This window comes from Apaloderma vittatum, unplaced genomic scaffold (genome assembly GCF_000703405.1).
Source record: "Apaloderma vittatum isolate BGI_N311 unplaced genomic scaffold, ASM70340v1 scaffold17375, whole genome shotgun sequence".
In the NCBI taxonomy this organism is placed as follows: Eukaryota; Metazoa; Chordata; class Aves; order Trogoniformes; family Trogonidae; genus Apaloderma; species Apaloderma vittatum.
Window position 1 is genome coordinate 1 of NW_009717821.1, and position 52,991 is coordinate 52,991.

At 40.7% G+C, this 52,991-nt stretch overlaps 1 protein-coding gene across 2 annotated transcripts; it reads left to right on the forward strand.

Moving 5' to 3' along the window:
* The first annotated feature begins 8,954 nt into the window (after nt 1-8,954).
* PDE8A (phosphodiesterase 8A) lies at nt 8,955-44,642 on the forward strand. Of its 2 annotated transcripts, XM_009870051.1 has the most exons (22): nt 8,955-8,996; nt 11,655-11,845; nt 13,000-13,056; nt 15,367-15,424; nt 16,886-16,974; nt 17,208-17,286; nt 18,873-19,010; nt 24,273-24,361; nt 25,666-25,717; nt 25,819-25,861; nt 26,774-26,851; nt 27,780-27,850; nt 28,495-28,659; nt 31,328-31,376; nt 31,615-31,750; nt 34,275-34,473; nt 36,919-37,136; nt 37,977-38,109; nt 42,284-42,295; nt 42,568-42,732; nt 43,642-43,771; nt 44,536-44,642. In XM_009870051.1, the coding sequence occupies exons 1-22, from the start codon at nt 8,970-8,972 to the stop codon at nt 44,640-44,642; spliced, it is 2,286 nt and encodes a 761-aa protein (XP_009868353.1). In that variant the 5' UTR covers nt 8,955-8,969. The 2 variants fall into 2 exon arrangements, with proteins under 2 accessions (XP_009868353.1, XP_009868354.1); XM_009870052.1 differs by lacking the exon at nt 18,873-19,010 and having other exon boundaries at nt 8,958-8,996.
* Nucleotides 44,643-52,991: the final 8,349 nt, after the last annotated feature.

A 52,991-nucleotide genomic window follows, 5' to 3' on the forward strand; every position in this document is an offset into this window, starting at 1 on the left:
TGTAGTTCCCCGGATCCTCTTTCCTGCCCTTATAAGGGCAGGAAACCCTTATTTGCAGGTAACCCCAGAATACCAAGGATGCCTGACTTTGGAGGACGTTTGAAGTACAAGGTATTCTAGCTGATCCTTGAATTTTGTCAAAAACAAATAAAACATGGAATTAGATGCTACTGCCTTAAAGATGATCTCTTTTTTCATCTGAAGCAATTCAGTTTCTGCGTGTTGCCCATTCTGTTCCTGTTACACTTAAGCTGGACTGTCTAAAAAGATAAATGCTTAAAAACATTTGACTTTGAACAGCTGAAAATGTTCATACTACTTTTTTTTTTTGCATTGATAAAGGCATCCATTTCTGTAATCTATGTATAGAAAACCATTATTATAGGGTTTAAAAAATTCTTCTAAAGTACAAGCCAGATCATTTAGGCTGCTGTTTTTGTCTTAGTGCAGGATATAACTACAAATGCTCTACAGTATGCCCTTACCACACAGAAATATTTGGCTATAGTTTAGTAAGCAGCTCAGGGTTCCAGTGTGGGGAGAGCCTCTAGACAAAGGTCAGTGCATATGTGGCCTGAATGGAGAAGTTCTTGAAAAACTTTCAGTTAGAAAGTGGGGACCTTAATGAAGACCCCAGTGAGTCACCTCAAATCTTAAGATGATGAAGGCCTAGAGCATTTTAAATTCAGTGCTGGTTGGTCATAGAAGCATTTGTCAAAATGATGACCATGGCACACTGACCAGTGTTAAGGATATTCACATCTCCAGGGTTGTGAATAGATGTGAAAAGCAGTGTTAAGTGTCTAGCAGAAAGTTATGGAACATATGATTCACATTTTTTTCTCTTCTATGCAGACAAATAGATGAAATTTCAAGCCCTGTGTGCTTATGCATAGCATACAGGTCTACAGGGGATCCCTGAAGCAGGTAGATGCTGCGGCAAATATGGCTTGCTAGATTTGAATAGCTTTTGATGTGAGTAGTGGTTTCTATTCAGCTTTGTGCTCTTTGGACAGAAAAAGCCAGTGTGGATTAATGAGTAGGTGGCTTTCTTTTTCTGACTTTGTGATGTATTCTATCCCTTGCTGGTGTGCAGTAGTCACTTTGATGGAGTTGTGTCTGCTTACCTTTGAAACCTACAGTAACACTGCTGTTACAGAGTTGTAATGTAAATTGTGTTTGAGTTATCAGAAACTATTGTTTTGAACTTCAGAAATTAGTGGGTGTTTTTCAGACACCAGCTATAGTCCCAATACTACCCGTGCCTGCTGCTGTCGGCCGGCCAGGAAGCAGGGGGACCTGAGACCGTGCCAAGGGATTCTGGGGCTTGGCACGAGGAGTGCTAAGACCGGCTCTCCTTCTTGGTGCCTTGGTTCCTCTGGTTGTAAAACATGGAGACAGCAACCATTTCCTCCCTCTGCTGCAAGAGATCTGTGTAATAGTGCTGTAGGCATGCTAAGTGATACTGTCATTGATTTTATCATTTAAATACCCTATCAAGAGATAACAAATTCCCCATGTTGTTAGCATGTTCTGTGTAAAATTTCTGACCTTTGACAGTGGCAGGGACTGCTGACCGCCTTTTCGTCCTGCACCACATTACCACAGCAGGCCGCCTCTCTGGGCCAGAGGCCACCCAGGCCTTACTTCACTGCAAATAGTAATAAAAGTCATTTTGTGACAGCATCGTTAATTATTGCCAACAAAACAGAATGATTCACTTTTGCTAGTGCCGGGCTTGCAGCTTGATAACCAAAGTTTCCTATAAGGAATAAAGGGAGAATTTATAAGCTGTGCAGAATAGGAACTCTCAGTTGTCTGAAGTGTGCTAGAAGGCAGTGAGCCCGATTTCACAACAGTATTACTCCAGTTGTGTTCTGATTTAGCTTTACTTATTGCAGTGGAGTAACCCTGAAGAAGTGCAGTGGGGAATTAGGCCAAGAATACAAACAAGCCAACATATATAATGATGGTTGGAACGTGTGGCAATCTCAACATGTAGCCAAAAATCAGCGGGGTCCTCCTCAGGCCCAGGAGAGGCCTGGTGAGGCCGGGAGAGCGACGGTGCTGTGTCCCGGCACAGCCCTGAGGCACCCCTGTCCCAGCAGGGTGTCCATATCTTTGGGTGGCTTCTTTAGGACCTGTGTCAGCCTGAAACTTGCCTCCAGGCTGAGCAGTGGAAGAGAGGCTGGTTTTTAGGAGAGGTGAAGGTGTTGTCCGGAACTTGGGAATAAGAGAGTGGGTCTTGTGACTGGCAGGGCTTGCAGCCTCACTCAAGAGCTCTGGCAACTCATTAGGCTCAATAAAGCTTTTCCTCTCAGAAAAACTGCAAGCTGTCCAAATTCTGTGTTGCTAATGGTGTGAATCAGAGGCCAGAGTTTGGCTCTCAAAGCTCATTTATGTAAAACTGGTTCACAACTGGTACTAAAACTTAAGAAATGGGCTAAGAAAACAAAGGGTATCTTACCCATGGCTTACGTTATTGTATCATTACATGGCAGCATTGCAGATAATTCTTCTAGGAATCAGTTTAAAACAGAATGTAGATAAAAGGAAGAAGGCATTAGAACAGAACCTCAGATGATCTTCAGACCTTGTGATACAGATCTAAATATGCATTGCTTTGTTGACAGAGATGCATCAGTGGGAACCTGACTTAGATTAATGTAAACACTAGATTTTATCGAAGAAAATTGCCCTGAGTCAGAATGTTACATTATGTAAATTACTGAGTCTGTGATATTTGTCTGCATGTTTTATGAAACGGAAATAGGAAAAAAATATCAAGGACTAGAATTAACAAGTTTTGTCTAGTTGAAAAGCAGTTTTGGTAATTTTTAATTGCCTTTCAGTACTCTTGTCTTTGTATTTCAGCGAAAAATAAACTGTCTACATATAGCTTAGAGTCTTTGAGAGCTGGCCTTACCTTTGTCCTTGAATCTGTTGAGCAAAGGCAGAAACCTTGGACATTTTGTTCCCTCTTATTAGTTATTCGAACTGTTGTAGCCTCCAAACAACAAAAGAAGTAGCTGTTTGGGGTCAGACTCCCACTTCATTTACATTGAAGTAAATCCAGCCTAGTCTCTTTGTAATTTGGTGTAATTACTCTGAATTTTTACTGTTGCTAACAAAGTCAGAATTCAGCCTGTGGACTGTAAAATTAATTTTATGTTCTGAACAGTTGTGTGTGTTAGGAAGATCTGTTCAGCCAGCATTTTATGTAACTTGTACCAGCCTTAAGTCTGTAAAAAAACTGTTGTCAAGGTCTGCAAGGAAGATGTGAACAGCAATGTTGAGTGTCTAGCAGAAAGTGCATAGAAAATGGGAAGCTAAGTCTTAAATTCTCTGCTTAGGTAGATTACCACTGAGAAGGAAATAGGCAAATGACCGTGGATTGGATTAGTGTCCATATATTTCAGAAAGTGATAAAGATTGTTATATATATATATATATAAAGGTGAGTAGTGAAAACCTATAGCTGATCCTGAACATGGAGACTTTCTTGCTCAGAAATGTTAGCCACACCAAGTCACAAAGCCTCTCACTGTTCAGATAGAGGCACCACGCTGGTACAACCTGGGTGCACTAGATACTGTACCTTGTCATGCCAGTTTATTCTCAGTGGGTTATTTCCTGGCTTTCAGCATCCAAGAGGATTTTAAAGTTTCTGAGAAAGGGTCTGATCATGTGCAGTTCTAATTTCTGCCATTAACAAATTGTGAATCAGCTGAAGTTTGAGGTGTTAAATGCATGAGTTCATTTGAGCTTTCGTTTTCTGGGGTGATAAATCTATGCTTAAGACAGCAGGTTAAGAAAAAGAATATTTTTTCCTTTGTAGAGTTCACCCCTTCATTTTCCTTAGAATTATCAAAATTCAGTTTATATTAAGAGTCCTGTAGTTCCTAATATATCTCGATGATCAAGACTGTCAAATCTTGTTGTGATGAGTCAACTCGTGCTGATTTATATCATGTACCTAGTATACGTAGAAAACATGTATTTTAAAATTAGATAAAGCACTTTTTTTTTATGATGTCTTAAAATATTGATCTGATTAAAATGAATTTTACTGGCTGTAGTCCATTAGGACCAGCGATAAAGTCTTATGTCTAATCATTGTAGTTATCTGTGTCATATATTATAATGAGTCAGAGCCTTGAGGTTGAAATCTGTATTTGAAGAGACAGTTATTTAGTCTTGCAGAAATTCTCATTCTCTGCTTTCTAAATGCCAACGTTAGCTCTACAGCAGCAGTTTCCATTTGCGATCCACTCAGCAAAAGTTTATGTCACTTCTTTGTTGAAGTCAGTTGCAGGAAAAATAAGCTGTCACGTCTCCAGCAAACACTAACGTGGAGAAGGCAGAAATGCTGCAAGCTACCCTTCAGGGAGCTTTAGCAGGAGGCCAGAACTGTGCATGGTGATTACATGCCCAGCCAGAGAGTCATTCCTGTCATCCACAAAGCCTCATCTGTGGCAGAAAAGAAGTGATGGAGCAGTTGTGAATTGTGGAGGAGGATTTCAGGGGCACTCCTGCTCCCCAGGACGCCAGCAGCGCCTCGACCAGCCCTTCTTGTGAGTGGGTAGTGCTGCAGCAGCCCGTGGTCCTGGGTCTGGCGAGGGTTACCTTGGGCTATGCAGGGCTCTGCTTTAAAAGATCCCACAAAAGCTTCATAAAAGAAGGGACTTAAGAAAAGTAACCTCCAGAAGGAGTGTGTTTGCCCCTCCATAGCAGGAGTATTGCGTGGAAGTTAATAGCCAAAGGATTTTTTTAGGGCTGAGTCTGCCCTTTTAGGAGTTTTGCTCTCCTCTCTAATTGGCAATGGTAAGAGTGGCATTTTGGAGAAAACCAAGATATGAGACCTCTAGCAAATAGGAGACCTGTGGGCTGCTTTGATGTGTCCCACATGTCAACCAAGTGGTTTATCGTCATAGGGAGCGTGTAGATCAAGCTGGCTTTATTTCCAGCCTTTATTTGTTTCTACATTTATTCATTGAGCAAGTTCACTTAAAGTTTTTCTAGCTATAGGACAAAAAAGAAAACGACCACCAAGCAACCATGAAGAGACCATTCTGCAGATTCTGTTCTGGTGAAATGTGAAGAATGACTCATAGGGAGAAGTACTTTACCAAGTTATGTCAGGTCAACGTTGAGTTTGTTGTACTTTAACCAGATCAGTCGCAGTTGTTTGAGTCCGTCTTTTAAAGCTTATTTAATTTGTTTTTATTTACCAAACATTCACTTTTCTCTGGACATTAGAAACATGAAGTGTTTCTACAAGCAACTTTCATGCTTGCAATTTAGCTGCTACAACACGCAGATTGTAGGGAGCGTTCAGCTGCACACAGCAGGCAGCAGCAGACCTCACGATTGACAGCTATCCTGTGTGGCTGGTGCCACTGCCTTGGGACACAGCTCGCTTTGTGCCAGGGCCAGGCCTAGTTCAGCAGAACAGGAAATATGATGTTCAAAGAAGAAAGGCAGATTTTGGGGAAACTAAGTGCTACCAACAGTAGCTCAGTGGGTTGGAGAATGTAAAATGGCTGCAATTGCCATGTGTAAGCATTAAAAGTAGGCTGGAGTTGATTATCTGCTGTGTCTCCAAGCAGAGGGTGTAAACACTGGCTGCTGCAGTAACTGAGCTGCTGTCTGCAATTAAAGCTAACTAGTAGTTGCTGACCCACAGCCTCCTGTTACAGGCATCTCTCCCTCCCTGGACCTAGAGGAACTGAGCTGCAGCTATTGTGGAAGTTTCACCAGCACACGTGAGCCAAAAAAGTTTGCATTTTCAAAAGCCTGAGAATTCGTTACTGTTGTAAACTATTCTAGAATTCAGATGTCTTTGAAACCACAAGCCCTGGTGCCAGGCTGCACTCTTGGGCTGGTCTAAGTAGGGGGCTGCAATGAGAGCAGGCTGTGCTGTCTGAAATCTGCTGCGGGACCCCTTCCAACTGTCTGTTTGGTTTGGTCCCTGGCTCCAAGTTACAGGCTGGCCTCTGAGGTTGTTTGGCCGAGGAAGGATTTTCGAAAGAATTACATTCATAGTCAGGGTGCTCAAAGTGTCCTGAACTCAGGTCTTGCCACAGTCACATATGCTGTACTTAGGAAGTTTACATCAGCGGCTTTTTGTCAAGGGATTTCTCATGATCGGTTCCAGAAAACCTACAACTAGTTCTACCTCTGTGTGCTCATACACTTTCTTACAGGTTTGTGCCTGCCTGGAGGGCTGTCAGATGTGTAAGTCATGTCTGTCAATCTGAAAATGTACTTGGGTTTTTGTTTTTCAAGTAGGAAAGAAACTTCAAGGAAGAAGTAGCAAAAGGTGTGAGTGAATAAAGATGTGTTTGTGCAGCTAGTATACATGTGAGCTTTGACTGCATTTGGTTTGTTATAAGCTTGCAGCTTTAGAGGTATTTTTAAAGCTCATTTACTTCACCGATAGTTGAGAGTTTCTGCTAATCCTTGCTGAAGCCTTGATTTTTGACACAGTACTTAATCAGCATGTTACTTCTCAGTGCTACCAGCAGCACACAAAAAGTTGAAATGATTAATCAAGTTATTTGAACAGATTTCAACAGGATTAAGAATTAACAGGAGTTCACCAAAATTTTCCAGCTGAGATGCCGACTAGGGTTTTAGTTCTACTCAGGTCAGGAAGTTAACGTGTAACAAGACAGTATCTCTTGTGAGCAGTGCTTGTAACTTAAACTTAAAAGGTGCATAGACAGATATTTTCAGTGTAGCAATGGCCACAGGTTTCTGGCAGAAAACTGTTTTTCAGGCTCAGTCCTTTAAATACTTTGATGGCTATTCATTCTTAACCGTTTCTCTTAGAGAAAGAAGCACCTGAAAAGCAGTAACTGGGTTATTTCATTCATTAAAATTCGCCTAGGACTGATAGTCCAAGGGTATATGCTGGCCTGATGTCATTGAAGTTCAGCTCTGGATCGGAACCTCACAGCTCAGGCCCATCTCGTGGTGAAACTGAAAACACTTGCAGCCTTATGCTGGCAGCTGGAGCATACAAAATAAACGTTTTAAAATTTAGTTTGAAGTGTGGTTATGGTCAGAGAAGTGACTGTTAAAAAGGCATCTCTTACTCAATAGACATGTTCCCTCTGTGTCCTTCTGCCGATCTCACCTAGGGCAAGTAGTTACTACAGTCAGTGCTGCAAAACCAGTAACACTGGTACAAAGAGCTAGATTCCCTCCTGCTATGTGCATTATTAGCAAAAGTATTTGCGATTTTCTAGTGCAGATTTTGAATAATTGGATGATGGGCCACAAGAGAGAATAAAGTAGCTTGATTTTTCCAACTGAAAAGAGATTTTTGGTCTCAAAACTAGAAAGAAATTACTGGAGAGTATTTAAACTAAGCTGATCTGACCAGAATGACTAAGAGTAAACCTGAAACCCCTTCATGTCGTTTTAACATCAGCTTTAGAGGCCCTCTTAAATAACACAGACGAACACTGCTTCCTGGCTTGTTTTTGCAGGCACTGTATTGCCATTTTTCCTTGACTTGGGTTTCTTGCTTGTTTAATGTTGCAGTGATGATTTTCAAGTTGATAAATAAATAAAATCACATATGAGAATCTCCAAGGGCTGAGCAATGGAGCAGTAAGGTCATAGAAAGAATGGAACGTGCAATTCTAAAAGATTTTTCTGTGGGATGTGCCAATGATTCTTCAAAATTACTTACTGGAAAAATGCTAGGCTGCAAAGCAATAAATCTGATCTTCAAGTGTGGTTTTGCTTTGAAAAACAACAATGTAAAATGCCACCTTTGTGCTCAACTGATTGTTGCTTTGTACATGTGAATCCAGATATGTCTTCCCTTTACTGCATTGCCAAAAATATTTTCTTCTGCTTTTTCACTCCAGTTACCTTTGAAGAGTCTGTGTAACTCCAAGGGCCATTGGTTTCTGTTTCCTGTTTTGAATAAGCAGCATTGTTATTACTGCTTTTTAATTTTCATTTCTGAGACAAGAGGTGAAAAATATTGTAAGCACGTGAAAGTGCAAGTACTTTCCTTGTGGGGATTCCCAAAGAACCTAACCTGTGTAATCCTGTTAGAGTCCCCCTCTGTATTTATATGTTTAACTACTTTAGAAAGTCTGTCCTATACCAATTGAAGAGTCATTCATGTTCAAGCTTGATTGATGTTTAATGATATCAAAGAGAAACAGTTCTGATAAACAACACTTCTGGCAATTGGCCTCCATTCCTTGAAGTGGCACGTGACAAGGAAGGATCCCAGCTCAGTTCATGCATCCTAAGCTAAACTTTTGGCCTGGGTCACTTGAACAGAATCTAACGTGGGAATCGGTGGCATACAGAAAGCAGGACACATGACAGTACTGTTGCAGGGAGTTTCAAAGCAAAGTTGCGTGCTGAATACACGCGTCGTCAAGTACGAGTATCTGAGTTCTGAAACCTTCCCTGGAGGGGCTGGGCAGGAAGGAGGGAATGCAGCAAAAAGCTCTCAGAGAAATGAAATTAGTGTGGTTTTGTACTACTCCTGGGCTTCTGTTACATGTGAAATTCTAAAAGCAGAGTTACATATTTTTGCCTTTCTCCTGGAGATTTAATGGTTTTTTTGACTTAAAAAAAGCAATTTTTAAACACTTCCATGTTTTGCAAAACAGCTGCAGTGATACAGAGGATACAGGAAAGTAACAGTCTGTCTACCAAAATTTCATGACTAATCTGTTACTTTGTGTTTAAAATAACAATAAAAAATGACTTGAAGAATAGCTTGTTGATTTCTAACTGTGTTAAAGCAGCTTATCATATAAATTTACAAAGAAGCAGCCTCATAATGATAGCAATATATCTGTGAGACAGTGTTAAATAAGAAATGTCTTCTCTAACAGAGCTATTTTTTCTTCTTCCCTAGGTGAATATGTATTAATAAGGTCCCTTCTTATTTCTTCTAGGCACCAGTAACAGATGTGCAGTTTGGCCCTATGAGACTTCATCAAAATCAACTTCAGGTAATACAACACTTCAAACTGAAATCTTAATTTCTAAAACTTCACAGATGTTAGCTTAAAAATTATGACTGTGTTTTTTGAGGTATAAAGGTCTTCTCAAAGCATTTTTGTCAGGTCAACAATGTGCATCTAACAGATTTTTATGACAACATTACATGATATCCTAAAAATCCCGCCTCATAAAAATAGAGCTATCTGCAGTTCTTTGTGCTGTCAGTTAGCTTGTAATCAGTTTAGTGTGTGCCTTGTTTTGTAGTTTGCTGGTAGTCAATTCTTAATCAAAATCTCATCAAAGTAATACTAAGCCAAATGTCCTGTCAAGGTCTATTGCACCAGCATTACTACTAACATCAACCAAACTTGCAATATCATCACAAAAGGTATGAAGTCAGCTTGGCACAGTATGTTTTTCTGTTATTCATTGTTGACTGGAATTAATTCCCACTCGGTCCCCATGTGTTGCCTGGTCTAGTCGAGAGGTGGCGTCCCTGCCCATGACAGGGAGGTTGGACTAGATGATCTCTAAGGTCCCTTCCAGCCTGGGCCATTCTATGATTCTATGATCCTCCTTTATTTCTTTATTAAGAAAGGTTGAATGTCAGCTGTGCCCTTCTTTTGTCTGGTATAGGTATAAAGTTTGCAGATACATGACTCCTTTGGACTGCTCTGAAAATTCTGTATCACAAGGCATATAGAACCATTAATAATTCAAAGTGTTCCTCAGGCAGTAATTAACAAAACTTCTGAGTGAGAGTAATCTGGACCTGATGATTTGAAAATGTCTCTCTTGAAGAACTCCAGTTCAACATCTTCCAGAGCTATCAGAACAGAGAATAATATCATTGAACATCAGATCTTAGGACAGATTCATACAGCTGTTAGCCAAGTATGAATTAGAAACGTTCCTTGAGTATTTCTGCCTCCTTTATTGTTATTAATCATTGTATCACTTTTGCCCATAGGCCACTCTAAAGTTCTACCAATTTATCCTGCTAATATAGCTGGCAGGCATGAGGGAAGGAGAAGTAGGACAACTTCACATTTGTGCCAGAGTCAATCACATAACTCAGGTCTGCTGACTTTCTGTGCTGTTGCTGAAAACCATTCTTCCACTGTTAAAGAGTGCTCTAAACTAACTTCACTAAATATAGCCCAAAGTATGACATGTTTTCGCAAACAGTTTTGCAGGTTGCTATAAAAGGAATCTGAACTGAACGAGTACAAAGTCCTTCATTCTTAGAGAAATATGCATTACATGGAAACATCAAGATTTACTGGTAGACATTCCATCACCCTTGTCCAAAGTGTAACCAGCACCGGAATCTCTAAAATCACCTAGAAGATAAATGGCAGTGGGATGTGGTGCTAGTTACACATGCTCCACATTATTGTCTGACCAAAGCATATATCTAAGTGCGGTTTGATTAAATTACTGAAGGATTGGTGTCTTGGGACAATAGATCAAATGCTGGTTTAGTTATCCACCTTTCCCAAAAGGCTTCATAAACTGAGTCATCCTCAAAATCAACACTAACATAGCTCTATAGTCTGCCATTCTGTGGATTCTTTCAGGCAGAAGAAGTTTTCTTCTGCAAAATATTGTCCTGATGCAAAGTACAATCACATCAGTGAGAGTCTTCTTTAGCAGACTTAATGTTTATATTCTGTACCTAGAATTTGAAATACATTTTAGAAGGAATTGAGCCTTATCATACTTGGAGTATGTAGATATTGTATTGATTTTAAAAAGGCTCAGAGAGATTAATGTTAGCTCAGTGGTTTGAGCACGGTGCTGGCAACAATGACCAACACCGAGGTCGCGGGTTCGATTCCCGCTCGGTCCCCATGTCTAGTCGAGAGGTGTCCCTGCCCATGACTGGGAGGTTGGACTAGATGATCTCTAAGGTCCCTTCCAGCCTCGGCCATTCTATGATTCTTTGATAATGTTACACGGCAAGTTAGAACAGAACAAATACTGGCTCGTGGGTCTGACTTCCAGTTCTAGATTTCAGCCACAGTAATCTCCTCCTGTGATATAAATCCCAGGCAAGCTTTGCAGACGAGGCACAGAAGTACAGCTTGTGACTTCAGTTTCGTGTGAGCTTATCTCGACCAGCTTGTCTGCAGTTTCCAGAAACCTCACAGAGTGGGCTGCACCCAGTACCCCAGAGAACTAGAATGAGATGGAGCATAAAGCACATTTTTTCACCATGCCATTGAAGCACTGCTAAATATTAATTCACATAAGGTGAACCACAGCATTATTTTTTCTAGAATATGATCCTAGCAAGAAAAATATAACCCAAGAAAATGGTTGTATGTGAGACAGTATCAGTGAAGAAAAGTAGCGTCACTGTTATTTCACGTAAACTGTCTGAAATGTAGGCATCTAGTCTCAACTGATTGCCGAAGCTAGCGTCCCAATTGTAGCTGGTGTCCCAAACTTATTCATCCCATGTGGATATAAATGGTTCTGGCAGACTGTTTTATCCTCTTGAAACACCACAACAGCAATATTCTGTAGAAAGCAATTCTGTTAAAAATAATGGATTAAGCTTTTAGAGTGGTTTTAAAAGACATTAAGAACAGGCAAAATCATGGAATCTACTGTATATGTAAGACTTGTTTGAAACGACTGACTGTCTGTCTTTAACCTAGGTACTTTTAGTGTTTGCCAAAGAAGATAACCAGAGTAACGGGTTCTGTTGGGCGTGTGAGAAAGCTGGATTTCGGTGTAATATTGCCAGGACACCCGAGTCTGCACTAGAATGTTTTCTTGATAAACACCATGACATTATCATCATTGATCATAGACATTCCAGATACTTTGATGCAGAAGCATTATGCAGGTAAGCACCATTTCAGTGTAATTAATGCTTAACTATACAGTTAGCACATCATCAAAAGTTTTTTTTCTTTTATATGACCCTTTTATAAAATCTGTTGAACAACAGTATTTTTTGGATAGATGTCCACTGATGACGTCAAATAATGATACCTCAGTGCTTTACATCTGATAGCTGCAGTGTTTCTGGTTGTGTGCTAGGATATCTGAAGCTCAATCTGGCTCGGAGCCATAGCATACAAATTTCTTGCCATGGTGAACTGTTGGTTTTTTTTCAAATACTGGTTCCTTGTTTGCACATTAAATTAACTGCAAAGATCGCATGTGCCACAGAGCAATTTAATGAATGCATTCACTTCCTTAGTGTTCCGAATTTTTTTAAATGTCACTTACTGTTGAGTAACTCCAGATGCAAACAGGCAGTGTTTTGTGTGCACGTTTCCATACCTACAACATTTGAAAATCTGTTATGAAGAGCAAAGTTGCAAACTGATTCCAAAAATACTTTCACACACTGCCGTAAAGTATGAAAAGGAATTGAAAGGATTTGCCTTTCTGAGACTCTCCACAGAGACCTGACAGGCAGAGGTGCCTTGCTTCAGTGACTTTCCAGTGAAATACCCCTTGGGAATGTGTCTAGACTAAACAGCCTGTGGGGTGGGGTTGGCAGGGTCGGATTATGTACCCCGGGGTGAGCATGGTGGGTTCAGGGCAGTGGGACAAAGGCTCTTCTTGCTAAACTAAAGGAGCTAGATAAGATCTTTCTCAGGCAAAGACTAGATATCAGCGCTGTTCCCCTTGTTACATTTTTACCAATCTGTCCTGGAATAAAGTATAATGCTCCTTAAAGGAGTGAGGCCAAGTCCTTCAAACAAGTCCATCACATGCCATTTCAGAGGGGAGGATTTTCACTATTCCCCCACTGAGAGTATCTGAGCTTTAGATTAATGTACATTGTCTCTGTCTTTTTTATGGAGCCTCAGACACTGCTAAATTTACTCTCCTTTCTTAGTGGTCCAGCAGGCTCAAGATTTGGGTTTCAGTTAGTTGTTAAACCGTTTCAAAGAGACATTTTAAGAAAAGTACTGAGTGAAGATTTTGTAGTGTCTTGTTTTCTGCAATATGAACTTGAAAAAATGATTTCCCTTTTATTTAAAGGTCTATCAGAACAACGAAACCCTCAGAAAATACAGTCATTATTGGTGTAGTACGAAGGTAAATACTCATATATTCACTTTCATGTGATCAACAAAATGTAAATCTTAGCATCAGAAAAGTAAATACTACATTAAAAAAACTTGAATTAGGACTTCTTACTGTGCTACTGATAACGTGTTATACCATATAGAGTTCTATACCATATAGACCGCATTATGGGGACAGGATTTTTGATTTGTAGTTATTACTAAAGAGGTGTCACTTCAGGGTTTTTTTGGTTTGTTTTGGTTTTTTCCCCTCTGTGGATCACTGGAGGCTTTAGGGGTATATTTCACATAACCTCTGCAACATCACATACAAAACTCATAGATCTGTATTTTGGTGTTAATAAAAATAACACTTTGAACATTTCCTGATCTGTCTTTCAGTCTGATTAATCTCAGTGCAAACAGATCTGTTGAGTTACAAAAAAAAGGTGTAGAACAATTTGATCAAAGTGGCATCTGACTGTAGAAGTTTTAAAAATAACATAAGCTATATTATGACATCTCAGTAATGCAGTGCATAAGCTTTTTTCCTTCCTTCTCCCTCTAAAAACATTACTTGTATGTCATAAAATCATATACAAGAAACAAGAATGCAATATATTTAATCTGAATGAAGTAAATAGAAAATAATTTCCTTGAAGTACAATTATGGGAATGTCCATTTCTCAGAAAATATTTATTCTGAAAACTAGTTCTAAGATGTTGAAATTTTCCATTGAAAATCCTGTTTTCCACCACTATCCCTAGTGAACAAAAGATCCTCATTAAACCTTTCAAGGGATTCTGTCATGGATATCTTCTTTAGTATTTTTATGCTGGGAAGTCTTCTGACTGGTAATCATTGCTTTTACAGTCAAAATTATCTCTCATCAAACTAATACAAAAGAAAAAAGAAAAAAAAGGAGTGAAAGAGCAAACTAATTCAAGAGCATCTTACGTACATCATAGAGAAAGGCACCTGTAGTTCAGTGAGCCAGCAGTTCCTCTCAAAAGTGAGGAGAGCTTAGAAGCTGGGCTTGCTGATTTCCATTTAGGAAGTTGCTCAAAAGGAGATTTTCCCTGCAATTTATTTTTGTCATTTCAAAATGTTCATCTTGTGTGTTGGGACAAGATAATAACCCTGTGCCGCCGCAATGTCTCAGAAGCTTGAGTTCTCAAACTTTTCAGATGTGTCTGGTAGCCCTGGCTGCTGGAAGCTTCAGAAGTGCCTTTGGCTGCCACTGGGACTGAGTTGACTGTGTCGAGTTCCCATGTGCTAAACACAAGCATTCTTGGGTTGCCATTTAGGATTTCACAGATAGAGAACTTCCACACGTTTCCTTTCTTGCTCTAAGAAGCATATTCGAGAAAAAGCCTGACATTTGCCCAATAGCATACGGAGGGTCTCTCCTTCATTTTCCTGCAGTTCACTGGTTTTTGTTGTGGTTTTTTTTTTCTTTTTTTCCCTGCAGAATGCCTGTCCTCTTATTTGTGCTTTTTGGAGGCAGCATTACCAGATAGCTGGCATGAGGAATGGGGAGATTTTTCTGACAGCTGCCCTTCTCTCTCTGCTTAATCTTGAGCAAAACTTGTGCTGTAGTAGGCATCATTCATACATAAGAAACAAGTGCATGGAAAACAAAAATAAGAGGTGCCATAAGATTCAAAACTTCACACATAAATTAAAGTTACTGCTAAACTTCACTGATTTCTATCTGCTCATTTACAGAAAGTTACCATCATGGCCTTTCTTCTGGATTCCAGCCATGCATTCACACATGTTAGAGTGTCCTCTAACACTTAGTATAGGCAAGTTTGTCAAAATTCAGAGATCTCCTTTTAGGAGTATGTCACCACCAAATGTCCTAGTAGAAGGCACTGGGTAGGCAACACTAAAATATCCGTCTTTATTCAGGCATCTTGACTTGCCCACCTAAGATTTGGTGTACTCAGATAGCAAGTAATTTCTTAAAACTTTGACCATGTAGAATTTCAAGTGCATCTTTGATTAGGGATGGCATAAGCAACGAAGAATCCAGCACTAAAAAAGAAGGAATAGTCCAACAGTCTCTGGTATTTAATTTCTTTTATTGAAGTTTTAGGGTTTTTGTGAGGTAAGCGACTCATTACATGCAGAAAGGAAAATAGTATTTTGGGTTATCCATGCCAAAGATGAAAGCTTATGAAACTCAAACCAGTACGTTTTATTCATAAATCCTATAAGGATCTAACCATATTAGCCTTTAGTGTGACGTCTAGGGTACAAGTATGTCAGTGACTTGTGAAATTTGGTCTCAGTTGTACGGAAATAACCTCTGACATTATCATCCTTCTGTAAAAGGCACGCTGATCGTGAAGAGTCATCAATATTGCCCCTGATCTCTGCTGGCTTCACAAGGGTATGTTTGTTTTATACTCTGCTGGGTAGCTCTGACATTGCGCATTTGTCATGCAAGAATCTACCTCGAAGTGTGGCTGTCAGTGACCTGTAAATCTCATTCATGCTGCTCCTTCTTATATATAGCTCATATATAGCTTATATATAGCTATATATAGCAGTTCTGAATTACCACACATAGGATAGAATTAGAAAAACGCTGGCTAAGTAGGTGGATATTCTCAGGAATACAAGAAGTGGTGCTGAGACTTTTCCACTTCATACATTTTTTTCAGAGCAAGTATATGATGCTCTGCTTGAAGGTTTGACAGTGACTATAGCAGAGCCAAAGTTGAGCTTGCAATGAGCAATGGAAAGTGCTGTGGGAAATCTCTTCTATCAAATGCCAATTCCCGTCTGTAAGCAGGCTTCAGGCACTGTCAAGTGCTGTTATCTATTGTTTGGAGGTACCTGAAAAGTTTTACATTGAATCTGTTCCTTGGCAACTATTCCAATTAAGCAGGAAAGGTGCTTATTAGTGCGTCAGTTAAGTGGATTCCTCATTGTGTGAATCTGACAATGGAACAAAAATGTGCACGATTTACAATGTGATTCAGAATATTTGGTTGTGTGCTCACCAGATTTTTTGCTATCCCATCACAATCAGTTTGCACCTATTCGCTTATTTGTATTAAGGTCCTAATACAGGCAATGCTAGCCTGAAAAGAACTGTGCTTATATGTGCAGAGTCATTCCAGTGGGCGTGTAAGTAATCCAAAACAGGTTCTGAATTATTTATGGATCAGAGCCTTGGAGATGAGACTAATGGCAAAGCAGAACATTTTCTTTAGCAGCCTTGATTTGGTGACTTATCTTTGATAATCAATCCTCCCTCCAAAACTATTGATGCCTGTGACAGTTTAGCTTGAACAAAGATTTACCATTCAGACTCATACCTGGTAAATATGAGATGTTTTTTAAAAACATCAAAGATACCTAGATCATTGCTATATCAGCCCCGAAGTGAATAGCTGTATTCAACAGCAGGTGTATTCATCAGGACATTTTGCTTTCTTCTGTGTATACAATTCGGGATACTATCAGTTGGAAACTCATAATAATCTCAAATTTTGATGACTGGAGACACAGAATAATTTTTTCACAGTTATATAACTAAGTAGCATGAAGGCATGTAACTTCTTGGAAAGTAGCTCATTTCATGTATTGATCATTTGGACAATTGCAGAGTATAAACAGATTGGTTGAACCTCATTGCTATGAGGATCCATCACCTTTTCAAAATGCAGTTGCGTGAAGAATTTTATTAGTCCCCAAAAACAATCTCATGTTGTTTGCATTACAACATGATAATTTTTGGCATATCTACTCCTTCTTAATTCTTTATCAAGCCAAAGAAGACAGCTTCATATCTTTGAGTATGGAATTATGTATTAATGAAATGTTTCTAACCTTTTATTTGCAGAGATACGTAGAAAATTCTAACATAATGGCCTGTTACAATGAGTTGATTCAGCTGGAATTTGGAGAGGTGCAGGCACAATTCAAACTAAGGTAATTTTACTGAAACCATTATCAACAAAAAATGCCAATTCAGCCACATCCTTAAAAGAGTATTTATTTTACTGTACAGTAGTTAATTGCAGAATGTCAGTTAGCTGAAGAAAATATTTTAATCATTTAAGTACAACTTTATTCAGTATGGAGTTGGAATACCTTATTGTCATATACAGTAAAAATTATGAGGATTAAATTTAACCAAGTGCCTTTTTTTTTTTGGTCTTCAGGGCATGTAATTCATTATTTACAGCATTAGAGAAAAGTCAAGAAGCCATTGAGATCACAAGTGAAGACCATGTAATACAGGTTTGTTCCAGTTATTTTTATAAGTACAGAAAATTGCTCTGTGGACTGACCGTATTTTATTTCATTCATGATTACTCTTACTCTTCCTTACTGTACAAGAATATAACCTACCTGAATGGTTCTAAAAACACTGAGGGGGTTTAGCTGTAGAGTAGAATTTTCTCCATTTAAAATATATTGCACAAATCAAGTAAATTTTAAGGGAGATTGTTTCTGAATTAATAAGTATTTATTCTCTTGGTTTTATTTTTTGTAATGATGCCTTTATAACATGAATGAATGCAACCACTGGCTTGTATACATTCTTTCCCAAAAATATTGTTAATATAACGTTCTTGAAAAGCAAATCCAATTATATTCTGTTTAAATAAAGGTAGTACACCTTTTTATTTTGCTTAAATCTGATACTGTTTGATGTATTGCAATTCTCGGGCCAACTGCTTTTGAATGTAATCCTCTCTTAAAAATTCCTTTAAAAAATGGAAAAGCAATTGTGCTTAGGTTTGCAGTCCTGAAAAGCTTTATCTTTATAAGGGAGTTAGTTCCATCCCCAGCTATGAAGTCTGCAAGGAGTGATTTCATTATCAGTAAAGAGTCTCAGTCGAAGCCTTTAGGAATTATAACATGCATATAAATTGTACTCTCTTGACCGTAATCTTGACAATGACAATTTCATTGAAGGACGTGCCTTCTTCATCCCTTTTGCAAAAATAACAGAACACATCCTGAAGTTGTTTGAAGTGTGTTTTTTCAGACCAAATTTTGTCCCTGTGCTGACAGCCCCAGAATATGAGAGAAATGACATGTGCAATAGTCCCAGAGCTCCAGGGGTCAGGGCTTTCTCACATAGCATGGAAAGCTTTTGTAAGGAACCTTTAGGGAGGAACTTTTAGGAGCAGAGGGCATCCAGTGGCACCCTTTTCATTTCTCTCACATCGAAACCTTGCAAGTTGTGAGCCATTCATGCTGTAACTCAGCTAGCGAGAGGGTCGTGAAGGTGTGGACTTTGGGTATCAGTCTTCAGTTTTGTTGGACAAGAGCCACATAATTGCATCAAAATGCATCAGTCAGTTCAGAGAGAAAGTTGCTTTATTAGATTCCACTTCTTCCAGTCTGCTTGGCTGGGCTTTGCATGGCTGTGGGAATAGTGATGGTTTGCTCTTACACATGATAAGATGGTGAATTTGTCAATAGAAGGTTAATATTCCTATGATATCTCACCATCTAATTTGTGATTTTTAGCAACGCTGAGGTAGGTTTAAGATTAATAGGTTTGAGAACTGGTAGAGCTCACTTTTCAGGAGCTCATGTTGTCTGTCTGAACCCTGTGGATACATAATACACAGCTGTTTCCATAGTTTTCCTCTCTTTGCTCGTATGCACACACTGTACAATTCCTCTAGCATGGACGTTCCTATTTTACTTCACGAAGTAAAATATGTAGGCATCTCTCTCAGGAGCATGGCATACAGAGATTTATTTTAGGCTGAGAAAACCTTTGCTTTGTTTAGCAAATAAAAAAAAAGGGATTCTGATGTGCTTTAAGTATTCTCTTGAATGTCTTTCTGTTTGTTTTTATTTCACAGTACGTCAATCCTGCTTTTGAAACAATGATGGGCTATCAAATAGGTGAACTAATAGGAAAAGAATTAACAGAAGTGCCTATAAGTGAAAAAAAAGCTGATTTCCTAGATACAATTAATTCCTGCATAAAGATAGGAAAGGTGAGTAATGGCATTGTATCATTTATCATTTACTATCTGTAAAATTTATTATTGCCCAGGAATGACACATGATGTAATTTGCAGCTTCACAGACAGTTATCATTTGCAGCTTTCGTACTCAAACAAGAAGAGAAAGTTAAAAATGCTATTTTTAAGGGCTTCTTTCTCTTTTCTTGCTTGCAAAAGGTACGTGTTTTATGGAAATAAGTGATTTATGTTTCTTTACAACATATGCTCTCTGTAGCAGAAAGTGCGGGAATAACAAAGAGAAACGGGATGGATGAACATCTTATCCACCATGAAGTAAATGAGAAAAGAACCATGCTGAAGTATTTCAGCATGAAATGTGGAAGCTGATTTAGAAGTCCAATATGTAAAAGTATCAGAAGAGACTGTTGTAATAGGCAGTGTCAGATGCCGGCTGCTGCTGTGTTTTATTCTCTAATGACAGGGGAGCTGTCTAATGGATTTCCATTAGAAATGTTTGTGTGTGAGGAAATGCAGCTGGCTTCAGGGGAGGTCAGCACAGAGAGATGTTGCTGTTTGCCCCGTAGCTCCATGATGTTCCTTTGGGACTATTGTGGCTGTAGTGTGAGGATCCATCTAGGAGCCTTTATTTCCATTTTGACAATGAAGTGTAAATGCTTCTGATGTCATTGAACATGTCATAGTGCCTTATAGGAAAAAGATTGTGGAGGTCACGCAAAGAGATTTGGGAATTGGTGTGTTTGTGGATGCGTCACGGCCCATGCTCAGACCTGAGTCAGGACAGGCAGTTGGGTCATACCGACGGTCTGCGGGAAAGCAGCGTGTTACTGACACAGAGCAGGGAGATGCTAAAATGAATCACGGCGCCCTGTGTATCTCGGCAGTGATGCAAAAGCACCGAGGCAGAGCTGTGGTGAGTCATACTCCGTAAACCAAGGTACTGACACCAGCACTGGGCAGCAAAAGCTGCACGCTGGCCGGGCGCAGACTGCAGGTACATTTCAACAAGGGTGTGTCGCTCACTTCTGCAGGTGTTGGCCTTTTGAAGACATCCCAGCAATAGACAACAGCCTGGGTTATGGTGCTTCACACCTCTTTGCCTCAGCAAAATTATTTCAGCAAATATGTGTAACACAAAACGAGTGTTAGGAGAGAGTATTTATTAAGTCATAATTCAAATACATTAGATGTGTCAGGCTTTAAATCCACAGCATCAATTCTCAAGACAGGGATTGATCAAATTTTTAATATTTCAGTGTCCTTTAATAACAGAAATGTATTTTTCTCTATGAATGATAGAAATCTAACTCTAATCTAGCTCTCTCCTTGTACTTATTTTACTCCTGGCTTTAGGACTTCCAGCTGTGAAGGCTAATGAAATAGTACTTATTTAAACCTGTCTGCCTGAAACAATTGAGGATGTTTTAGGTGGATATATTCTGCTTACATGATTTTTGTATTTCCCTTTGGAACATTTTATAGTATGCAATCTATGTAGCCTTACATTTACATATTAACAGAAAAACGAATTGCAAGTTAAATTTTTACAGGATGTATTTGTGAGTAGAGTTAGCTGCAGAGCAACCTTTGAAATATTGCAGCTTTTTGAAGATGCTTTACCTTAACATAGTTTGTGTTGAGATGTTATAGCATTTTCAGAGGTGCTTAACTTGTGTCTGGATCATTCTGACGTGGTCTGGATGCTGTTTTCAGGCTTGTGGTTTCCTTATATCCTAAATTTAAGATTGTTTCACATTACAATAGGTTATATATTGGCTACTGTAGATTATAGCATACCAAAAAATCCAGCTATTACTGGGATATTCTGTCAACAGGTTTGACTTTTCTGTTTTGAACAAAGAAATACAACAAAAATAATAGAAAAATGTAAGCTATATAAAATCTATTTCTAGTCTTAAAATGAAATTTAGAAATTTAGAAGTCTTGCAGCATTTCCTCTCAAGTGCTGACAAACTCAGTGCTGTGAATAAGTTTGGTATATCCAACCAAAAGTTCATAGGCATTATACAAAAAATTGCTAATTGCGTGGTACATAGAGATTCTTTGGTCAGGATGTTTCTCTCAGCCAAAAAAATAAATCTCTGGAAGTTCATTTTTTGTTACTACAGCTGGCTGTAATTTGCAAGAAGCCAGCGTTATTGAAAGGCATTTTCAGCCATCCATACTTCAGGAGTTAAAAAAGAAGTTGTACTTTATTCATTCATCTGTTTCATGACTTAAATAACATCCATTAAGAAGAAATGTGCAATTCTGACTGGAGTTCTTGCTGCCTCTGATCCCTGCAGTTTGACACAAAGTTCTTTATCTTAGGTTTGCTTTTTCTGAAGGGAGATAGATAGCTATCGATAAATCAGACAAGGTGAACAATTCCTCTCACTCCTTGGGAATTAGTTGCAAGATAGCTGTCTCTACACAGGGGGTGGGAGAGCGATCATGCTCCATGATAAAAGGTTATGGCAACTCCTTCCTAATTCAGTCTTGCTTTCTATAAGATTTTTTTCATGACATCGTGTGTTTATTTTGGTTTGCTTGGTTTTCTGCAAGTAGATTGCTGAGCTTTACTGTCTTCTGCAAGAAGCCCCAATCTAACAGGAAGGCTGAATCGGGGGATTACTTGCTATATGTGTTTGAGTGCTTGCTGGATACATGTGTGCTGTGGCCTTCTTAGTGAACTTTGAAACCTCGGCATTGTTTCACTCTCTAAAGAGTGAAACTTTATTTTTAACGTGTTTGGGTTTTACTCTGCGTTCAGTCCCAGCACGCCAGGCCCTGCAGAAGAGACTGATGGCTGAACTTGTGTGGCTGTAATTTAGACGTAACGATGAGCTTGACTGACAGCACATCTTGTGAAGTAGCTCTTGTCTGTTGGATTGCTGACAGAGGCTCTGAGAGAGAGCATATGGTGTTCTTAAAATATGTTTAAGTAACGTCCCTGGGAGAACTTTACCTACCAGCAGGAGTTTGGCTTGGACCTCCTATTTGTCAGAATTCTGCTGACCTTTTCTCTCGCACGTTTCCTGCCACAGTTTCACAGGTTTTAGAAATTCACAAGTTGAAAGATCGATCTGTTTACTAAGACGAACACATTAGTGAATAACCTGTCTTGAAAAGGATGCACTCTCAATGCAGGAATTATCCAATCTGTACCTTATGACTTCACTCCCTTTGTGCATATTCCAGGTTTATTATCTGGGTTAGAGATCAATTACTCATTTCTGCCTCATCCTGGTTGTCAGGAAACTATTGATATGCATACTTTTAATTATGAGAGCATTGGATTTTGTGATATTTGCTTTATCTTCATTTGTATTCCTTATGCAGCTTACAGGAAAAGATACCATGCTTGCTTCACAATTTGTTATGCACGGTTATTTTCTCTGACAGTTCCTCAGAAAAGCCTTTTCGTATTTTTTTCTGCACAGCCTGTCACCGTGCAGCTCTGTGCGGGCTGGAGTCTTTATTTGCTGGCTCCATCAACATAAATGCAGAACTGCTCTCTCTGTACCTGTGCTCTGGCCTGCCTGACTGTGAGATCTGTCAGTCCAACATAAATAAACATGAATTATGTGCGTCACAAAGATATTTTCACGTGTTTGTAAGATCTGATCTACAGTATGTTGAACTCAACTGAAAGAATGCAATTGGCATGGCTAGTTTGTATTAAGTAAATACGCAATATGGAAACAATTATTTATTAATCACTTGGAATTTATTAGATGCCCAGCTCAAAATATGCATCCATTAAAAAAGACCACCAACAACTGTTCTAGGAGTGGAAACATGTAGGCAAGATTGTAAATCTTGTTGGCTGCCAGGTTAGAAGCGACTGTTGGAAGGTTACTGGCCTCTGTGCTGCTGCCAGAAATGAGTGACCCAGGGTTCCCAAATTCTGCTTTCTCTGAGTTTTCCTACATAGTCCTGCGAGGGGGCAACTCTAGTCCAGGCATTACACACAAATGGAGGCCCAGAGAGGTCTGTCAGTGTTGTGGGGTGTTTGTAGCACAGTTGAGAAGCAGCAGCAGTGTGCTGAGGAAATGGGGAGGCAGCAGCAGGTAAGGGGCCGATGTCCCAGTGGGTCACGTTGCACCGTGTCTGCCTGTGTCAGCATGGAGGCTCCCACCTCGCAGAGCAGGCGTGGGCTCCTCTCTCCGAAGGTGGTTTGGGGCTGGATGTTAGATCGTGGCAGTGCCTTCTGGAATTAAAATCTCTAAATAGCAGAAGTGATTGTTTTTACAGTATTTCATTTAAAGTGTGTCTTAAGGGAGGAAGGGACATTTCCCAAGTCTCGTTGAAAGAGAAAATGAGACTTTGCACTACAAAGATCTCCTTTCCAGAGGAAAAATCAAGAGACTTCTCACTGCAAAATGAAAAATTCCTTTCTACTCTGTCTTTTTTTCCCCTTTATGAATTTTGTCAAAAAACAATGATGCTGGCAGTGACAATGTGACGCTTAAAAAATTTTCTACTCTGAAATCAGAGTGCTTTTAGAGGGGAGGTCAGCAGATGGGAGGTGGAATCCAGTAGCTATTCAACTAGGCTCTCTTTTGCTTTTAAAAAACCAGGATAAAGCGCTGCCACTTTTTAAGACTGAACTGACAGCGTGGAAAGTAAACATGCTAGGATACCAAAGCACTTTTAGTCACAGCTATATATATTGTTAACCAGTGATAAGACTTCCCAACTCTGGAGGAGAGGCAATGCAGTCCAGAAGTGAAGGCGACAGGTCAGCATAATGGTTTCTCACTGACCTTCCTGTCCTGGGAGGAGTCAAGGCAGTCAGGGAGAAAGTCAGGCAAGTCAGCGCAACAGTCCCGGCGGCGCAGTGCTTGGTCCTGGGCCAGGGCAGGGGGGTCCGCACACTGTCAGAGCCTGGAGCCCCTGGGGGATTCTTGCTCCAGGCAGGGCCTGGTCTGTGCTCTTGTGGGAATCTTTGCCAGGTCTCCCCGCAGTGACCCCCAACACCACTGAGGTTAGGATTGGGAACAGAATACTCTGTTGTGATTCCCACAGCACGTGAGGTTTGGCTGTTGCTGTCAGGGCACTCACAATCTGCCCCTCTGGAAGTTCTCCGTGCGTTGGCAGGAAGACTGACCTGCTGGTTAGTTACAGGGGAGAAATTTGAGGGCAGGCACAGCTTAACGAGTCCTGACTGGTTTTGTACTGTAAGATGGCTTTCAGTGAAAAAGGGTATGAAGCTATAGCTTCTCTTCCTGTTTTATCTGAACTTCCTTCCACTTGAATTCCTTTTTTCAGGAATGGCAAGGAATGTACTATGCGAAAAAGAAAAACGGAGACAGCATACAACAAAATGTGAAGATACTACCTGTTGTCGGACAGGGAGGGTAAGTGAGAAAGCTAAAACCATGATTTAGGTCTGAATCCAACCTCAGTTTAGAGTTTAGAGTTCAGTTGCTTTCAGCAGACATTGGATTATCCTGTTGCTGAGTATGAAGGAAACTTATGCAAGGAAGGGAGCCTCAGGCTTCTGCGTTTAATTCTTTGAGGCAAAATTAACTTTACATGCTGTGTGCAGGAAAAGTGAAGTCCTCCTAACTCTCCACAAAAAGAGCCAAAGATGCAGGTGTGCTCCCTTGTGACTCCTAATACTCCCTGAATTGCAAGTGCACCCTCTTCTCTTTTTGTGCGTTGGACCTATGTCCTGTTCAGCTGTACACTGGTGCTGTGTCCCTCTGTGGTTATTGCCAAGTGTCTTTATGTGACGAAGTCACTGCATGCTTTGATCCTGGTCAAAGTTCAAGCATGTCTTGGTTTTTGTGCAGCTTCCACTTGGTCCCCAAATAGAGCATTTGGAGGACACAGGTATATTTCAGTTATTGGTACACTTATGATGAGTCCTTCTATAATACATTGGGAAAGAAAGTGGATCAGATTGCAGGCAGTAGTAGTTTCAAAGCCCTCTAAGGCAACACGAACATTAATTAAAAGAACAGTACATTATCTTCCAGACTTGGCTGAGACAATCAGTTAGAAAGGTGTGTCTTCATGAAGGAGAGGCCAAATGCAGCTTCTTCATGCAGTTGCTTCCTGGAAAAAAAAAAAAGTACTCTGACTTGATTTCATCCATGGAAGAAATTCATGTTCTCTACTCTTTATCAACAGAGTGAAAACATATTTTCAGCTTAAGATGCCAAACTTGTAAGACCAATATGTATTGCATACATTGATACTCATGGAACAGTCTAAGCCCATTTGAACCTGGCTTAGAAAGTTTCCTGGTAATCAAGGGTGTAGTTTTCACTTTGGTTGCTGCAACCCTGAATCCTATAGAAGGTTTTGATTGTTGGACTGCACCGTTGCGTGTTTTGCTTTTATATCATACCTGAAACATCCTACAGCAGCCCAGAAGAAGCTTGGGGCGGGGGGGCCGCGAATAAGCAGTGGGTTATGCGGTGGGCATGCAGACAGAAAGAGAAGGAGACATTCTTTGCAAAAGATGCTTCTGTTTTGTATTCCCTGTCATGTGCAGAACTGTTTTGTTTGGGTTTTTTTTCATTCCCAGTTGACCCTTTCCTACTGGAACAGAATGTGTCCTATATTAATTTGTTGCTCTTACCCATTTTGTCTATCAGCACTGAATTAGAGCTGAGGTTTGGATGGGAATTAACACACTGTTTTTTGCCTACAGAAAGATTAGACACTATGTGTCAATTAGTAGACTGTGCAATGACAACAATAAGGTAAGTGAAAACAGTGCTCTGCATGCTTTAGTTTCAGCCCTAAATATTACCAAAAAAATAGGAAAGTTCTGACTAACTGGATTTCTCATATTAAATTGTAGGCAGAGAAGACATGTGAACGTGTTCAGGCTGAATCTCAGACAGGTATGACGCATCTCTTCTGTCCTAATAAGTGGAGAACGTACTTGGGGAAAGAATAAAGCCTGTTGTTGACTGAAAACCACAGCTGCACAGGACAGTCTGAACAGTACTATTCAGCTAATGATAAGCCAAGAATGAGCTCAAAAGGCAGGAAAATAAATACAAGGCTTCTCTGCCTGCCTCATTTGTTTCAGAAGCGACATAAAGCAACTCATGCTTGAAAATGGAGTAATATGGCTCCAAGTTGGTAGCTGGTGGCATGTATGTCTGCATTGCTTTTAACTGTGTTGTGGGGTACTTGCATGTGGCTGGAAATGAGGATGACCAACACTACCATTCACCCTCATCCCACTTATCAGCCCTTCAGTTAAGACATCCATATCTTGGCATCCAAGACATTCATTAAGACACCTATTTAGTGCTGATACACATCCATGCTGCCGGTACTTGTTAACTGTAGCCTTGGTAGCACAGGTTTTATCTGTTGGAGTCCATAAGGGACCTGGGAAACGTTGCCTAGTTTGCTAGCGTGCAGTCAGTTTTGGTCCACCAGTTCTTTGTGGCAGTTGTTAGCGGAGTGAACTCAGGTGTGCTGCACAAGTTGTGTTCATAGCTGCAACTGTGTCACTGTGTCTTCATAGCTGCAACTGTGTCACTGTGTCAAGAGAGGAACTTTTCCCTCCACACTGCTAGATCCCTTTTGCAAAAACAATTAGAACACCAGAAAGTGTGGCTGGGTTCATGAACAGTGTACTTGGGTGAGAGTTTAAGAAGGAGCTTTCATTGGCTCTCATCTGCTGCAGCATTGTGGTAAATGTCACTTAGCTGCCATCAGGCTTTCTCTGAGCTTCCGTTCCTTTAACACACATCTTAGGTGCAACTTAGTGTCATTGTAAAATATCATTTTCTTCACAGATATTCAGACTTGCAGACACAAAGACAGGAGGAAAGGATCACTAGATGTCAGATCCACAACATCCCGAGGGAGTGATGGTATGTTAAGCAAATAGATTTTTCTGATTTCTAAATATAATCATTTTTGTGTACATACATAGGTATACATACAAATATACGTGAGTATGTATGTGTATCACCCCAAATATGATAGATAAGTCACATATCCGTGGCTGATACTTACATGATTTTGTTAAAGCATACATCATGACAGTCTAGGCAGCATGCACTAGTGACATATGGAAGTAGGTCTGTGGCATCCTCCAGTATAGCAAAAATAGCATTGATTCTTCTTCTTAAGAGCTGCTCAGCACGAAGAGTAACAGAGATGTGTCTGCATTTTATAAGTAGCACAACATTTCTGGATAATTATCCAGAAAAATCCCATCTTGGCCTTTTCTCTACAGAACCAAAATTGCTAACCGATATAAAACATTAGTTTTTCAATTTCCAATGAGTAATAGGCCAGAACCTCTGGTGTTTTAATTTGGCATAGCTATCTTCACTTCAAAGGAGACTCACTGATTTATCTCAGCTTGGAAGCTGACTCATTATGACTTGTGATGTTGCACCAGGCAGCAGAAGTAGATTTATCCTGTAATAAGCTAAGTGCAGTAGTTACCTACCTGTGCTTGCCAGTTTATGCACACACACATCTGTATAGTGCTTTAACTGAGTTTTTAACTGAACATTTTAATTACTTAAAATAGAAAAACATGCCCTGATTTTGCCAGGCTGTTACAGCTGCTTATCCCTAATCAGGGATATCAGTCGTTCCGCAGGGATCTCTTTGCACTTGTGTGTCCCCAGCACAACAAGCATGTGTATGCCTTCTGAAATAGATTGCCTCTAAAGTGCACAGCGGGGTAAGTAGTCCAGAAAATGAATCAAGATTTCTTGGCTGAATCCTCCTGTCGTGCCTTGTCGCTGAGATCGGGATACAGATTCTGCTTTGTTTTCCACACAGGCAGCTCACAAAGGCGGCACTCTTCCATGGCCAGGATACATTCCATGACTATTGAAGCCCCCATCACCAAGGTAATGTCGCTGTCACTGGCTGTTGTCAGTTGTGCTGCTCTGGAACACCAGGGCACGAGACTCCAGCAGAGCATCCAGGCTGAGGAGCAAGGCAGCGCTGGCCTCTGGTGCAACTTCTGCCATTCCACCTGCCCGCTGGTGTTACTCCAAAAAGGCAGATGCTCTGAGCAAAGTGCTCCCAAGCCTGCTTAGCAGAGTCCCCTCCATGTGGTCAACCATTGCGTGACCCTTTTTCCAGGACTTTTGCCTACGTGAAGGAGGGATTAGAGTTCGTCCTTCTTACTTCTATATTTCAAACTGCTTTCTGAAACCATTCAAGGATTTGGCAAAAATCAACCCTTTAATAAATTGAGAGAGGCAAATGGGAGAAGGTTATATTAAATTCGTTCAGAGATATTTTGAGGCTGTGCCTTGAATGGGAAAGTCATTAATAAGACTGCTGTCTTTAGGGCCACAATCTTGTTGCCAGAGTCAGTAGCAAACATCAGTGTTTCATTAACATACCTTTCATTTTGATTTTCCCACATGTGGATTAAAGTTGTAGATCTTGTTTATTTGATGTGAGTTTTCCATAGTAATTGGTGAGTGTCTCTGTTCTTTCTTAAATCACTTCTAAATTCAAAACATGTCTAATGCTAAACTAGGTAATAAACATCATCAATGCTGCACAAGAAAGCAGTCCCATGCCAGTTGCAGAAGCTTTAGACCGTGTTTTGGAGATTTTAAGAACCACTGAATTGTACTCTCCACAACTGGGGACAAAAGATGAGGATCCTCATACAAGTGACCTCGTTGGAGGATTAATGACAGTAAGTACATTCTGCCATGAACAACTATTGGTTAATGTTCCACTGCCTGATTTTCCCAGTTACTCGATCTTTGTCACCTGGCATGTGCTTTACAATGCTCTACAATGCCAGATTTTCAGGGAAAACAGCGTACCTCTTTTTGTGGATTTCCCCCCCCTACATTAACAATGTAGCTCTGAAAATGGGAAGAAAATTCACCAGTCTCCTTCAAGCATTAGTTTTGCTAGAAATGGAAAGGAAAACCAATTCTTTTTTGAAATGTGACTCATTTAAGAAAGGTATAGATAGGAGAGGAAGAAAAAAACGTAGCTAGACACTTGTATTTATTAATTAGGATTAGAGTGACATGTTTGGGGAGGTCAGTGTATAGAAAGAATCAGCAGATTCTTTCTATACAAAAGAATGCAGTGTATATATTTTTGTTGCTATTTCTTGGATTATGTTTATACCCATAGAGACTCAGAGTGCATTGAGCTGGAAACATGAATGTTTATGTATTAAAACACAATTATGCTTCACAGAACTCATAATTTAAATAAATAAGGCAAGGAAAAGACTGAAGAAGGCATGTATTGTGTTTTCATGTTATAAAAAGAGGGATGAGGGCACTGGAAAAAGAAGCGTTTTACCTGAAACTGAACAAAGGGCACCTAGGAAAGCAAGAATTGAACCCAAACCTTCAGAGCCTGGAGTCTCACCCTCCTGATAGGAACTAGGTGAACTCGGATGAATGTTACCTGTGCCTGGAAGATACATGTCCCCAGTAGTGTGGAGGTTGCATATGAAGGCTACCACCTCAGGAAAAAATTTGACAGTGTGTTGGATGCAAAAAGACTTACAACAGGGGAGCTTTTCAAAAATGTCTCTGGGCTATTATCATTCCATCCTGTAACTATCAAGATGCCTTTGCAGTATCTTTCAGCATCTTGGAACAGTTTACACAGATTTTGCTGTTTAAAATACCACTACAAATAGCTAATCAGGAGAAACATACGAGATACTTCAAAAATTCCAGGAGAGGAACTGAATAGTTTGGATAGGATTGAATTTACTAACTTATCAGACAAAATATATTATTACCTTAACTATTTTATATAGGAATACAGGAAGAATATAGGAAGACTATTGATACATATAATCATTAGGGTATTAGAGTGAATATTTAAAAAAAAATACACACAGTCCATAAACTCAGCTGTTTTCCCCTTTTTGTGGATTGTTGATTCTTATATACATTTGTATTCTGACTGTGTTCAGTCCATGGTCCCAGAACATGTAGATAACAATATTGCCAAATACAAAATCCTTGCTAAAAATAGAGCAAACACTATTTTATGGAGCAACAGAAAAGCTGGGAAAATCCATTTCATAGCATGAGGGTATATGGTATAGTACGAGTTTTAAAATTTATCTGAGAGAAAGTTTTCTACCAAAGAGTCTATTGAAAACAGAATCGTGTTTTTCCAGTTTATGTTCAGAAGTTATGTCTGAGTAGGAAACCAAGTAATAGGTTATTGGATTTGAACTCTCAAGCAGCATTCATGATGGGAAGGGCATTTGGAGTTCAAAGATAGATTTCCTAGATACAATTACACCTGCTATTTTGACTTTTAAAAAACCTAATCTTTGATTCTAAATGATAGACAGCATCTGATGTCCTACATATTTGTGTCATAGCAGTGCTACTGAAGAATTGCTGAGCCAGTTGTAGGAGTAACACTCCTTTTCCTTCTAAATCACAGAAATCCAGACTAATTTACTTAAACATGAAAATAAAAATGAGATATAACAATTCTTTTAACTGCAGACATTGCATGTTTAGATGTAGCTGTTCTGTACAGCTGTTCTGCTGTACTTGTGATGCATAACAGTGTTACGCATGGTGCATTCAGAAAGGTTTTTATTTTTAATTGTTTTTTACATCATGGGCTAAACATTAACGTGCAGTAACTAACAGCTGCATGCATCAAAAGAGCAAGCAGGATTTGGGCCACAGCATTTAGAATTCTGAGCTAAAAAATAAATATTAAATACATCATTCTGTTAGTTTTAATCCGTCATCTCAGTTTGTGCATCTGGGCATCATACCAGAATTAAGCCTAGGAGACACTGAATTGGAGAACAAACAAGCATATGTTTTTCTTGCGTAGAAAGGAAACCTTGGAGTAATTTGTTGCTCTGCAATCCCAGCAACAAATCATGAGATTCTTATGCTGCTGAGGTGACCCGCTCTGCCAAGAGCAGGGGTGGAAGGGCAGAAGCATGTCTCCATCCATTCCCTCCCACTACTCACCTTTGCTCGTCGATGACAAGTATGTGGACACACCATGCCTGGTTTGTGGCACACATCTAGGTCCTGTGTGTGTTGTCCAGACAAAGGTGGAGGTAAGGCTGTAATTCCAGATCTCCATCTGCACCTGAGAAGATGAATACAACGTGAACTCAGATAGGTAAACGCTCCCATATCCTGCAGTTTCTCACCCATTATGAACTGTACATAAAGGAGGCAAATCTTAACATTACACATGAGTATGGGAGAGGCAGCTTTGATGAGTGTGACAGGTTGCAGTTAGGCTTCTCTAAAGTCGTTGTGCTACTACTTAGTGTCATCATCTTATAGACCTTTTGTACAATACCCTGCGTTTAACTCTCCACTTTTGTTGAACAGGATGGTTTACGAAGATTATCAGGGAATGAATACATATTGTCAGCGAAACGTAAGTTTTACTTTGGCGATTACTGAGATGTTAAAACACGTTAAAAAATTGAAGAAACAGTGGAAATGTGATCAGATGTTCTTTTTTATAAGCATTGCTTGATTTTATTTATAAGCATTGTTCTGCAGCTTTATAGAAATGAGAGTTGCCAGGCGTTACTGCAGAAAAGGAATCGTGCATTGAGTAAAAGTGTATCTCATGGTTATTAGTAGTGATCTGAAAATCTATTCCTCAACAGAGACTCATCAGGTTGCTGGCAGTTTGATCTCTCCAATCTCCCTCAATGACATACCCCCACAGATAACACAGGCAATGGAAAATGAAGAACACTGGGATTTTGATATCTTTGAACTTGAGGCTGCCACCCATAAAAGGTCAGTAAACTCAAGAGCTCATAAATTGAAGCTGCTGAAAACTGACTTGAAGAGCTGGTTACAGGATGACATTTAATTTCTCTATCTGCACTTTTAAAATGGAATTACTTTTCAAAGTCAAATGTTTGAAATTTTCTCATTGTCATTTCTAGTCATGTATGAACCCATTAATATCTTCTATTTCATCATACGCTATTTCCTGCAGATTCCCAGTGGGTATAAGTGAAGGTTGTATATCTTTGATATGGTATAATAGCAAAACAACAAAATTTTAAAATCCTTCCTTTTCTGTTCTCAATGATAGAAAAGCTCTAGCAATCAGGCTGTTGTCTTGTGGGGATTCATATTCAAATTATGGCCCACTACACACAGAGTCAACATGCTGGTCTTAATTTGATCAGTTGATACAGATCATGTTTATTTTATCTCCATGTAATTGGGTAATTTTTATTCCTAACCAGTTCAAACACAGCTTTTCAGCAGAATTCCCTTTGCCTTTCTCTGAGATTAGAGGAGGGCCTTTATTCTAAAATCTTGGCAGGCTATTTTTTATGTATAAGATTAACTGAACGCTATTTACTGATAAAAAGTAGGGCATACCGATTTCCATCACAGAAGTTTTCAAAAGCAGATCAGTGGTTTTGATAGATTATACTTCATTAGTAGCAAATGCTTCCACTAAGACTGTAAATTGGTCTTTTTTTTCTAAATCCTTGTTTTTATTTTCTGATGCCTATCAAAAGTTCTCCTTTGGCTCTAGCTGCATGTATCATGTTTTGTCTTAGCTTAAAGCTTCTATGAGATACTAATTTGGAGGCTAGATCCTGCATTACATCTATTTAAGATAACATGAAAGATACTCAAAAACAATGTCTAAGAAAGACGTCAGGCATTTAGTTGACATATGTGCATTTCATTTTTAGACCATGGTTTTATAAGCCAAAAAAAGTGGAAAAAAAATCGGGGGATTATTCTTCTTTGAAGCGATTTTATTCTAAGTGAAGAAATTTGCATCGAGTCACCTTAGGTTTTGGTTTTTTGCTTTGCTACATTTCCATTACTAATGAAGTGCTACAGATGCAGTAATGAAAAAAAATCAAAATGTAGTCAATCTGTGTCATTTACAACATTTGATATGCACATTGCAATAACTTAAGAATTAATTATCCCAGCCAACATGATTGAAATCGCCAGATAGGTTTCTCTGTCCTTACTGCTTTGGAGAGACCACAAAGGGACAGAGGAGGTACTTTGTTGTCTGTCTTCTTATTAAAAGTAGTATAATTATGATTATTTCCTGCTGTGTTTAAATAAAAGCAATTCATTTATTAAGAGAACTCAAGTGATCTTCAGTGAAGCACAAGAATATGTTATTAGTATTGTCTTCAGGTCCAAGCAGACATACGGTAGTAAAGCCAAGATAAATCATTAAATCTAAGCTTTAGCGCATTACAGCTCACTGACATAAAGCTGGAGAGACCTTTGTCTGACAGTGCTACATGGGGGGGAATGAAGGGGCTTTGACATTTTTAGGTTATGATTCTAGTATATGACACAGTATTGTTGAGTGGTTTTACCCAAATATGTACATCCAACTTTAAATGACCTCAGCAGCTCTCGATGACCTCATCTCATTTGGGTGCAACTAAAAATCAGCGTGCTTGATGCATGTGGGATCAAGCAGCAAAGTGTGATGCCAAAATAAGTGTTTAAGATCTATTTTTAAGAATCCACATTTGAAAGTATTTACCATTATACCTGTTCTTCTTAAGCAAAAAAATGTATTAGGCAGGAAAACTGTAATATTAACTGTTGTTCTGATCTGCATTCACCTGCCAGTCATACAGCTTTAAATTGTGCAGTTTGTTCTGGTTGAAGCAAGAGTACTGGAATTCTGTGATACTGGCTATTTTTGGAGGCAGGTCTCTGACTGGTCTAGCCTGAAGGTTTGTCTGGCTCTTACAGTCTTCTAGAAGTTGCATGCCCCGGCCTGGGCATTTGCTTCCAGAATACTCCCCCATCCCTCATCCTCTATCGCATGCAAAGTCAATGAGCAACGGAAACATGCAAGATTGGGCATCAAAGAAATGGAGCAGATCTGCAGTGCAGAAAGACTAGCGATTGCAGCATTGTATAGTGTAGATACACTTAATCTAACTGTAAACATGCTAGTTTAGGAATCTGCAGCAGCAAGATTACCTCCATCCTCTCATGTGCAGAGTTTAATACTTGCTAATTTATCTGGTTTTTGACTGCAGTCTGCATTTACCCAGCAAAGATTCCCCAAGCCCCAAAATACTGCTACATCTAGTATAGCAGCAGTACAGAGCCTTGTTAATATTCCTGGAAGTGTCAGGTACTGGCATGATTCTGAGAGTGTGCATGTGGTGGGTAGGCAGAACATTTCTGCAGGTCTGGATTGTAATTCTGTAACAAGTCCTTACACCTAATCTGACGCATCACTAGTTAAAAATGCTGTGGAGATTCATACTTTGATAATCTTCGTGTTTATTTTTCCCCACAGGCCTTTGGTTTATCTGGGTCTCAAAATATTTGCTCGCTTTGGAATCTGTGAATTCCTAAACTGTTCAGAATCAACTCTGAGGTCATGGTTACAAGTTATGGAAGCTAACTACCATTCCTCCAACTCCTACCACAATTCTACTCACTCAGCAGATGTACTACATGCCACTGCTTATTTCTTGTCTAAAGAAAGAGTAAAGGTGAGTCTATATTTATAAGGAACAGTGTAGATAGGAAGTACAGGTGCGTTCAGAGGAAGATCTCTCAAAAAAAGATGCCAAGAGCCAAATGTCTACCTAATGCTAACCAGTTTGATAAATGTGAGGTCAAAGAATTGAGCTGCTTTATATGAGTTCTAACAGTGTATGTGGAAGGATAGGTACTAATATTACAGGATTTGAGCTATTCCTGATGAGAGAATAAGAAAACCTCCTTTCAAAAGAAAACTTCTTCATAGAGTCAAACTTTCTCAGAGAGATGGGCAAATGATACAATTTTTTTTTTGTGACGGTACACGCCAAATACAGATTTAGTGTAATAAATAGCCACCTCTTACATCTTGTGATTGTCATTTTGCGGAAGAGTCCCAGGTTAGTATAGGCCACAAAATAGGTGTAGTGCTTCCAAAGCTGTATCACCCATTGGACAAGATGCCCTGAGGCTTCAAGAGACTACATTGGAGGAGAGTACTGAAAAAGATTACCTGTCCAAGTTCCTTGTACTATAACACCCGCTGGCATATTAGAGCCACTGACAACCAGAATAAATCAGAGCAACCTTTGTTCTCACATACCCAGAGGGCAGACTGGAGAAGGGGAATTAAAACAGTGCTTGCATGTGTGTGCAGTGGAGTAGCGGTACATATTTCCAAGTTGCATTTTTGGATAGAAATTCCTACCCTGAACTGGCCTGCCTAAGGATAGTGCTAGGGATGGGCACCTGGCTGAGACGTTTGTGACCATAAACAAGCTTCTGACAGCTCATTAAAACTGTAGTAAGTCCCTTAACCTGGAGCAGCAGCTCATTAGTGTGTTCTCCAGAGGCTGACTTGCAAATACTATATGCCAAGTGGGAAAAGAACTTCACTGGATATTTTCAATCTCTGATTTGCCAGAGTTTTAGCTGGTCTTCTGAAGAATGTCTGTGAAAAATAGGCAAGATCTGGACTCATTTCAATGCCACAGAAGCATGACTGACTCCTCCTTTTCCAGAATGTTATTTCCATTCCTCTGTAGGCACAGGAAGAGAAAAAAATGTTGCAGGAGCAGGAGGAGCAAAATCAAACGTCAAAATTCTTTATCTTTTCAAAGTTAGAGCCCAACTGCTTTTGTGTTGTCCAGAGTTCAGCTTAACCTAAGTATGGAAGACCAGATTCTGCCACTCAAATTCACATTGAGATTTTTTTCAGTGAATTGAACTCAGGTCTTGCCCGGGAAAAATCTCTGGCTCCCAAATTGAAGCAGTATTCTCAGAATTATTTCTACTTCTGTGCCACAGGAGTGAAGATGAAAAAGTTAGAATCCTTGACCTGAAGTTGCAGGTAAAGGTGCTGTAGATCTCTGGAAAATTTATGTCAGACTCAGGAAATAAGCATCAGATACACTGCTGTGGTCCTACAGGTCAAGTATTCTCCAGTTGCTGGCCACTTCCCATCTGCACAGGTCTTTCCCAGCCAGACTGAGCACTGGTCAGTGTGTACTTCTGAGGAAAATCTCTTTCTGCTAACTTCATACCACAAAAATGAGCAGCAGCTGAAAGAAAGAAGGAAGAAGCTAACACACAGTAGATAGTCTTTTAGACAATACTAACTATGAACTTAGAGTAGAAATAATTCTTTGCTTGTTCTTGTTCTCCACAAGACCCTCTTGACAGTCCAAAAAGAATAATATCCTAGCTCCACCAAAGTCAAGTCACTGCATTAATTTCAGCAGGTGTAAGGTAGGGTAGTGTAAAACCTTAAAAGTAAAATAATTTTTAATTTAATAGGGTAGATATAATTAGACATAAAACAATGACTAATGCAAGTAGGCATGAAGCATGGAGTGCAGCACACCAAGAGAATCAGAATCTGATACAGGAAGTATAGAACAATGTGTCATGTAATTTTTCCATAGATGGAAACCATCAAGTATTCTTCACAGAATTTGTATTAGCTGTAGCCCCAGGACGCTGTTATTATAGCACTGGATATATGGGAAACATTTCTTACAAATTGTAAACCTAGCCAGCAAGAAAGTGGAATGTGATTAGGACACATTAAGTTTCCGCAAGAAATCAAGGGGTCTGGTGAAAATATAATAATTTTTGGCAGTAATGGTCCTTTTTCTAAGCCAAATACCCTAACTCCAAATAAAGGTGGTTTCTGTGTTGTTAGAAAACACAAAGTAATTTATCATTTTGCATTTCTTTAATTTGATGTGCTTTGTCAAAGGTGTGGCTAAAGCAAAGTTCAAGAGGCACAAAATCGCAAAAAAAAGTCATGCAGTGTTCAATGAAGCTTATAATGAATTTTCCATTGCTCTATCTGACCCCTACTGATCTGCAGAGTTCTGGCTTTTATTCCTCAGTAACTTGGCTTAATCTTATGGACAGAGTAGGTTTTCTAATAACTCTGCCAGGAAAACTAAGCATCCTTCTATTTTCAGCAAACTTTGGATCCGATTGATGAGGTTGCCGCACTCATTGCTGCCACAGTCCATGACGTGGATCACCCAGGAAGAACAAATTCTTTCCTGTGCAATGCTGGCAGTGAGCTAGCAATTCTCTACAATGACACCGCAGTTCTGGAGAGCCATCATGCTGCCCTGGCTTTCCAGCTCACCACCCGGGATGACAAATGCAATATATTTAAGAACATGGAGAGGTAAGCTTAGACCCCAGGATTGTTGTCTGGTCACTAACGTCTCTCACTTTCTTCTGTGTAATGTAAGATAAAGCAAACAAGCATCCTAGAGGAGAGCAGTGCCTTGTGGATAAATGTCCGTAGCCCTTCTGAAAGTTTGTTTCTAAAACAGTAGAGTCCTTCTGCCTCTCCTGCACAGACTTAAGAGTAATCCCATGGTTTCAGTTCCTCCTATGAGTAAGAAGGTGGATCCTATCTAAGAAACTAAGTGTAAATCCTAACATTAGCAAGTCTGAAAGAATCCTTTCATATCACTGGACACAGAGGACAAGCTGAGCGAATAGATATTTGCTGGGTGTAAAAAGGATAGAAACAGTCACAGATAATCAGTCAGAGATTAAATACCTTGTTGCAATGGAGATAATAGAGAAGGACCTGTTCTTCTTCCAGCTCTAGAAAGGCATTTAGGGTGAGGGTGTGACAATTGCCTTGGCTCTACCAAGATACAACAGTATCTTTCAGTATTGCTGAAACATGAGCCATTGCTAAGTGTCTGTGCTAAAAGCCATGGGAACACGCTGGTGTGGTGTGTCCTGGCAGCCCTCCGGAGCCGCTGGTGCCTCTGCTTGTGCCCAGCTCTTGCACTGTTTCTCCTATAGATCCAGTGGTGCCTCTAGCACATGTCTCTGCACACCAAAGGGTACTTCATCCATGCAGCTGCCCAAGCCTTTATTATTGTTGTTTCTTCCTCCAGCACCTCTCTTCAGTGGAAATGCTCTGTAGCATTTTTGTTAGATTTGTTTTAGCAAGCAGCCATTTGTGAACCAGGCAGCATTCTTAACTGTTTGCTTCTTTATACAGGAATGAGTATCGAACCCTTCGCCAAGCCATTATTGACATGGTCTTAGCAACAGAAATGACAAAGCACTTTGAGCATGTCAACAAGTTTGTCAACAGCATTAACAAACCCTTGGCAGCGCTAGAAGAAAATGGGGTAAGCAACACTGCAAGTGCTCCTTAAAATGACTGGACAGGGACACGGAACCCTTGGCAGTAGCAAATCCCCACATGGTATTCTGAGAAAGTTCATCAGAAATGTGGAGAAAGAGAGACTAGAAATGTGTCTTTCACCTCTGAGTTTGAATGCCATTCTGTTTAACATGGCCATCGTACATTTTGAGGGTGACTGAGACTCACAGAATCATAGAATAGAATCATGGAATATGTTGGATTGGAAGGAGCCTTTAAAGCTCATCTAGTCCAACACCCCTGCAGTGAGCAGGTACATCTTTAGTTCAGGTTGCTCAGAGCCCCATCAAGCCTGACCTGGAATCTCTCCAGGGATGGGGACTCACTTAAATCCTATTAATATTGCAATGCTATGATGTTGTACCAGGGATGAGAACCTTGGACTATATTTTCCTGTTAAAAATGCCATTTTGATGAACCCAGTCATTCCCATGGAGAGAGTGCTAGTGGCAAGACTTGGTGTTGTTGGCCATTTCTGCAAAACAGCCAAGATTTGCCTCCAAACAGAAGCGCTTTGCTCCCTGACTCATAATGGGAACTGCTGGTGGAGCAGCGTAAGGGTGGGTGGCTGACTGCCATAGGGAGCATTCTCTGGAAATGAGGGCCCTCAGCCTTCAGTGCACCATTCACGGCAATTTTGTCTACGTTCTTGAAAAAAAATTAATTTAATCAATTAATCAGAGCAGGATTATGAGAAATAAAACCAAATCCTAAAAACACCTTCCCCCCACCCCTGCCTTCTTCCCAAGTTCAGCTTGGCTCCCCATTTCTCTACCTCCTCCTCCTCAGCAGCACAGGGGCACAGGGAGTAGGGGTTGCAGTCAGTTCATCACACATTGTCTCTGCCACTCCCTCCTCAACACACTCTTCTTCAGTGTGGGGCTGCACCCACAGGAGACAATCCTCCACCAACTTGCCCAGCATGAATCCTTCCCATGGGCTGCAGTTCTTCATGAACTGCTCCAGAATGGCTCCCTTCCGAAGGGTACAGTCCTTCAGGAACAGATTGCTCAAGCACAGGCTTCCCTTGGAGCCATGGCCTTCTTTGGGTGCAGCCACCTGCTCTGGCATGGGGTCCTCCATGGGCTGCAGGTGGGCATCTGCTCCACCATTAACCTCCATGGGCTGCAGGAGGACAGTCTGCTGTCTCCCCGTAGGCTGCAGTAGAATCTCTGCTCCACTGCGCCTCTCCTCCTTCTTCTTCACTGACCTTGGTGTCTGCATCGTTGTTTCTCTCACATCCCACTGCTCTCTCCACTGCAGGTTTTCTAGCAGTTTCTTCTTTTTCCTTCTTAAATATGTTAACACAGAAATGCTACCACTGTTGCTCACTGGCTTGGCCTTGGCCAGAGGCGGGGGCGCCTTGGAGCGGAGGAAGCTTCTAGCAGCTTCTCGCTGGAGCCACCCTTGTAGGCCCTCTCCTGCTACCAAACCCCCTCCACACAAACCCAATACAGTACGATATAGACATGATCAATAGCCATCTGGAACCCCGTGGACACAGAGAAATTGCCTGTTAAGAACTCATTCTGAAAAACCACACCAGTTTCAATAACAACTTCAACCAGCAGTTTCGTTGCCAGTAAGAGCAGTGTATAATTTTGCTGGAATGCTGTTTTGCAAAGAAGAGATTTTCAGAAATGATTATAATAAAGTTTGCATCGGAGGCAATGTCATGTAGGAGCTGTAATGTTTTTCTGTGTTTTCTTACCATGTTTTTTAGAAAACCACTGTTGTGTTTACTGGAGGAGGGCAGTCTCTTTATTATCTGAAGGTGGGAGAGGAACAGGTCTTTTTCCTTCGCTCACGAGGAGCAGACTGGAGCTTAATTGGAGGACAGTACCTTTGTCCACAGGAGTGTTTGCTAGAATTAGCTTTGTTCTTGGCACCTAGCCATGCTAATGAGAGCTATGTGAATGTGAAGCCAAAGTCCCAGTAGGATGCTGGTTTTACTGACTGAACTAGGAGAAAGGCTGCCAAGTCCTCAGCTGGACAGCCTCTCTGGGTGAGCATAGCAGTATTCAGCATAGGATGGGGAGAGACGTGGAGGAGAACAAGGGAGCTGCTCCTGCTGCTGGTTTTAGGGCACCGTGACGGCTGACCTTGTGGAGCGCATAACTCTCCAGGGCTCCTGGTCCTGCTGGAGGGCTCTGTACTGTCCTGGCTCGGTGCACAGAGCTTCTTCCCAGCCCCAAGAATTGGGATGCAGCAGCTTGTAGAGAAGCAGCATCCATTCAAAGAGTCAAACTCCTCTCTTGATATGGAGAGCTGAATAGCTATTGCTGTTGAAGAACAGGGCTTGCATCTGTACAATCAGACAGTAAAAACAAATAGAATGACATAACAGAAATCAAACAAAAGTTTAATTCTGCCCTTGAGCCCTAGGGCTGTAGACCTGCAAGGCATTTGCATTTCACAGCAAATTCTGCCCAAGGATGGTAAGAAAGACAAAGGCTAAATATTTTTTGTAGAAAACAAGAAGCAAAATGTTTCCCTTCGTTTGGTTGAGAGTTTCTCAGTTCAATATTAAAAGGCCTGTAATGTGTGAGTGGGCAAACAGAATCGTTTGCTGTGCTTGTTACTAGCAGAACGACTCTGGCAGATCCTCTTTCAAGTCTGGTTGTATATCTGATTGCAGCGGCAGCGTGTGTTTCCTGGCCTGGTTTCCAGTCACGGTGGTGACTCAGTGTAGTGTTTGCAGGCTGAGCTGCCAACCATGTGTTCCAAATGGGACAGTTCCACTTTTTTTTTTTTTAATTTATTGTTTTTATACATATTTGTTCAAAGAGCCATGCTGAGAAGCTGCTCTGTTCGTTTCCTTTCTTCTTTTGTTTCATAAACTGAAAAAATCCTTTGCAGCTCCAGCATCCTTTATCCTCCCACTTCCCTTCATGATGTCACCTAAGCCTATGACAGGAAGCCAACATCTGACATGCAGAGACACCTCTGCACTCTGAGCAGGATGCTGGGACTAAGCACAGTTAGCACATTTTATTCCCAAGACGTCCGCATCCAGCAAGTAGAACTGTGCCCTTGATTTTGCCATGTATTTGGAGATGTATGCACCTCAGTTTGTTTCCTCTGTATCTTCCCTTGCACATTATCTAAAAATAAGTGAAAAGGATTGGTTCAGGAGTCTCATTTTGGTGAGAACTGTGGAGGTGGTGTTTCTGAGCCAGTATGCTACCAAATAATAATTTTTTTATTATTGTCAATTTCTTCCTTTAGGAAAAACTTTCTTCCCCACAAGAACTTTCTTATGAAAAATTAATCCTAATAAAAGGCCAGAATGTTTCTGCTGCTTTGTATCTCCCCCTTCATACAAAATACTGCAGGAACTAGTGGCACATTATTATTATTGTTACTGTTATTTCTCCACTGGTCTGACTATAGCCTAAGAACTTGTTAGGTGCCAGAGATGTCTAGTACTCTCCTTGCTTCAAAGAGTTTCTATTCTGGGTACATGATGCTATGAATTTCTGTACCTACCCATCCTGAAGGAGTCAAGTAATAACGTTGTACTTCTAGGTAATTTTTTAAGATATTTTAATGCTGAATCTTTGTTCTTTGGAAACTTACTGCACCGGAGCTCCACAGAAAATAGCTTCTAATCTGGAACATCAGAGCCTTTACTTATATTAGCTGTATACTGGCTCCAAATATAGAGCGCCTTTGATGCGCTTATGCGTGCAGCCTGGGAACCAAATATAAGCTGTGTGTGGGCTGAAAACTTTCCTAGGCTTACAGAGGAAAGATGAGGTTGTTCGGAAGCGTGTTTCTAATATATTGCTTTAATACTGGTAAATTCTCAGAAAGCAAAAGTCCTAGTCAGGTCAGAGACTGATGGGCTAACATGGGTCCAGTGGAAGGGATGAAGAGCATGCCTGGGAAGCAATGTGGGCTCTGACTCTCCTAATAGTAGCAGTGCTGTCAGAATGATTGATGCTCCTGCTGATGAGGCTTGCGTGCAGAGGGTGGCCATGCATCTTGGGTCAGTCTGTTTTGTTAAATCAGCTATTCTATTCTGAATGTGAGAGTCCATTAATCCTTGGATTTCAGCAGAGAATTACATTTTTCTGCCTACACAGTGCTTATTGTTATGTGTGTAGTGATGAATGGATCCTCCCCACACTTTTGAGGAGGCAGATAAGGTGTAGAGGGATTAGATGACTTGCCCAAAGATGCCCAAGAGATCTGTCACAAAGATGGTGACTGAATCCAGAAACTCGAGTTCAGTAGTAGTTCAGAGCCGTGGCTCACATTCATAATGCCCCTATAAATTCAGTTGCACATCAAATATGCTAGCCAGTAGCATGACTGATCCCTGTAAGATCTGCTGAAAGCGTTTTCAAGGCATAAAGCTTTTGAATTAAGTGCACAGAGACCTTGCTAATGGATTGTTTTTAATTCTTAAATGTTACAGAATAATGGTGATGGAGAGTCAATCAAAACTGTTCTCACGTCTCCCGAAAACCGTATCCTTATCAAACGGATGTTGATAAAGTGTGCTGATATTTCCAATCCATGCAGACCCATGGAACAGTGTATAGAATGGGCTGGACGCATCTCTGAGGAGTACTTTGCACAGGTAAAGCAGCTAAAATATGCTTCTGAAATTCCAGGTGAGCATCTCTCTAAAAAAGAAGAGAAGGGTGCCAGTGTCCCTAAATATCTAAGACTGCGTTACACAATGTGAAAAATAACAACTTAATTCTATTTTAAATGATGGGATATTATGCATGTCAATAGAAGACTAGATGCCTTCAGACAGAGGAAAATTGATGCCTTCTACAGTGCAATTTTTGAAAAATTTAAGCTTTCAAGTTTGTCAGTTTGGAGCTTGGCTTTTTGAGTTTTGCCTGCAATTGCATTCCCACCACAAGAGGCAGAGGAAGGTGCCTTCTGTGTGTGCCACAAGAACAGGATCATCAGGTCCTATTGTTGGCTTGGGAACAGCACTCACTCCAAGAAATGCTGTAAGACCTTAGCACGCTGTGCTGAAGAAAGGTTTTAGGAAGATGGGGAAGAGGAGAGAGCAGAGTCGTTATTATAGACCATAGGCCAAATATGGCAGTCGGGACTTGGTACCTTAATGGGGAGGGGAAAGAAGATAAAAAAGGTATTTTGCCATCTCTGAGTTGTACAGATTGTCACTTCTATTAGAGACTGAAAATGGTTGAGTGTCTTTAGCTTCAAAGCAGTCATAACTTAATCAACAATGTGTGAAGTTACTTAGGGTCAGCTTTATGTGTAGACATAGGCAGAAGGTAAATTTATCACTTTGTGGGAAACACTGGAAGTCACTATTTGTCTGCTGTTTCACTGAAACCTCGACAACGAGGTGCTCAAGATTAAATTGCTGATATTTCAGATTCATCCAGGTTCCCCTGTTTATTTAGCAGTTGGTGTTCTAGTCAGTGCCAAAGAATCTGCTGCTAAAAGAAGCCCATTAACAGAATGTGTCTTAGATGAATAATCACAAGAGTGTTTTTTGCAGACAGATGAAGAAAAGAGGCAAGGTTTACCTGTTGTGATGCCAGTTTTTGACAGAAATACTTGCAGCATCCCCAAATCCCAAATATCGTTCATTGATTACTTCATAACTGATATGTTTGATGCCTGGGATGGTAAGCAAAACTCTGCTATATTTCCTGATGCTAACTATTTTGTGACATTTGAAACTACTGTGATATAAAGTTGCTTTCTTACGGCACCTTGAGAAAGGGGGAGAAAAGGGAAGATTTCTGCAGTTCGAGTAAGCTTAATAACTTGATTGGTGTGTAGAAGTATTTTTGATACTGCTACAAGCTATTCTCGTGGCTTCTATTTAATATATTAGATTCAGGCAACGTTTAACTTTCTTCATTTTAAACTTGCTTCTCTCTAAATGGAGAACAGAACATATTCTCCCTGATAGCACTTCGGGCACAATCATTTTGTCCATGTTAATATCAGTTATTCTTCCAGACAGATTTCTACTGTCTAAAAACTGCTTGGGGAAGCAGCTCTCTCCCTCCAAGTGCTGCCTCTGTGGTAGAATTGGTCAGAAATGTGACTCTACTGAATGCCCAATCATGACATGTGACAGAGATTTGATGAAGCTGGGTACTTACAAGCATAATTAGCTATGCCCCTCCTGGAAAACTGGGTCCCTTTGCTGGGACTTGCCGTACCAGTATTAAGTACGCTTAGAGAACTGTTCTCTGTGGCCTGAGTGATGTGTGAGTGATGAGAGCTACACAGCCAAAACCGTATCAAGTATCCATACGACAGATTTAAGCTTTCCTACTTAACACAGTTGCCCAGACATTTCAGGTGATATTTAAACACACAGAATCATGTGACTGCTTCACTTCTGCAAACTAAATACACTTTGCCCTTTCTTCCCTAGCATTTGCAGACCTGCCAAATTTGATGCAGCATCTGGATAATAACTTTAAATACTGGAAAGGACTAGATGAAAGGAAGCTGCGGAGCCTTCGACCACCACCAGAATAGCAATTAGGCCATGGTGTGTAATTTACTAACCAGATGCATATTTATTCAACCTCACTTTTATCCATGTGATTTGAGATTTCTTTTGGTCTCTTCAGTATTACAGTAAGGCTAGCCCATGTGCATGGGAACTTACAAATTCAAGAGAATGAGGTCAGCAGTTGACTTCCACAAACTGCCACATGTGGACTCCAATGAAATAAGCCCACCAAGTGGAATTACACTGGATTGCTGCAGTACTTGTACTGAAGAGGGTTTATTAGTGAACATATTTTTGCAATATCTTCATACCAGTACGTGAAGCTGGAAGACCTTGAAGAATCCTCCAGAAAGGACATTCACTAGAAGATTTTGCTTAAATCCTCAATCCTGCAAGTGAAAAAGAAATATCTACTAAAGGAGACTCACAGCTTTTATGAGAAAGCTACATGCTTTTTATAAGCACTTAAGACAGTTACATAGAACAATCAGACGTTTAAAATGCAACTCTGTAAGAAGGAATTTTTGATCTATGAAAAATAGATGTACTCTATTTTTTCACATCACAGAAGGTGCAATCATTCACTTCTGAGCACTACTGAAAGTGAGTTCTCTAAGAAATTTAGTAGCAAATGTAAAAAATAACACAAGAATTTTTGAGGTCGATCGTTAGCATCTATGATTAAAATGATACGTTTTATTTATTTTGTTAGATGTTCCATATTTTCTATGAATTTATAAATACTTAAAAGCCAAAGCCAACTTTAGATGCATTACAAATTTACATGATTCATACTCATTAATATACATTTAATTGATGTACAGACCTTTTATTTTCATAATGCAAATACAAAATACTATACAATGATACATTTTTATTGCACTGTAAGGATAGATGTGTATGTTTAAATATTGTCTGATTTATGTTAATTAAAATAAGTTTTATTGAAAAGGTCTCACTTGAGAGTAGTAGAATAAACAAGAAATGTATACTGTCTGAGCACCAGAACTGCAGTAGTTCTCCCACAAACCAGTGACGACCACCTGATCTTCCCTTGGCTACAATAATAATAATAATGTTGGAACTTTTTGTTTTCTTCCATGAAATCTTATGACTGAATTCCCTGTCAAAGTCTGCCTTATTTTATATAGTATTTCTACAAAGCATTCCACAGCATATATGAAGAGGTGATACTAAACATCTAACGAATTTCAACATTTTATAGCCTATGTATTTTCCTCTGCCATGAAAGAAACAGAACTTAAAATCACCAATGAAAACCTTTACCTTAAGTTTGTAAAGGCCGTGTACCTTCACAATTTGAATGAAACCTTCATAGCAAACACCAGAAAATAATAAAATGTATATTTTAAGAAGTGTCAAAGTCCCAGCCATTTCATTTGAAACGTATATTTACTTTGTAGTTTACAGGCTTAACAGGTACAAGAGATTCTTTTAAAATTAACTAAGATACTTGCAGTCTGGGGAAGGAAGAGTGGTGGCCTAGTGGTGATGAAAGGGCTGTCAAGCCCCCGTGGTTGTGGCCTGCCCTTGGCAAGCCCAGTCAAACCCTTGTGTGCCCTTGGACAAGTCTCTTCACAGCTAAAAGCAGTGCCACGCTCTATTGCACTCAAGGACTAGAAGAGTATCCTGTCAGCCTTCCTGGTAGGCAGAAAGGCACTGGAAGAATTGCTGACTGGTGTCAGCACAGAGGCAAGTGACTTTAAAGACATTTTGAACCATTCCTGAAGAAGCATAAGCCGGGGAGAGGTGGATAATGGAGCAGTTCAGGGACTGCAGCAGTAGGAGCCTTAAAGCAGGTAAGGAAGGAACAGGTGCCCTCTCCAGGTGGTAGCTATTTCTGTGTTTCTCCTTCATCTCCAAGCTGAGGAGACCCAGGGGCCACCACCTTTTGTAGCTCACTGCTGTCTATGTTTGAGTCATGCCTTTCTGCCAGTGCTGCCCTTACCCTGCTTGTGTGCTCTCCCTTCAGGTTATATGCTGTTGGGGCAGGGAATTCCCTTTCGTCATTTCCTTTAGTCCATTAATTCGTCTATTGCCAGAGCCGTTGGGGCTCAGATCCTGCCTAGAAGCCCCCAGACCACGCCGCTGTCTCACTGACAATAGTAGGAGAGAGGGCATGGGGTCCTTGTTGATCTTCCAGGGGTTCTACAACCCATGTTGAAGGAGCAGATACATTGTAATTGAAGGCTAAAAAACCCCAAGCATCAGTTTTCAAAGGGAACATGCCAGGAGAAGGAGAGTTGGCTGCCAGATACCTTGTTTTCCTGGCAATATTCGGTTGTGTTTCCCTATGCATGCACCTATTGCAGTCAGCTGTAATTTGCCACCTGGCGTTAGTCTCTTCTACTGCATGTAGGCTCCTGTGCTTCTCAAGGAAAAGCTACTCTGGCTCCATTAAAGGGAAGCTGCATCACACGGTCAATATCTTCTTCACTTCTCTGCTGTAATGAGGATGGGGGGGGAAAGTAAGAGCATGTGGGGCCAGAGAATATCTGCAGGAAGAGGGGAAAAAAGTTCTTTGCAAGCATAGTTGATATTCTGGTTTATATTAATGAATGGTAGAAGCAGTTAATTTAATCTGCTATAAAAACGCCTGATGCATTGTCACTGAAAAGTTGTGATCGATGTGATTAATGCCCTGAAATTCACACTGCATCTTTAATGCCATTACTTGGGAGTGTAGGGCTGTGCTAATCAATCCTCTCTGTCAGCCAGATTTATGTCCATATCGCTGTGCAATAATTTCACTTAACATAAAACACTGATTTGCAACCACTAAACGCAGCTCTCTTCATTCTGTTGTCTGTCTAAATTTTGCTGTTGCCAGGGACAGATTATTAAAATCTGGAACCACTATGCCTGATCCTCACCTGTGATTCTCTTCCCGCTGAGCTTCCCTCTACAAGCTACATCTTCTCATTTGTTCTTGCTTTAATGCTAATAAAAAATTAAGTTCCAATAGAGGAGAGGTCCTTTATGCATCTCCAGGGTTTAATCTCAAAGCTTTGTGTTTTGAAACAGTAAGTTTCAGCAATTCAGTATTAAATGACCCATTTAGAATGACTGGCTCTATTTTCCATGCTGCATGTTTTCAGTCAGGTAATAGAGCTGCTAAACTTGGGTATCACTTTAGTTGCTTCCAGGTGAGTTTGAACTATTATGATCTGGTAAAAAAAATGTTAGCTCCTCAGCCAATTGCCCTAGATTAATACCTCGATCCCTTCAAGGGATGCATATAAAATTCTGAATTGCTTATTCTTATGAAAGGAGAGATCAGACAGGTGTTGTGCACAACTACCTTGTCAGAGGCCTGAAGGGAGGTTTCATACTACGATTTTCCCCATATCTATGTATAAATTAAAAATCACCTTAATTAGAATGAACACCCTGGGGTTTGTGGCAGTGCTTTTTGCTAGAGACATCATTGATATGACTTAAGAAAATGTATTGTGAAAGTGAAGGAATGGAAACAATGGCAAAGCCTACATAAAGAGAAGAAAGGATAATAAATATCTATTAATCCCTTACAGGATGCAAAGAAACAGCACAGGGAAGCTGTAGTCAGTTCTGCCCAGAACTGACCAGAAGGGTTTGAGTCATGACTCTGCATGGAGCACTTTGAAATGAAGTCTCAGAGCTATTCCCAGGCTTCAAAACAAATAATCTCTCTGCTGACGTGTGACATCATGCCTCCAAGGTACAGTGGTCCCAGGGGTGCTCATTAAATGATAACAGGATGCACTGCATTTCATCCTGACATGATGTTTGGATGCAGAAAATGAGCTTTTAAATTACTGCCATGTCCCTGTGCAGCCTGTACTGCTGGTTCAGAACAAAGGGGATGCCCAGGTTCTTCAGCTGTTTTTTTTGTTCTGCTGAAGCTACGGCTCTGCGGGCACAGGACTTCTGTGTTGTGACTTCTGTGTTGTAACTGCTTTCTCTCGGTGCCTGCTTTGAATGTTACTAGGGCAAAGTGTCTCATATTTTCCCTTTTTTCCCTTGAACATCTTTAAGAATCTCCTCCCACACTTTCCACGCAAACCTTCTCAAGCTTAGCTTTGCAAACCCTGTGAAGCTGTGTGTTAGCATCCTTGTTCATAAGCAAGGCAACGGAGTTGGAGAAGGCCAGAGGACCCAGAGCCACTAAGCAAAATGGGTTTGAGGCTTCCAGACACCTGTGAAGTCCTCGACCTTCAAAGTCCTGACTGTGGTTTAACAGTAAGTCTTTTTCAGGCCAGGAAACCCTTCTGGTCATCTGATGTTCCGCTTTTTCCCTCTCAGCTTCTCTGTCTTCCATTTTTCTTCTGATCCCATTTTCTAGGAGCCCTTCCCTTAACTTCCGTGGGCTGTGGATCTCACTCAAACATGCAGCCCTAATGCTGGGACTAAACCCTGCCTTTCAGAGTGACTCTTGCTGCTTGAAACAACTTTTACCACAAGGAAATCTTCTTTTTGTGATTCATGGTAAAGTGAGCCTGGCAGTGCCTGTAAGTGGCTGAAAGCCTTACACCGGTATCCACAGGCAGGAGAATACAAATACAGTCAACCTAAACAGCTTGTGAGGACGGCATTGCTACTGTGTGCAATGCGATACGTGTGCAAGGTCTTTTGTATTGTCCTCCCACATGCAAATTGAAGTTCAGGAGTGTTTGCAGGCACCTCTGCCTTTGAGGTTATGTTACCAAATACAAGCAGCCATGGACGCTTGTTGAAATTTGAATCTCTCTTTTCTTGGTTTACTTGCTCCCCCCCTCGAGTGCCAAGAGTCATTGCTAGAGCTAAAACTAATCCTAGTTCAACCCACGGTAATTAACAGAAGTTACTTCATCCTTTAATCACAGACATTTCTCTTGAGGTAGTGAAATAGCACAGCAACGCACATGGTTTTAGAGAGGAAGTGAAAAAAGTGATTTCCCGGTTTTCAAATGAAAGGAATTTATCCAATCTGTAATTATTCAAATGAGAAGTTGGTCGTGTCTGTCTTTAATATTGCAAAGTGGTATTTGATGTAAATCCTTGCCCAGAGTTCATTACATTAGCTCTTAGCTCAACCTGAGCATGCTGAGCGCCAAGTTCAGCGTGTAGCATGTTTTATAACCAAGTAGAATGACGTCAGCCTAGTGACCCTGCAGCTCCCTAGTTCCTTGGGAGGACGTATGGCTTTGTCTTCAGCCTAAAGGTGAAATGGAATATGTTTGATGAGATTCCTTTGGTACAGTGTGGAATGTGTGAGGAATATTACTTTGCACCTCCAGCAAGAACTGTCCCTTTTTGCTTTAAAAAAGGAAATAATATTAGCTTGTAATATTTCTCTGCAGAAAATGAAATTTTTCCTTTACAGATCGCTAAGTGCTTTACAAGAAGACCCACAGAGCCCTTTCGCAGGTGGGTAAAACAAGTCGCAGGGAAGCACAGTGGCTTGTTGGTGTCCACCCCATGTCAAACCCTGGCCTAGTCCTGGGGGCTGCCAGGCTGCTGCTGAGGGCTCTGGGTTGAACCACGATGACTTTTTTAAAATGTAGGCAGAGAGATTTAGAAAGCAGGTGCTTATGCAACATTTTGTCACTGCTGCTTTACAGAGCTACTGGTCAGAGTTCCTGCAAAGCCAGAAATCCCTCCCTCTCCACTTTGTCCTGACCTCGGTGAGGATCGTGCGAGTGCCAGACACCATCGGCGTGTACACACCGAGTCCCAGCGCCTGTCCCCAGCAGTGGGTGGTGTCAGCTATTTCAGACGCCGTTTACCGTAAGTAAGGAGGACTGCAATGATAAAGCGTGAATGTAAGTGCTAAGAAACAGGCAAGGTGCCCAGCCACCCCACTGAGACTGGGCTGGGAATGGCGTGCAGGACATCAGACACACCTTTTGGGAATAGTTGAGGTGAAAGAGTCCAATTGCACAAAAAGACAGCTTCCAGGACATCGTGAGAGCAGAATGAAATTCTCACCGTACAACCAAGCCCTAAAAGTGAGCAGCCTCTCCCAGCCCCTGAAAATCCGTGCTGGCAGACTAAGTGCAAATACGCTGTCCTCTGTTAGGACAAATCTCTGACAAGCCAAGGTCAGAAAGCAGAAAGTTTTAGCTGCTCTATCATGCCAGAACAAAAAAAAAGAGAAAGAAAACAAAAAGCCTTGTTTTAAAATAAGCTGTTTTAAATAAACAAGTGTCCTTTGAACCACATCAGAGCACATACCTTACAATATTTGTTAAGTAAATATCAGTGACATGTTTAAGTCTGGCTCAGTATGTATTAGCAAAATGGTATTTGTGTTGCTTTTGTTGTAACAAGAGTCAACAGTGTTCCTAGAAGGTGGCCTGAAAAAGGGACTTTAGGTTTTTTCCCCTCTTAGCATCTCAGAGAGAAACATCAGCTCACCTCAGGACTTTCAAGTGAAAATCCTTCTGAGCACATTGATTTTGGTGAAGTTATACTTTATTTTCATTGGCTGAGATCAGTTTATAATCTCCCTCTTCGGTGTTATTTTTTACCCACAGGTCCACCATAATTTTGGCTTTCTGAAGGAAGTCTGACCTGAAACTGCTTGCGCATACATTGTCACATTATCACAGTCTGTACCTGAAATGCCACGGTGCTGTGGCTGAGCAAAGTTCAGACCTATTCCCACCTCTTCTAATCAGCTGCTCCTTGAGCTTATGTTTTCTTCAGTTTGACACTCCAGCAGTAAGCACAGAGACCACCCCGACAGGCCTGCTCTTCATGGTTTTGCAACTGAGCTGACTCTGTGTCAGCCGAGATACACTAGCAACACGCGGAAAGCCACTGAGGGACGGAGAGGGCACCACACAGCCTAAAAGCCAATGGTTGCTTTTCCATGTGCAGGAAAAGAAAAAAGTAGTATCAATTTCTGATTTAAACAGATCTTTGTGTATGTATTTGTGGTTTTGTTTGTCTGTCCTTTGACCTTTTGGCTTATTTTTTTTCTAAGAGACAGATATTAACTCAAGGGTTATTTCACAGACAGAGGAATGCAAAGCAAGAGAACGGTTTGTAACAATGATGATGCTGAATTTGAAATCCTCCACCAGGAACAAAGGTTTTCTTTTATGTCTGACCGGCTGTAAGGAAGTCAGACTAGTTCTTAAGTGTCCTTTCCTGTATGTCAATACAAGTTATCTTTTTGGGCATGCTCAGAAATTTTGGGCTTAATAAATCATCACTGTAGACCATGTGCTTCCACATACAGGAAGCAACATGTCTTTTTTCGCCCTGCTTTTGTGTGGTGTTGGAGAGGAGGAAAGGTTGTGCTCTGTGGGACTTGAAGGGGAAAACCACAGCTCATAAATCAGGCTTGAGCTACCCCAAAGTCAGGCCACTGAAGTTATGGTGAGGCTCTGCAGGCAAAAATGACAGCTGGGCTTTTATCTGTATGCCATGGCATCACAGGTCAATATTATGATTTTTTTCTCTTCTTTAAAGCTTTCATCTTAGAGGAATCCAAGCCCCCTACCTCCTCTTTCCAAATTGCCTCCAGTTAATAGTAGCACAAAAACAGTAGTTAGCTCAGGTTTGAAAGAGGCTTTGATGAGATACTGCTCTTTGATAAGCCATTTCAAGGGCAGGAGGCAAAGTATTTACTCTCCTTGGAAGAGGAGTCTGATGAGCAATTTGCTTTTCTGTTGCTGAGGCCAAGCAGAGCTTTGTTACCTCCAGAACACCGACACTGCAGAGGTGGTTTATGGCTACTGCTCTTTTCCCCTCCCTATTTCTTTACCTTGTGCAAGAATAAAAAGTTGTGATTGAAGCCCAGCAGCCTGTCCCTACCAGTGACAGTTGCCTCTGCGCTGAGCCTTAGCAGCCCCGGCTTTCCTTCCCATGGCTGGTTTTCCTGCCTTTGGTTGTCCTGGGGGGCCCTGAGGAATTAGGAGTACAGTGAAACCTGGGAGTGCAGCTGGATAAGAAGAGAGAGGGAGATACAGCATCATGAGTAGCTGAGCCCTCCTAACCATGCGCTGTGGCAGAAAGTGGCAAACAAATGAGGCCTGGGCAGGGCAACCTGACTGCTGATGGGCCAGTCTGCAAGACATGAAGCCATTTAATCTGAGCATACTGAAGGTCTCCCAAAGCCTAGGCCCATATTAAATGCACCAGGTGAAATAGACCTGACTCTCACCGCGAAAAATTGTTTACTTCCAGCCCCCCAGCCACAGCTTTCGGGCCAGCATGGAAGTAGGACAGCACAGGAGGTGCTGGGGTGGCCCCAGGCATCTCCTGGCCATGCGCTTGCCAACACTGTAAACGGAACAGAAGGAACTTTGTTTATAGAGATTTAGAGAAAACTCGAGTGTATCCAACTGGCTGCAAGAGGGGCAGTCTACACACCGCTTTTG

Bases quoted from the DNA above. Each gene is read 5' to 3' on its own strand.
- PDE8A (XM_009870051.1), top strand. From the start codon at position 8,970: ATGAGACTTCATCAAAATCAACTTCAG. The intron at 25,862-26,773 runs GTATGACGCATC...TTTTCTTCACAG, and splicing joins TCAGGCTGAATCTCAGACAG to ATATTCAGACTTGCAGACAC. The intron at 43,772-44,535 runs GTAAGCAAAACT...TTTCTTCCCTAG, and splicing joins TATGTTTGATGCCTGGGATG to CATTTGCAGACCTGCCAAAT.